At 38.5% G+C, this 72,089-nt stretch overlaps 3 protein-coding genes across 4 annotated transcripts; 1 reads left to right on the forward strand and 2 right to left on the reverse strand.

The window, feature by feature from the left end:
- Positions 1 to 3,361: 3,361 nt before the first annotated feature.
- On the reverse strand, positions 3,362 to 11,379 carry calm3a (calmodulin 3a (phosphorylase kinase, delta)). Its single transcript, XM_062419515.1, has 6 exons — positions 11,173 to 11,379; positions 7,601 to 7,631; positions 7,168 to 7,311; positions 6,403 to 6,509; positions 5,240 to 5,375; positions 3,362 to 5,105 (listed from the first exon to the last, which is right to left on the reverse strand). The coding sequence occupies exons 1-6, from the start codon at positions 11,173 to 11,175 to the stop codon at positions 5,077 to 5,079; spliced, it is 450 nt and encodes a 149-aa protein (XP_062275499.1). The 5' UTR covers positions 11,176 to 11,379; the 3' UTR covers positions 3,362 to 5,076.
- Positions 11,380 to 18,766: 7,387 nt separating this feature from the next.
- Positions 18,767 to 34,613, reverse strand: si:ch211-261a10.5 (potassium channel subfamily K member 13). The gene is made up of 3 exons (XM_062419345.1): positions 34,466 to 34,613; positions 21,039 to 21,573; positions 18,767 to 18,869 (listed from the first exon to the last, which is right to left on the reverse strand). Exons 1-3 carry the CDS (start codon positions 34,611 to 34,613, stop codon positions 18,767 to 18,769), a joined length of 786 nt encoding a protein of 261 aa, XP_062275329.1.
- Positions 34,614 to 56,615: 22,002 nt separating this feature from the next.
- On the forward strand, positions 56,616 to 59,616 carry gemin7 (gem (nuclear organelle) associated protein 7). Of its 2 annotated transcripts, none has more exons than XM_062419417.1 (2): positions 56,616 to 56,653; positions 58,009 to 59,616. In XM_062419417.1, the coding sequence occupies exon 2, from the start codon at positions 58,030 to 58,032 to the stop codon at positions 58,414 to 58,416; it is 387 nt and encodes a 128-aa protein (XP_062275401.1). In that variant the 5' UTR covers positions 56,616 to 56,653; positions 58,009 to 58,029; the 3' UTR covers positions 58,417 to 59,616. The 2 variants fall into 2 exon arrangements, with proteins under 2 accessions (XP_062275401.1, XP_062275402.1); XM_062419418.1 differs by having other exon boundaries at positions 56,619 to 56,649.
- The last annotated feature ends 12,473 nt before the right edge of the window (positions 59,617 to 72,089 follow it).

The following is a 72,089-nucleotide window of genomic DNA, read 5'->3' on the forward strand; positions in this document are numbered from 1 at the left end:
GTAAAGGATCACATAGGTTCATTCACATCACCATCACATAACAATCATCATACAGGCTCACAGACACACTGCTATACTTGTAACAAACACAAACATTGTGAAAAATATCAGCTAGTCAAACCTTAAAAAAAGCCCTCAGAAGAACAAGTGTCTATAACTTCAAGCTGTTGCAGGTGCGCAGTAATGAAAACCAGTTTTTCCAAGCTTATATGAGGAAGGGATCAGTCATGTAGTCATGAGTGACCTGGTGCTTGTTGTTTTGATACTTTTATTGTATCATTGGTGGTAAATGTTTTCTTTTTTGATTGTTATGTTTTGTGCAGAAAAACAGACTTATTTGTCAGAGAAATCCAGGCACAAAGTTGGAGGATCATGCCATAATCCACTGCTGTATTTGTAAAAGGTCCTCTTCATCAACCCATAAAATAAAGAAATATCACGTGAACTCATTGGGCAGTAGTTCAGTCAGTTTCCAGATCTTAGTAGTAAATGCATAAACTTCTTTTTACAATTCAGTGGTTGAAACCACTACTATTGCGCTAAACAAATGCAAATTTATTATTATTATTTTTATTATGTGTCCCTCTTAAGAAATTCCCTGGAAATACTAAAAATGGGAATGTCCACGGTGGTTAAGTGGTTCAGATGAAAACTAAATATAACCATAAAACCACAGTATTGCCGGTTTTATTGCATGTTCTAACAGTGTCTTTCTTTGTGTTTCCAGACTGTCTCATCCCATCATCTGTCCAGTAAAATGGAATTATGAAAACAAATCATCTTAAAAACAAAGATGAAGACCCAATTTAAAGAGAAATGTTATAGTTGTTCTCAATTAGAAGAAAGTTACATAGTTGTGGGTGTTGATTAACTGATTAGCTCACTCCATGTGGCATAACTATGTGTTAATCAGCAGCATCACTAAAAAGATTTAAGTAGATCGTTTCCTAACTTGCTAGTCAGGCCTCAGTAAATCTGACGGATTAAGAGATAATTAACAGAATAGAAAGGCAGACACAAAAAATGATGTTTATTTTCAGACTTTAATCATTGTTTCTTACTTTTAAATACTCCTTGTTTTATCTTCAGTCTTCTAAAAGTATTTAAATAAAACAAAAGATAAACCAGTCTGGTTGAACAGGAACCTTCGTAGATATAAAGCATGTGCATCTTCTCAATTCAATGTATTTCTGTTTCACTATCATGATAACAAGGCACAAAACAGTACAGCACGTCCAGATGTCCTTCCTGTTTGTATATTTTGAGCGACCAAAAAAAAGCTTAAGGATGTCATGTGGTTTTTAAAGATGACAAGGCAGACAATATGATGTGCAGGAAATGTAAATGAGTTAGTTGGGAGTGTGGTTTTGGTCACATACAAAGAGGATTGCAAGAAGTATGTGATGGCAGATCATGATAAACACAAGAAGATTCTGTCCTACATACAGCATTATAATATGTTATCAGGAGGGGTGACAGTGTGCATTAACCTTAAATAAACTGTCCTAAAATACTTACTATACATTATTCATAATCCTTTATTGCACAATACAGTTTAGATAACACTGCGTAAACCCCCACCCCCTGCAGGCATAGTCCAAATGAAAAGAAATACCCAGTATGTCTATAGCAAAGGGGTGATTGGGTTACATTACAAAAGTGTACACTATTATGGGTAGTGGGTGTGGTGCACCCGAGCAAACACATGAATGATTTACAATGGAATTCATGCACGCACACACGCCCCTATTCACACTCACACTCACTTATTCCAGTCTTATTTCAGCTTTTTAAGAAGAACACGCTGGCTCAAAACAAGCTGCATACAATCATCTAAGTGTATCTAAATTTTCACTGGTGTTTAAACAGCTTGTTCATTCAGCTGTTTATACAGAAGCCCCACAGAAAATAGACAGTGCAGGTTGAGTTTGAATTTGATTAAACTACGCCACCTACTGTTTTGATAAAATCCTTACTATTGTCCTTTTGGTTGCTGTTGCAGGTTTTATGGGACACAGCCTGTGTGGGGTGTAGAACTTAGTGATGTTACTTTTTAAATGTATTTGTTATATGTAAAGATGCTCTCATTAGACATGATGATGTGCATTAGGGGCTTTCTGTCAAATAGTTTTTATGTCCAAATAGCTCTACTTTAAAACCTCAATCTTAGCTAAGTACTCTTCTAAGTACTTTCCTGAAGAACAGTGGACATTCAAAGTGCAGCTAATGCAGCCAAACTGTCACTTCATAAAGTCCCTGTGTGATGTTCAGACACTGTGGCACCTACACTAACCGGTCTCTCAGCCTGTCATTACATAACCATAAAGGGATAATCACACCTGCCTGTTATGCTGCTGTAGTTCTTATTGTCATGCTGAGTGTGCTCCTGTTTCCTAATTCATTTATCTTATCTACTTAACCACGTCACACACGATTAGCATGTGGACACACATCCAATCAGACCCAACTGCTCCAGATAAAACCTTGTCTCATTGGCTGTTGATCTTGCCCATCAGTGGGAGAACGAGCAGTTTGCGTTTGCATTTAGAGTGTGCAGGTGAGAGGTTGTGACCCTAGTGGACCTGGATTACCACAGGCTCCTGGAGCAATCCCATGAGACACTAAATATAGCCTGTGCCTGGGATAGTTTCTCCAGTGAAGGGCTTGGGTGACCTGCCCTGACCCAATCTCAGGCTGTCTTCTTCTGGGCAAGATAAGTGCTCCTTTCTGGCACAGGGACACTGGCAGGGACAGGATATAGTGCAATATATAATTCTCTCCAGGATAAATATAGATTTCCTTTTTCAGTCATTCACTTTAATAAAAAAAACAAGCAACAATAACTCTGTTAAACTACACTTTAAAGTTATGAACATATTTGATAGTATTCAGCAACAGCCATTCAATGTATCTAGTATGTATTAACTTCATTCAATGTATTAACTTCTGTAGTTTTGTTTGTATGTGGCATGGTCTACCAGTACTGTGCTGGCTTTTAAACGGCCTTCAAACATACAGGGTAGCATGTAATCCTGTGTCACCGTTCGTAATTTTAAAACTACCTGCACTGCGCACAGCATGAAGATTGCAGTCGCTCATGGAAAGATTGAAAAAGGCCCTGTATTGACTGACTTGTTTATTAAGCAGTTTGATTGGCTGTGCTATAAACAGATATACCAGCTGGTCTTCTGTTATTTCTGATGAAGTAGCTGTCAAGACGTATTTGCTGTGGAGTTAAACTACACTTGCTATTACCTCCAGTAACCCCAGGTGTTTCCAAATCAACTAGGACTTAAATCTGAAGAATTATCGCTTGAGAGACGCCCGTTATAAAAGCCCAAACATGACATGGAAATGCAGGTGAAGTAAAGCTCAGTCAATTTATTGATTTATGGAAAATATATCACATCTTTACTTTTTTTTTTAGATACCTTCAGAAGTTAACAATCCATTACCATTTACTTCCCAACATTTGAATCAAAGATAACCAATTAAAACGCCTCAAACAGAGTCATGTTTCAGTGTTGCGCTTTGAGGAATCTAAAGATATCCCAGCTAACTTGCTTCATAAATTTAACCAACTGTTCCAAAATCTAACCCTGAAACCAATCTCACATCTAAAGCTGAACTCATTACTACCACCCTATTTCATCCCCATCTGAAGTTTCCTTTCTAATAGCCCAAATGAGACATATCACCCCAACCACAAGTAGTATTTGTGAATATACAGTATATGTATTCTGTTCAGTAAAACAGCAAGCAAGTTTGAAGTTTGAATCACCGGACTACAAATTGAAGATCAGACACCAACAAGGACAAAAAATGAGTGAAACACATGAGTTGTTATAGCAGCAGCAACAGTGAAATTTGGTTTCTTTTTTCTTCTTTTAAAACAAAACTTTTTGTGCAAATATGTTCAACTGCATGTATTTTAATACGTTATTATACTAAGTAGATTTATTATATTCTAATGAACTACGATTCTTGCAAGAAGGTTGAGGCGTTTTAGAGTATTATGGCACATTTCAAAACCAAAGAGAAAACATGTCACAGGTCATTTACTACAACAATAGGCAATGCAAACTTTACCACACACTAATATATATAGATATATTTTGTGACCAAAGTTTGTCATCAATACATTAATATTTGATAACACATTTATAAAGCATTACATCAATATTGTATCATCAGGATATTTGTTTGCAGAACAAAGGTATTAACTGCAGTCCTCAAGTGTGTTTTCACAATAATCATCCTGAAGCAATACGACACACTACTGTCTCCAATCAGTGATCCAGGCAATGCAAAGCCCACGACTCAAAACAAGACGATAAAACCTCCCATAAGGGAAAAAACCTTCAATGCCTTATAGCCTCTCATTCTTGTCCAAACTCTTCAAGGTATAAGAATGCTCATTTCCAACTGAGCACCATTGAACACCCTACATTGCAACTATTTGCTCTTGCAATAATCAATAGTGACACATATTTTACAGATATATAGCTATATATTAATGTATATACCTCCAGTGTGTACACAATCTGACCACTACCTCTGATGGGATCAGAACCACCCTGTCGTGACAAGAGACCGCCACAGAAAGGGTGCATGCAAGAAGGGTACTCAAATCGGTATTAAGAGAATCACCACTGGTGCAAGAGAGTCAATTTTCTTTGTTGAAGCATATTGGAAAGAATTAAATAGCCAACTTCTCTATATGAACTGTGGCATGGGTTCCTATCCCTTTGCCCTTTCAGTGTTGCTCTTTCCTCTAAATTAATCAGGAGCTGGGTGACTCCGCAGAATCTTGGTCGGAAGTACGGGGCTTCAGCCCTCTTAAAGCTTGGTCCATTAACTTCTTTAGGGATTATTCTGTTGGTGTATGCTAACAGATACCTTAGAAGTAGTTGGATGTATTGAAGCACAAATTGCAATTCTACAAATAGTGATTTGGGGGGGGGGGGGGGGGGGGGGGGGGGGGGTGTTTCATCTGATAATGTTCCTTTTTTTTTGTTCTTAAAGACAGTGATCTTAGGAGGACAAGCAACGTTGAGATAAATTTCAGTGTTCTCTTCACTTGGCGGTCATCATCTGGACAAACTCTGTAAAAAGAACAGGAATAAAAAACAGTTAAATGACAATGCAACAATAGTGATGGTGATCTGTTGACTATAAAAGCACAAATATTGGGTTGTTGGCAGGAAAAGGAAGAAGTCAAACAAAAACGACAATTCACCCTCATAGTTGACTTGACCATCACCATCGATGTCAGCCTCACGAATCATTTCGTCCACTTCTTCATCAGTGAGCTTCTCCCCTAAGTTGGTCATGACGTGCCGTAGCTCTGCTGCACTGATGTAGCCGTTACCATCCTGCAGAGGGAACAGAGGAACTCATTTCTCTGTAATCATTTACCATTTTACATGTGCCTATGGTCGAATGCCACTGATACCGGTCTCATTTCTATACTGCAAGATCAGCTAGCAACTACTTGAGTACTTCTGTTGCCTCAGTGACACAAACTAGATAATAGTTAGATAATAGTAGTAGTTATGATTTGGCTGAAGTGCACTTCCTCAGCCTCACCTGTGGCAACAAAGCAACAGGCTAAAAGTTATTTTCAATGGGAGTCGGTGACATGAAGTTTTAAACTGACGTCCGACTCTTGTCACTGCAACACCAATCAAAGTTGAGCTGGTCTCAACTTTTTTTAAGTATCAACCAATCATGTTTTTGTTTCACCGTTTCCACCTCCCTTCTCTTTCCCCACATTTCCTGTTACGCTCTGTCTAAAAAAAATGGGAGAAAAACTGATCCTTGCTATTAGCCAGTTATCTGTGCCATTTAACCGTGCACATTTCATTCACTACCATACTAGGAAAAAAAATGCAGCTTGGCGGAGAGTGGTAGTTATTGCGGAGGTACCAGATATGTCATGTACATTAATTGCACGCAGTGTGTTATTTAATAATACTAAATTATGTTTACCAGCTATTATAGATTATTGAAATTAAGCTCATGATAATATTACCAAGTCAACAAGGGCTTGAGCACCGTTGCGACAATGTAGCTTGGCCATTTTATAGCTTTGTCGCTCACAGTGTGATCACCCCATTAGAGCTGGATGCTAAATTTCAGCATGTTAGCATACACAATATTATAATCAAAAAGCCATTTCCTGAAGCAAAGTGCTGATCTGGGATATAGCGAGTTACTGTGACTGCTCAGTATTATGCACTAATCAGCTTTGTACTTTTTCTGTATTAAAAGATAAACACTTTTTTCTTTTTCTTTTTTTACATGTTTAGCTTTTCCTAATAATATACATGTGGCTAACTGTAACAAGGATACAACAAAAAAATGTGTGCTAGTTATTGTTTCAGTCTACTCAGTCAGCACCTTGTCAAAGACTCTGAAGGCTTCTCTGATCTCCTCCTCGCTGTCTGTATCCTTCATCTTCCTGGCCATCATGGTCAGGAACTCCGGAAAATCAATTGTACCATTACCTAAACAGAGTCATAAAAACAGAGTGGTGAGTGTTATTTTTGTCACAGCATAGTTTCACTGAAAAACTGAACACATCAAGAGGACACAACGTTTCTTATGGCACAAAATATAAAAGTAAATACCACACATTTTAACAGATACAGTAAACGTAGAGCCAAACTAATACATAACTGTGTAGCAGATCACCAAAATTGAATGAAGTATGCTCTTGCATCATTTCATCTCTGAGAAAAATAATAAATCCTGTTTATTAAGTAGGTGCTACATTATAAAGGGCGTTCATTAAAACTACCATGCCACTGATATCACAGGCTTTACTGTTGCTGGAGTATCCTATTCTGTACAGACAGTGGACATTTCCAAATTCTAAACATGGCTTTAAATTAAAGTAATCATACATTTCTACATTTGACATAAGACAAATAGTCACGAATGTGTTAAATGTAAGTGCTTATTAAGATTCAGCCTAACACAGAAATTGCAAGACAACGGCAGCAAATGTTACCTTTTCACTTAAGGAACATAAAAATGTCGTGATTAATTTCAAGAACAATCTAAATATCTTTATAGCACATGCAGAGATGTCTAGGTTGGACACAGTGATTTTAAGTATGAACAAGTATCATTTGCTTGTGTTTTTGAGCTTTTCCTTCTCACCATCAGCATCCACCTCATTGATCATGTCCTGCAGCTCAGCCTCTGTGGGGTTCTGTCCCAGAGAGCGCATCACAGTCCCGAGCTCCTTGGTGGTGATGGTTCCATCTCCATCCTTGTCAAACAGCGAGAACGCCTCCTTGAACTCTGTAAATTTACAGAAATAACACAGTGTGTCATACAGTAGCATGGCATGAGTGAAAGCACTGGTGCATTTGTTGTAGTGATTAGTGGTTAAATCTGGAACTCTTCACTCAAAACCCTGCTGATTTTCATTTTAACCTAAACATCAGGGTCTGATTTACACCGCAAGAAGTCACGTGGGTGCTATTAACTGGCTCTGTTTTGGGTTTGTTGGTGTTTTTTCACCAACAAACCCAAAACAGAGCCAGAACTAACCTAAAACCAACCAAACATTGTTAGGATATAAACTCACCAGCAATCTGCTCTTCAGTCAGCTGATCAGCCTGTTAACAAAAGAATAAGACATTGTTAGTCTATAATGAAAATGATCTCCTGTTAATAACTTTGTGCAATTACAGGACGTATTTAAAACGGGCTTAATTTGGCAGTTTTAATTAGACAATATGAAAGAGCACACACATCTACAAATGCCAAGGATGACACAATAAGCCCTGGACATGTTTCCACTGTGGTTGGTGATGTAAGAGTGAAAATGGCACGGGTTCAGTTTGATGGGGAGCGTTATACATTCAATAAATTAACAAATGACTGCCTAGAATTTTAATAAAATCATACCAAGACAAAGAAAGTAAATATAAAAGTGTACTTTCTGCAGAACTGGTTAAGTTTCAGGGACCCACAATGTATGCATTTTCAACACCACATTAACCCCTGTGTATACTAGTTCTGCTCCACCTAATACTGGTACTGGCTCCAGTCCTGCAAGGTTTGCTAAATTAAGTGATTTGCATATAAGTATAAGCTACATAACTCAGTGTAAAAGACATACTATTGTCCTATGTTAAAACACTTCAAGTTGTTTCTAACGCACAGCATTGTAAGCAATTCCCCTTTAAAGCCAACGGATATTTTTTTTAGGTTAAATACTAAAATAAAAAAAACACACATTTGGGAGAAGTTTCACTTCCAAATCTTCTACATAATGATTTAAGAGATAAAAAACTTCCGGTAGACTTAATGAGGAACACTTGCAGCAAATTGCACTGTGTAAACCACGATTATAGACCTACGCCAATGCGAAATGAAATATAAACGAACTAATTGAAAACAGATTTGGATATCGTCTGACTGCTGGACCCAGACATTGCATAAGACCTGCCAAAAAAATAAGCTTACAGATGTGACCACATTGTTAAACTTAACTAGTTTAGACATCTATCTTTATTAGGCAAACAAATTAATTGACGGGTATCATATAATTTTTAAGTTTAAACAAAAAACTGGATACAAGTGCGTTGTACTGTGTAACATCTAGAATGCAAAACTTGTTGCATTACTGGAGTAAAATCACAGATTTCATTAAAGACATGTTGATTGCAGTGGGTGGAAGAACTAACTTATCTGTTCATGAGGTTTTTTAATTAATAATCATTTTTAAAAAGGACACACACGAACCCATGATGATAGGAACTGAATGACAATGTTCTTACCAGCTGCTGTTAGATGGTTTTTTAAATGTTTTTACTCATGAGAAAGTGACCCTATTGCATTAAGACACCCTCTTCATTTTTCAACCTCATCTGAGATGTCACTCTGCTGTCCTTGTGAGGTCTTACCAGGCCTGTCTAAGTCAGTCAACATGCCCACTTCAAGCTGAGCAAGTGTGATGAGGGACGAGTATAAATACTCCACAGCCCAAAATACACACGCTTGCTATAATTAGTGAGACACGAACAGGGTCGCCTATGTAGCACACTGAATATCACTGCAACTAACCACCTCTTTTTATCTTTTTATTGAAACAGATGTGAGGACCCGGTTCAGTATCATAGATGAGCCCCTGTGCCAACTGTTGCTCGTCTGTGTCTACTCCTAAAATATTGTCTGTATATGATCACCAGATGACAGGGGGAACAACTGGCACGATAGAGGATAACAAGAACTTAACTGCTGCATAAAAAAAATCCCGCAAGCCAACAACAATGCAGCGCTGATGTAAGCTAAGTGGTGAAGATAAGCTGATAATGCTTTATAGTCATCCAGCCTGAGGAGGACTCATTTAATTCTTGTTCAAATGAAAGCAGCAATTGAACTCATGAAGCTAAAATGCTAATGCATCAAATAATCCAAAAGAAAAATAATAACTTGTAACACAGATGAAGGGTTCTACATTTTCTAACAAAAACTTGGTTTCCTTAAAATGAAAGTGATTAAAGCTAACATATCCTTGGTAATGCCATGTGTTCGAGTCAATTTCAATGAGTCACTGTGGTGGTGGTGGTGGTAGTAGTGGCAAGGAGGAAGGGGGGGCTAACAAGTAAGAGAGCAAGACAGACTGCAGAGTATCCGCTCTGTCCACTGCCGACCCATTCGGTGGTGCTGAAGCAAGCAGTGTCTGGATCAGAGCACAGCACAGTTGTGTTGGAGGATTTATATCTGCTGTGAAAAGTGCTCGGCTGAACTGTAGCTACTGCTGGCCTCGCAACTCATCAGTGGACGACATTTTCATGTCACACAAAATAGAAATTACAGTCAATCAGTCATGAGTCATGACACACAACTACTATATCTTTCTAAGTTTCCTTACTTTACAAATAATATTACAGATCATGTGTTATAAAAAGGATTTGACACACAGGCAGGGATTCATTTGCAGTGCCACAACTGGGCTTTTTCTTTTGGGGGGGGGGGGGGCATAGATTCCCGTTTTGAAGGGTGCACTGCGGGTCCTGACAGCCTACTGCACCAAGCATGGTTTGGTTCAATGCGGGGGGAAGGGAGGCGCAGAAGGAGGGGTGGCAAAAAGGATCATTCAGCAGGAGCAGAATGCGGTTCAACGTTGTGGCGCAATACGTAACGGAGGAGATGCTGTCATGGTGTCTGTTTGCACGGACGCATAATACCTACCACCCACCCCCCCCCCCCCCCCCCCCCCCACCCCCCAAGGAAAAAAAAACAACATCACCTCCAGAAACCGCACAGCGACAGACAACTGTTGCTAGAACCGAGACTACCTGTGAACAGTGTTGTTATGTAAACGCAATTGTGGTGGTGATTACAACCTTTTTTTGGCTTGTTGCGCATATCACACTACATCCAAAAACATCGCCCCCCTGCCCTGATGTGCTTGCAAGACGTGCTGGCCCTGCTGCAGCGGCTCCGTGGTGCTGTGTGTCTAAATGGTGGTTAGCAGAGCAGTTAGCGACTGTTTTGATATCCGTCTTGCAAGATTAACGAGGTGGGTTTTTCAAGATCACGTTAACGCTGGATGGTCTATTTTTACACAGCAGCCCCCTCCTCCTCCTCCTCTTTTCACCACCACCACCACGCCCACTCTCGACTCAAAACTGGCGACAGAAAACGCTGCAAACCTTGATTATGCATGCATGTTAAAACAAACAAAAAATCACAATATAATAAATAAATATAACACAAACGCTACCGCAAATCAGCTAAATTATTTATGTCACACTAAAGCAGGAAACACATCGCATGTTTCCTCTCCCAACATGGCATTCATGCTGCACAGTCGACGATTATTATTACAAAATAAAAGATTTTCTCACACCAATTATTAGATACAAAGCAACCCCCCTTTGCCAAAATTGTGATAACCAGATTTTACAGTCACATTAACCCATTTTCTGCTGTTTTCTAGCTGAGGCTGTTCTCTTCTCATGTGGAGTTTTAGCATTCATTTGGATTATTAGATACATTGAAGAGCGATTATGCTTTGATGCATGTTTACAGCTGAATGCAATAACGCTACACAATGCTCGGTGGCTGTAATTTGGACACAAAGTGACAACAGTGCATTAGTTGTTACCGATAACTAGCGAGGAGTGCTCTGCAGCCTGTACTTACCATTTTCCCGGTGACTTTTCAAGGTCCGTGTAGATGAAGAGACAAGATGTTATGATATTGTATGCAGCAAGAGATCGTTAATCTACAAAAGTACTTAAATGATATCGAGCTTTATTACAATGTATGTGTAGTTAATCTGTTGAGACTGTATACCGGTGTTGCAGTCCCGTTACAGTAGCCCGGAAACCTCAATCCAGCGACACCGGCGTGCTATGCCCGAGTTTGAGTACTATATCCCTCCGCCGGTACGTCTTTTGACCTCCACGCAGTCTCAATGCATCACCAAAATCCCACACACTACACACGTGACAGCGTTTTCATCGCAATATGCATTCAATGTCCTCGAATCTATATTAATGAATGTGCATTTGACAACTTGACAAAGAGCGAAGCCACAGTTTTAGCTGCACTATATAAATAAAGCGCGCAACGATACCTTCCCCCACCACCCCGTCTGGAGCATGGACAAAGTATAGAAGATTAACAGTGACAAACAAAATATTGCCGTGCTGTTGATGAAACACATTCAAATTGTAATCTTTAAATCTTTAAATCTATAATTTATTTATTTATGTATTTATTTTTGCACAAACAGAGTCAATTCGAATTTGTGTGTGTGTCTAGTTAAACAAATCTGCTCTCACAGGCAGCTGTATAGGCCTAATCATCATGATAGATGACTAAATATTTCTTGAATTCAAAGCTAAAAAAGTAAAAGAAGAAACCCCAGTTGGGAGGCCAAAAAAACAAAGAGAAAATAGTGTCTACTGTCTACATACCAGGGCGTTGTCAAATTGACTCTGATTTTCCAGACACACATAACTGCAAGAATGTTCTATCATACACTATATGGACAAAAGTATTGGGACTGTCCATTACACTTACACCTCCACCCTGCCATACAAACACGTCATGCATTGCACACAGTTTACTTACTTCGATTGCAACGGCAATCTGTGACATTGGTTTTGAGTGAGTATGTTTGCAAAATTCTTGGAATTTTCAAAGTTGGAAACTTTCCATGGGAATTAACAGGAATATATGAGAATTAATGGAAACAAACTGGAAATTTACAAAATAACATTTTAGCCTAACAAGGAACTTAAATGTAATTTTTTTTTAAATCTTGTAGCATAATCTTGTTTAAAACAACCAGATTTAATGCAAATATAGTTAAATATCCACCCTATTCCTCAATCACATGCACATAGCACATTACTTACTGCAGGGTTACACCCCCTACATGCACAGATGATTTCTATAACCCTGGACTATTGAAGCCACACGTTTGAACCAAAGGACTACATAAAGTCAAGTTTTGATGATATTAATGGGATAAATATATTTGATCCATTTTATTGAAGCTTAACTTGCAAATATTAAATCAAAACGTGTTTGTACAGTAGCTAGATAGCTGGAAATGTTCTGCCCCTTTGCAACACTACGAGTAAGTGAGCCAGTGAGCAGCAGGTTTTAAAAATTAACGTGTTATGCCCAGCCTGGCATCCGCCAAACCGTGACTCGTCCATCAGACTGCCAGACAGCGAGGCGTGATTCATCACTCCACAGAACGTGTGTTTCCACTGCTCCAGAGTCCAGTGGTAGTGTGTTTTACACCACTCCATCTGACACTTAGCATTGTGCTTGTTGATGTTAGGCTTGCATGCAGCTGCTTGGTCATGCAAACTCATTCCATGAAGTGGAAATACAGTTATTGAATCAACAGAGAGTTGGCAACTTTTACGCACTGTACACCTCAGTGCTTGTTGAGTCTGCTCTATTACTTTATGTGGTCTGCCCCTTCGTGGATGAGTTGCTGTTCTTCCTAAATGCTAAACACTTCTATTTTTCAATAATACCACTTACAGTTGACCATGGAATATTTAGCTGGCAAGAAATTTCACAAATTGGCTAATTGCAAAGAATAGTGTAGAATAGACCTTTATTGTCATTGCAAATATACAACGAAACTCTGTTTGCAGTCCAATGCAGCATAAAAAAATAAAATAAGATATGATATATACACATAACACTAATACACACGAACACACGAGCCAAGCACCTCTCACTTATACCTATGACCACCTACACATTCATACCCATACCCATAAGACTTAAAATATGGTCTAAAATATAGATAAATAAATAAATAAGGGCCAATGAGACACGACAGTATTCACAGTTCATTACTGCACAGAGTTCATTATTGCACTGGGTCCCTTATTGCACGGGGTCTGGGGGTGGCAATTGTGTGTGAGCGTGTGTGTGTGTGTGTGTGTGTGTGTGTGTGTGTGTGTGTGTGTGTGTGTGTGTGTGTGTGTGTGTGTGTGTGTGTCTGCATTCTGTCCACAGTTCTGGGGAAGAAGCTGTTTTGCAGCCTGTTTGTGCATGTGATGAGAGTGCAGAGGGGGTTTCCGGGATGTGAGGGGTCCTGCAGTGTCCACAGGAAGAACAGTCTCTGCTGGGCTCTCTTGATGATGCAGGAGGTGTTCAGGCTCCAGGTCAGGTCCTCAGTGATGTGCACTCACAGGAACTTGAAACTCGAGACCCTCTCCACTTCCTCACCGTTAATGCACACACCATCGTGGTGTGTTTTTTTGTTTTTCCTGCAGTCTATCATGATTTATTTTGTTTTCTCTGTGTTGAGAATGATGTTGTTGTCCTTGCACCAGGTGGTCAGTGTCTGGACCTCCTCCATGTAGGCAATGTTGTTGGTTATGAGTCCCACTATGCTGTGTCATCTGATGGCATCTATAACAGTACTACGCTTGAATTCACTGATCTCTTCAGAAGGACCTGTTCAAAGACCTAAAAATGTGTCATCTACTGTTAGTAAATTAGTTTGTCCCTAACACAAACTGTGGAATTAATGTCTTTGGACCTGAGGGCAGCAACAGCATATCATTACCTGTTAAAAACTCACCTTTGTTTTTTTTAACTTGCTTTTAACTATATTCTGTTCTCACGACTGGACTGCATTAATACACATTTCTGTTCAATATCTGAATTCTAGATGAATGACAATGATTGAGGTAATGAGTCAAGGACTATACATTCATGGGACAAAATGGTTTGGTTTTAATTACTTGTCCAGGCCCCAATTAAAATGTCAGTTACAAAGCACTCCAGTAGAGGGAGACATTTCTTTAGTTATGCTTCCTTAGACAAGTCAAGACAAGTGCAGAAATTCAGACATGAGAATATCCCGTGATTTCCTGTCTCTCTACTGTCAATAAAAAGGTGTCTATGCCAAAAAATCATTCAGATCCTTTACTTTAAGTACCAAGGTAATGCATGCAATGTAAAAAAATGTTATGTCTCGTCAAATTTGTTAATGTCTTGTCTTGTGTCATGTGTTGGTCCTTTATGTTTTCATTTAGTCAAGTCACTCATGTCCCGTCCTGTCATGCACTTCCTGTTTTATTTTGTACTCACCTTTTCCCTCTTGTTTCAGATCTTGACTTCCTCCCTTTGTGTGCCTTCCCTCCGCTGTGATTGTCAACCCCGCCCCTGATTGGTTCCACCTGTGTCCCCTTACCTCATGTTCAAATAGTCCTTGTCTCGCTTGTCTTGTGTCAGTTCGTTTTGTCTTGTCAGCGTCACCGTCATGCAGCCCGAGAAGCCTTGTTTCATTCTGTCCTCCAAGTGAGCGTTTTTTGTTCCCCTTTATCATCCTCCTTGAGAGCGTTTTTTGTTTAATAAATTCCCTTCGAGTTAAGCGTTTGAGTCCTCCTTCCTGTCTGAGGTCGTTACAGAACGAACTGACCAACAATGGACTCAGCTGACTTGAAGAATCTCCAAACCTCCATGGCTGCACAGGTCACAAAGATCCATCAGCATGCAACGCAGCTAAGCACCGTCGGCCGGGGTGTGGAGGAACTCTCCAAGCGTCAGGAGGATTTTCAAGCCTCAGTCACTTCTCAGGTTAACCACCTGGCGGGTCAACTACACCAAGTCCTTTTGCGCCTAGACACAGCCCCCCCGGCGACACCACCGGCAGAGAATCCAGCTGCGGCACCTACTGGACCAGTTGCCCCCATATCCCTGCGGTTGGCCCCCCCTGAGAAGTTCTCTGGAAACTCAGGTGACTGTAGAACCTTTCTAGTCCAGTGCGACCTGCACTTTAAGCTCAACCCAGCAGCTTTTGAGTCAGACCAGGCTAAAGTTGCCTTCATTGTGTCCCATTTAACGGGCCGAGCTGCCGCTTGGGCCACGGCCGAATGGTCCAGAGACTCTAATATTTGTCAGTCACTCGCAGATTTCCAAGATAATTTAAGTAAAATATTTGATCACTCCTCACCTGCTAGAGATGCTTCTCGGGTCCTCATGCAGCTCAAACAGCGCCAGCGCCAAGTGGTTGATTATGCCATTGAGTTCCGCACTGTGGCCGCAGATAGTGGGTGGAACACACCCGCACTAATAGATGCTTTTATGAATGGTCTTACTGAGCCCGTGAAGGATCATTTAGCACCTTTAGAGCTCCCCCAGGACCTGGAAGCCACCATCGCCATGGCTATTCGGGTGGACAACAGGCTCAGAGAAAGGGAGAGAGAGCGGCGTCGGACTGCAGGTCGTCCTCCAGGTCACGAAGGTTACTCTGCGGGATTCCAACCTTCAAGGGCCACTTCGTCTCCCATGCCAGGAGGTGTTGGGAGAATGCGGCCTCCCCAAGAGCCACAGGAACCTATGCAGCTGGGGGGAACCAAAATCACTGCAGAGGAGAGACAGCGTCGTCTGCAAGAGGGATGCTGCTTCTACTGTGGCCAGCCAGGCCATCAACTTGCCACCTGTCCGGGGAAAGGGTCGAGCTCACCAGCCATGAGGAGGGCGCTGGTGAGCAGGCTTACCTCCGCCTGTCATCCTCGTCAACTGACCCAGGTAGAATTCTCCATCAACAACCAGACAGTTACTCATGGGGTTTTAATTGACTCTGGGGCAGACGAAAGTCTCATGGACTGGAGCTTAGCTCGACAGAACCAGGTTAAGACTATTCCTCTGACCCATCCGGTAACTGCCAGTGCCTTGGATGGTCGTCAACTGTTTAGAGTGACTCATTGTACTGAACCCATTTAGGTGACGTTCAAAGACGACCACACCGAGGTTATGCAGTTTCATTTGTTTAACTCGGCACAGCATCCACTGATTTTGCGGTTTCCGTGGCTTAAAAAACATAACCCTCACATAGATTGGCGCTCAGGGGAAATCAAGGGGTGGGGAGGAGACTGTGCACACTCATGTAAAGTTAATCAGGTGAGGCAGACCAACATCCCTGAGAGCCCAGGAAGTGAACGCAGCAGGGGCATTGACACTGACTGTCCAGATTTATGTAATGTACCCTCATGCTATCATGACTTAAAAGATGTGTTTAACAAGAGGAAGGCCATGTCTCTCCCTCCTCATCGACCTTTTGACTGTGCCGTTGACCTGTTACCTGGTGCCCCCATCCCCAAGTGGCGTCTCTACTCCATCTCTGGGCCGGAAAGAGCGGCCATGGATGAATACCTAACCTCTTCACTGAAGGCCGGAATAATCCGACCCTCCTCCTCTCCAGCTGGTGCAGGTTTCTTTTTTGTGGGTAAGAAAGACGGTTCACTCAGGCCATGCATTGACTATAGCCCTCTTAATGACATCACCGTAAAGAACCGTTACCCGCTTCCGTTAATTACATCTGCTTTTGAATTGCTCCAAAAGGCCACCGTCTTCACCAAGTTAGACCTCAGGAATGCTTATCACCTCATCAGGATAAGAGAAGGAGACGAATGGAAGACGGGCTTTAACACTCCTAATGGTCATTACGAGTACCTGGTCATGCCTTTTGGGCTATGCAATGCTCCAGCTGTTTTCCAAGCATTTGTGAATGATGTTCTGAGAGAGTTTTTGAACATTTTTGTGTTTGTGTACATCAACGATATTCTAATTTTTTCACCAGATGAGGAGTCACATGTGCTTCATGTTCGTCAAGTCCTTCAGAAGCTGTTGGAGAACCAGCTCTATGTCAAAGGTGAAAAGTGTGACTTCCATGCAGCTACTGTCAGCTTCCTGGGCTACGTTATCACGGCCAACAAGGTACAGATGGACCCAGCAAAGGTCAGTGCGGTGGCTAATTGGCCAACTCCGGACAGCAGGAAAAAGGTACAACAGTTCCTGGGATTTGCCAATTTTTATAGAAAGTTTATTCGTAACTTCAGCTCTGTTGCTGCACCACTGCATGCACTCACCTCCTCCAAGATACTTTTTCAGTGGACCCCCCAAGCCGAGAAAGCCTTTCGGTGCCTCAAGGAAAGGTTCACCACAGCTCCTGTGCTCACGGTTCCGGACCCCCAGCGGCAGTTCATGGTGGAGGTTGATGCGTCCAATCAGGGCATTGGGGCAGTGTTATCCCAGAGGTCCGCCGAAGACAACAGGGTGCATCCATGCGCCTATTTGTCACGTAAGTTGACACCTGCAGAAAGAAATTATGATGTGGGAAACAAGGAACTGTTGGCTGTCAAGGCAGCTCTAGATGAGTGGAGGCACTGGTTGGAGGGGGCAGAACAACCTTTTATAGTCTGGACCGACCATAAGAACCTTGAATACATCAGGAAAGCTAAAAGGCTCAATTCACGTCAGGCTAGATGGACCTTGTTCTTTAACAGGTTCAACTTCACACTGTCTTTTCGCCCAGGCTCACAAAATACTAAACCAGATGCTCTATCCCGTCTTGATGACCCTGAACCTGTTGCCAAAGAACCCGAAACAATCCTTCCACTGAACCGTGTGGTTGGAGCGGTGTCATGGCAGATAGAATCAGAGGTGAAGCAGGCTAATGATGTGAGCCCAGCACCAAGTGAGTGTCCACAAAACCGTTTGTTTGTCCCTCTGTCATTACGCTCCAAGGTAATCCACTGGGCTCACACGTCCATGCTCACATGTCATCCAGGCGTCAAGCGAACCATCTATGTAATCAAGCAGCGGTTCTGGTGGCCGACCATGGAAAGGGAGGTCTCAGAATATGTGGCGGCCTGCCCCGTGTGCGCACGAAATAAAGCCTCACCTCGGGCCCAAATAGGCCTGCTGCACCCACTGCCAGTCCCTCAAAGACCATGGTCCCACATCTCCATGGATTTTGTAACAGGACTGCCGCTGTCTAAAGGTAATACGACCATCCTGACAGTGGTCGACCGCTTCTCCAAGATGGCGCACTTCATCCCTCTTGTCAAGTTACCCTCTGCCAAAGAGACTGGGAGGTCATGATGATTAATGTGTTCAGGATCCATGGTTTTCCCAGTGATATCGTTTCAGATAGAGGGCCGCAGTTTATCTCCAGCTTCTGGAAGGAGTTTTGCCGGCTCCTTGGTGCCACGGTGAGCATGTCCTCCGGGTATCACCCACAGTCAAACGGGCAGACTGAGCGCCTCAACCAGGAGCTCGAGACGTGCCTACGATGCCTTGTCTCCCAGAACCAAACCACCTGGAGCGACCACCTCGTCTGGGTGGAATATGCCCACAACACCCTTCCCTCATCTGCCACAGGTCTCTCACCTTTCCAGTGTGTCAACGGCTACCAGCCCTGCCAATGAGAAGGAGGTCACGGTCCCCTCCGCTCATGCCATGGTCAGACGCTGTCAGCGGATTTGGGCCGGTGCTCGGCGGGCCCTCCTCCGGAGCTCAGCTCGGATGAAGGCAGCTGCAGATAGACACAGACAGCCAGCTCCTCCCTACAGGGCTGGCCAGAGGGTGTGGTTAGCCACCAAGGACTTGCCCCTTCATGTCGACTCCAGGAAGTTGGCTCCTAGGTTTGTGGGTGCATTTCCCATATCGAAAGTCATTAACCCTGTGTCTGTGTCTACCAAAATTTAGTTGAATTTTGGTACTGGCCCTGACTGAAACACCACCGCACGCTACTGTATAGGAGAGAAAAGAAGGAAAAACAAAGTAATGATACACAAATGTGTTTACAGTTCTAGGAATTTTTTTTGATTTCAGATGAAATATTGGATCATTTGAAAGTTTATTTAAATGAAACCATGTGAGAAGTTTAGAGGGAAAAACATTATTCAGTGAAAAACTGAAATTAATGACACAATGCTTTTTGTAGGACATCAAAAGGAAAGTCAGAAGTTCATCTGAAAAGTAACTGGTGCTGCAAAATAAATGTGGTGGAGCCTGACTCCGGTTCCTGTCTCCACACTTTCTGTCTCGTCTGTCTTCTTCACTGACTCAACATAAGTCCGTGCTCTCTGGATACTACTCTGTTTGGCTCCCTTCAGCCCTGATTGGCCACCCAAGTTCTCACCCCAGACTTATCCGACTTCAATGTGTGAAGTCAGGGGTGTCCAGTCTGATTACTTGCTGATAAAAAAAAAGGTTCCTCAAGGGTCAGTTCTGGGTCCTGTCCTCTAAATGACACAGTCTCCTCATTAAACAGTTGTCAATACAACCTTTATGCAGATGAAATGCTGATTCTGTACAACAACCCACTGAGGACATGCAACTCTACTTTAATGCTCTACAAGAAGCTCTAAAAAATCTTAAACTAGTGCTAAATACAGATACATCAAAATTAATGCTGTTCTCCACAGCCAGAGATATAGATACAAGTAATTTGCATATATCCACTACAAACAGAGGAAACATTTTCTTCCTGTTTTCATTTTTAACATGTTTGTAACTTGACATCATTGTAAATGAGGGAAACCTCAATGATTGTTCGTGTTTGAATAAAGGTTTGATTATCAAGGAACAAGAACAAATGCAGGGAACAAATTCAGTAATTGGAAGCATACATTATACAGTTAGCTTTTTATTTACATCTCCTGTCAAGTGGACAGAGATGTAGGCATCAGATAGATTTGCAAAGGATATCACAGAAAGAATTACACCTTTGCTATAAACATTTTTTCAACCCTGTTGTCGTCACTGCATTGTTTGGCCCATTGTGTTGTTTATTCTCACATCCCCAGACATGCCAGACCGGAACAAAAGCAAGATCAGATTATGCAAGCTCAGAAAAAGCGTAATAGGCAATCATCAATCATCAAACAGTAATTTTAGAAAAATGTTTATTTCCAAAAAAAAATATCTCTCACAAAAGTGCTGCTTTATCAGACAACAGAACATGATTCATACACTTCTCTACAGGGATTGTATATCAAGCTCAGGATCAGCATTGAGACATTAAATCATTAAACTGAGTTCAGTGACATAAACAATGATGCAAAGCGGGATATTTCAACAGTGTTACAAAACATTAGTCATTGGTCTAATCGTGATAAATGTCCACTTGGCACCAAAACTCCTTGAAATGAAATTAATTCTAGACATTTTAATCTGAATTTAGACTGTTGAAGAAAAGAATATTGACAACACCTTAGTCTTTTGATGAAGAAAACTACACATTACTATTGTGCTTATTTTCAATCAATCAATCAATCAATCATTATTTATATAGCGCCAAATCACAACAAAAGTCATCCCAATGCACTTTACACATAGAGCAGGTTTAGACCATCTGTCTCGCCTAGATAGCGTTGGGATTTGGGTGTGGTATGTGTGTAATATTTTAATTTAGCTAATCAGGCAGTGGTCTGTTATGTACTGCATTCTCTTCAGATGAACAGTTAACCTGTTCATGTTTTGCCATTAGTCCTATGTTTGTGTTTCTGTGGCACACGGTTTCAACTTTTGCTTTATCACAAAGGCATTTTCCAATGGCACTAGGAACACAGGAGTGCCACAGAATGCTGTCGCCCAAACTGCAAACTGTTTGCACCTGCTGTGTATGCACAGGGTTGTCTTCACAATAACATATAGGTTGCTCAGAGTCAGAAAAACACAGTTTGAACAGTGGCCTTAGCTGCAGCGTGTAGTAGCAACTACTACTATACATTTTAGCCAATGCCCTCAGCATCCAGTTTAGTCCTTGTTTGATGATCAAAGAGATGGCGTTAAAGAGGGAATAAGTGCAGCACACTCCTAAGAGCATCAGAAGACAGTTAGCTACCTGGTATACTTGGGTGTCCTCGTGGTGTTCTCTTTGGCCACTCACAAAGTCTCCGAAGCCCACTGTGCTGAAAGCCACAAAGCAGAAGTACAGAGACTCCAAATAAGTCCAGCCCTCCATGGTTGAATAGAGGGAGGCAGCCCCAAATGCAACCACCAGGACAGCAACAAAAAGGACGAGTGTAACTTGGTATACAGATGGCTTCCACTCTTCATTTCTGTCACTTTCACTGCCTCTGCACTCCAGTCTACCATGTCGGGTTCTCTTACTGTGGCACCACAATATCAGGAGACTAAGTAATGTTATGACTCTCTCCAGGAAGAGATTGAAGAAGAGAATGGTAGCAGAGCAGCCCAGCAAGCCATAGAATACAAGCAAGACTTTCCCTGTCATGGTTGATGGGGCTGTCACTCCAAATCCTATGAGAAACACATTAGGTGAAAGGCCATAAATAATTGTCATAGCAATTATAACAATAACATTAAACAAAAAATGAATGTAAAAAAGTTAAGTGTTATACTGTAAACTGAACCTTCATCCTGCACCTTTTTCATCACAAACTGCATTTTTTTGGGCTGTCACTGTTTCTAAAGGAGAAGAAGAAAATAAGGACATTTCATAATTGACTATTTGTATTTGAATTGCATTAATTGCTACTGAAATAAACTAAACTAAATAAACATGTTCACATTTTAAAGACAGATTTTTTTAGAAATGTAATTTTCAAAAACAGTGAAGTAAAGATGGGTTGCATTTGTGTTGCTGTATGAAGCAATTAATGATAGAAGGCCCAATTTTCAATGTTTAGAATTTATCAATAAAAGAAACAATGAATACAGTTGGCTGCAAATGTGTTCCGGTATCTCCATTTCTATCATACACGACTAACTTTAAATTGTGGGGGCTGTTTTTTTTTCATTGTTGTTTTGTATAGTTTTAGCCAGGGTATTGAATGACTTTCATTCAGTTTGTTGATCAAAGTTCATCCCAGTATTGTGTTTGAAATTTTGGTTATAGCATGACCATTATGAAATCAGTACTAACTCACTGAGCTGCATTTGGCAGTAAATATGTTTCCCAGGTTTCCCTTCCCACTCATTTCCTCCATCGTTTGATTTCTTTGTCTTATGTATCCCCCATCAATCCTCAGTTGTTCCACCCACCCTATCCCCTGCAGTTGTGATGACATCATGCTTCAAATCTGAGGACTGACTTCCTACGTTCAACTAGCACCATAATTGGGTCTAAATTTGAGTTTGTCAAGTACTTTGGTTTATGATGCAATGACTGCAGAAGTAATGACTTCCAAATTAGTTTAAGCTGAAGTGCTAAGACCTATTCTTAGGGTGAGGATGTGTTCTCACAGTGTGTTGAAAAGCAGGAAGGAAAGTCGTCAGACCGATGTGGAAATAGGCTACAAGTGTGGGAGCCATTGTAACATGAAGTGTGAAACCTGAGATATATATTTGCATCATGACATAATTGTAGTCAGTAAATACGGGAGTTGAAGTAAAAAGGAAATTGACCTGGCCTCAGGGCCATCAATACCTGTTTCCACAGTGACAGAGAGTGTCTAAAGATAGTGGAAAGAATAAGAAGGCTGTAAACTGATTCTCAGAGATGAAGGTTTATTTTTTTATCTAAGAGACATGTTTGTCCTCAATAGGTTCAGCTGCGATATCGATTTTAATGGATTGCAGATAACTTTGAAACACCTCTACCCTAACCTCCCCAAATCAAAATGGTTTTATATTTCCATCTAATTAGGTTCACATGATAAGTTAAATTGCATTTAATTGCTCCAATTTGTGTTACTTTGGCATGGTATTGATTGATCTTCAAGGGATCCTCTCTGTATCTGGACATGCTGAACAGCTTATTTAATCTGTTTCTTTACCATTTTGCATGACATCAAATGTTGGTAGCTGCTGTCAAAATAATACAAACTACTGTATTTATCAATGCACAAAGTACTGTACAGATCAGGATACCAGCAGTCCTGGCCTCCTCATAGTGGTGCAATAGAGATTTCAGGTCTTCACAACTAACGTTATGCTCATGACTGAAGTCCCTCAGCCTTTCTTCCCAGAGCCGGTGGGCATGTAGCTCTGCTGGTCTCTCCAAAGAAGAAAATACGGCAGCACCAGCCAACATGTAAAGAGCAATAAGCACGCCGAGCAGGTAGAAACGAGCAGTTTCCGTGCTTGGGAACATAGATGAGCAGCAGCACAAAAAATCGTTCTTCAGTGACATTTTACAAGCTTTACAGACTAATTTTCTTCTTTGAAGAATAAAATAAATGATATTTCTTCAGTGATTTGAATCCATCAGTCAGTGATACGGTGCTACATTTGTTAATCTAGTGAGTTCTTATCTGTCTGTCATCATCTAGTTTCTCATTGCAAAACTGTCATATTCAATGCAAGTCTTGAATTAACACTACTTACAAAAGAACAGTTTCCCTATCCAACAGCGTGTGGGTTTAAGTTGCTTCTGAGTCTGCAGGTGGCTTTAACTGTGACTTTAATGATCTCTGTATGCTACTGTTTATCACCAGCTCAATAATCAATTTTTACTCTCCTTTTATGAGCCACAAACATACACAAACATAGGCACTCCTACTCTCCCTCAATCTTTTTTAGTTAACATGGATACACAGACATAAAACCGACAGTGTGTAATAGTCTGTAAGTGTACACTGATCATGGGCTGGGCTCGACTCCTCTTTATCCTTATTTCTATTAGTGGTTTATGATTATTTATCATTACTGTATGGCACAATAGCTTTTATGCTTCCAGGTCTACCCTCACTTTCTGTGTAATTTATATTATTTATTGTCTTTCTAAGTTAATTTTATATGCAAACCTTCCAGGTGAACTGATATTTTAGCATCCAGTTTCTGTGTTTACAAATGTGAACCTGAAATTAGAATAGGCCCTTATAACGGTTCATAAACACTCGCCAATAGAGCAGCCTTTTTGATTGTCATGCCATGCCTAATTAATGAGTTAAAGTCAATTACATCGTTTCCGCTTGCTACCTTAATAATAAATACGACTGCAAGCAACCATAAGCACAAGAACATAATTTGAAATACATGTATTGCACAATTTAAACCACAAGTACCAACATGTGTGTATGAACAGAACTCACAACAGATAAAGAGAAACACTTGTATAGGTGACCTGACAATCACAGAATGTGCGTTTAAACCACTAGACCTAAAAGACAACACTGCTGTTTTAAATAGTAATGCACACTAAACTGCATACATCATTGAAGTCATTATGAAATATTGTATTTGTGATCAGGATGTCATAGTAAATTTGTAAAAGGTTGAGTTATTTTAGCTGAACATAACTAAATGAACATGCTTATGACACATTTTAAGTCTTTGACCTTTAAGTCCCAGTAAACAGCAGAGGTGTTTTGTGGGGGTGGAGCATATGAACCCAAGTCCCGACACTCAGAAGCGAGAAGGCAGGGTCACAGTTGGACGTGGTATTTATTGAAGGAGGGGGCACAGGAACAGGAATGAGATCAGACAGGAAAAGGATTAGGACAGGTTCATGTTCCGAGTACAGTTGGCTAGAGCAAAAAAGCTTGTGGGAAATGGGATGGAATGGGATACAATGGTGAGGAGAGACAAACACATGACTCAGGCAGAAATCGCTAATCGCATATTTCATGTGCAGAGCCAAACCTACGATCCATTGTTTCTAGTTACAGGTAGGAACAACTTGTAACTAGGAACAACAACTTTGGCTAGCCCTAAGTCGCTAGCCAGACTCTTCTCTTTTGTAGTGGAGCCAAACTTGCAAAGTGCCTCCCAAACTTAAAGAAAAGACTAAAGACCCAGCTCTTTTTCAAAGACCTCTGCTCTTGATAGACTTAACAAAAAAACAAAAAGGACTTCTTCTACCCATTCTATGCTTTTTTGTATTGCCTCTGTGCACTGCCTTTTGGCAGCACATCTACATCTTACGGGACTTAAACTTAGCCTTTTGGCACTTACTTGCGTTGCTCTCTCCTGACTAGATCCCTGCTTGTGTTGTTTCAACTCTCAGATGTATGTTGCTTTGGATAAAAGCATCTGCTAAATGAAATTGTAAAGTGTATTGTGTGTATATCCAAAGTCTGATATAGTATATTGCTAGGGTTCAACATGAAGATTACAGTCACAGTAGTTTGTTTAGAAATAATTCCAGAGACTAATAACAGGAAACACCACTACACATGCACAGGAACACTGTTCGATTAAAACCATATTTGAACCGCTTTGTACTAAAGCTCTTTACAATGTACAATCTAAAGTCAAGAGGTTGTGATATGTAGCACAAAAACTAGCAAAGCACTGTACACAGAACCTGGTTCTCACACATTTGTGGATTGTGCAAGGGTGTCACTTCCCAGGAACTGAACATATTAAGTCAGATATCAGACATACCGCCATACCAAAATAATAGCATCATTCCACTCAGTGCAACAGTGTGACTCATTGGTATGTCTATGAACATTTTTGGAAAAAAATAGTTGACTTGGCCCATTTTATCTCTGAAAGCAGACTAGCATACAAACGGACTCCAATAAAAGCCATTACAGTGAGGGCACCAACCAGTAAACCTTGCATTTCTAACAAAAAGTTGCCTGGGTGATTGAAAATGTACAGGTTACCCCAACTTAACCTCCAACAAGGTACCTCTTATATTCTTTAAAACACAAACACTGTATCACCAGCTCATAAATTGAAGAGGCCTCATGCTCAAGGTCTGTTCTTTTGTTGTTACTAAAGACTTGATCAGAAACTCACAGGTGGTAGCCAATTTGTTGATATGTGGGTCAATGACGTGCCTATGACATGTTCAGTCTAACTGCATTTTTTTCAGTTAGAAAAAGGTTTAAATTGATTTTAAAAAATACCATATATGTAGTACCTTTCCTTTATATGAAATCACTTTAACTTTTCAAAAAGTTATTAGTAATTTTTCTGTTATTTAAAGTGACAAAACATCATGTGGTGCGACCAATAAAACCAATAACTGTATTAAATTCAGAGTAAAATATCACTTTTAATATTAATCACTGATACAGTATGCTTAACTGAATTGTATTTTTAAATTTTTTCAATCATTTTTAAGCAATTTACAGGAAAAATAAGTCTTACATACATTTAAGAAGGCAACTGTGACATAATAGAACATAAATATGAGATTATTATTTACAAAAACTTAATGGACATGCAAATAATTTGTTTCGAAACACTTAAATTCATTTATTTTAAGATAGATCACGGTCGCACCACATGACTTTTTTAAGGTCAGTTCTAATTCATCGAGATGGAAAAACACATAAAACACCTAATTTACTATTTTAATATGTATTTATGTGTACTCAACCTTTCTTAATGTTTGAATTACTGCAATAGATATTCCAATATTTATTATTTTTAAATAAATCCTTATACGTCATTGACCCATGTACATTGAAAGAGTTACAGCATACTGCTTTCCTTTCTCTTCTCCATATTGGCCATGAAGCAGTCCACTAGTAGCACAACCATACTGTAAGAATGGTGAACAAAATCTGTGCAAGAATGCCTGTTCAGCTGAAGTGATTATAAGTAAGAGGATAAATGATGGTGAACTCTCCATCTAAACTTAACTTTTTGTCATCATTCCACTCAGTGCAACAGTGTGACTCATTGGTATGTTTATGAGCATTTTTGGACAAAAATGGGTGCCTACTTGTTTCGATACACACACACAAAATGTGTTATTTTTGCTGTAACTCCTCCTTAGAGCCAGTTCGGGAATACATTTGGGGCCATGTTGTTTTCTCTTTCAGTCATTTCCTCTTCTGATTATTATCCAAGCTGTATGCTAGATATATTTAGACTGCAGATCAATATGCTACAAGCAACATAGACTCACAGACAGACATGTTTCAACTAGATTCTTGACTTATTTTATACAAACATCTTGACTCAGCATTATTATATTTCCAAGCTGCTATAAAACCTCAAAACTCAATGGCTATAATTATCAACTCCATTAACAGTTATTTTCTTTGCAGGGAGTAATTCCTCTTAACTGCTGGATCTTGTGATTAGCTTGAATGAAACAGAGACAAAAAGGCACACACAAAAACAACAGGCCAAAGTTTATATCCTTTGATTTTAAAGTACTTTTGTGCTGTAAAACTCATACGAATAGCACATATGCATGTCAAGCCCAAGCTGAAGTCTGAAACTAAGCATGAGAAGATACAACAGATTACATTACAACTGTTTTATTTACTGAAAACTTTATTGTAAAAACCCATTAGGCACTAAGTGTCACAGTCATACAGTACTGTATGTAGTGTCAAATGTTGAAAATAAACATGCATTATAAAATTGTATACCAATTATTTCATCAAAAATACTGTATTAAAACATGCAATATTAAGTGTTTGTTGCTTTTACAGAAAATACATTTTTTTAGCTTAAAATTATGTCTTTCGCATATAATTGTATGAATGAGTGTTGCAAAGTCCAACACTGCTGCCATTTCCACAAAATGTAGTGTATTACAGTACAGAAATTATATTCACTTGACATGGAGAAAAAAATAGCTAACCACCACAATGGAACCATTGGGGAACTGGGACTGTACATTTGTATCCCTGATATTTTTGATGAAACTGCAATTCATTAGTAGCTTCAAAAATCCTAAAATGATCAATAAATGATTCCATTCGCATATAAACAAATTTGTATTAGTAGAGCTGATTCTGAACAAAAATGAAAGTAGCATAAAAACAATAAAAGTTAGTATTAGCATTACTCTGAAATACAGAATGTATTAGCTGTTTAGCTTATGAGATAATCAAGCTACATATTAATACTCTTGCATGGTACCAGCAATCACACTAGTTAATTAATGAACATTAGTGAATGAATTCATTAATTCATTAATTAATTTGCTTTTAATGCTGTAGCTTTTGTCAGACTTTGGAAAATAATCGTAGTACTTTGAAATTGGGGCTTCTCTACTAGCTTGATGCTTCAGTAGTAGTTGGTTGGTAGGGTTGATATCAATTTCATGAATATCACATTGGGTTTTTTTCAAAGTTGAAAAGTACATAAACCAGTAGGTTCACTGTGAGTATTTTTAGAGTGATGCATGCAGCAACAGACCATCATTTCTAGTAACACTTTGAGAAAATGAAAGAGAGCAACTCAAGGTCAGAGTTTTGGTTGAAATCAGCGAAGAAATGCACATGATGAAAGAGGTAGGTCTTTCCAGGGATCATTTTAGGGGAATTGCAGAGATCAGATATTTTCAGGATAAAAGGCAAAACCAGAGGTTTCACAGTTCCCTTGGTTCCATGGATTTTTAGCACATTTTTGAACACAACGCTGTCCAAAGACACACTTTCCAGAGTCCCAATGTGCACTAAACAAGGACATAAACATACACATTAATGACAAAAATCCACATATTTCTTTTATAGCAATGTGGTTTGGATGATGTGGCAATTTCCCAATACTTACTTTCTTTGCAAAGATCTGCATCATTCAGATTGTTCAGTGAAAGGAGTCTGGATTCTGAAAAAGATGATTTCATGCTTTATTTTGTAGTGTAAAATTTGGGTGATAAATACTAACAATGAACAATGTTGTATCTGCTTTAAGGGTACTTGATTATTGATTGTTATTTGCCAAAGATAATCAAGATTGAGGGCATTATGATAAAAGAAGAGGTGTATGTGACTGAGTGAATAGGCACATTTGATCTGATAAATATGCCCTAAATTATATGTGATTAAATGTATTACACTTTTATTATTATTATTGTTCAAAAGAAAAGAATGCAGCAACAAAAGTCACAAAACAGTATTGTCATTGAGATAGTATATGTCAGGGCCCATTAGTGTTGTAATGTATTTTTGTAGGTTTAGTTTTTGTGTCTTTTCTACTTCCTGTTTTATTCTGGTGTATTTTCCCTTGTCTTGTCTAGCTTCCTCCCCTCCTGTTTGCCTCCCTTCCCCTAAGGTGTTACACCTGGGCCTCGTTATCATGTAGGGTATATATGTGGTGTGCTCTTTCCCTTCTGTGCCAGATTGTCTTGTCAGTTTCCTGTCAGAGTTGCAGCGTTCTTATCTCAACAGATCTTCTTCGTGTTACTGACCAGTTTTGCCTTTTTGGATTCTGAGTTTTGCCTAGTGATTTTGTACTTCTGCCCTGTGTATTGGATTTCCCGGTTTTTGACTTTTAGACTGATTAAACGACTTGAGAACTCTTCATCCCTGTGTCCCTGTCTCTGCATTTGAGTCCACCTGGTCTGTGCCTGATAGTATATAACTCAAAGTAAGTGGGCATCAGTCAATGAACTGAGGTAACCCTTATGTACAACCCCTGGCAAAAATTATGGAATCACCACTCTTGGAGGATGTTCATTCAACTGTTTAAATTTCTAGAAAGAAAGCTAAGACAGACATGACACAAAACTATTTGTATTCAAAATGCCAACCTTCTGGCTTTAAGAAACATTTTAAAAAAGAAAAAATTGTTGTAGTCAGTCACAATTGTTTTTTTTTTTTAGATCAAGCAGAGGAAAAAAATATGGAATCACCCAATTCTGAGGAAAATATTATGGAATCACCCTGTAATTTGCAGTTCTAAAACAAACACCTGCATCAGATTACATCTGCTAATTATTCTGCAGTTAAAAAAGAGTGCTCACACCTTGGAGAGCTGTTTCACCAAGCGGATTGACATAAATCATGGCTCCAACACAAGAGATGTCAGTTGAAAATAAAGGAGAGGATTATAAAACTTCTTCAAAAAGGTAAATCATCACGGAATGTTGGAAAAGATGTTGGTTGTTCCCAGTCAGCTGTGTCTAAAATCTGGACCAAGTACAAAGAAAATGGGAAGGTTGTAAAAGGGAAGCATACTGGTAGACCAAGGAAGACATCAAAGTGTCAAGATAGAAAACTGAAAGCAATATGTCTTGAAAACATAAAATGCACAACAAAACAAATGGGCAGAAACTGGAGCCAATGTCTGTGACCGAACTGTAAGAAATCGCCCAAAGGAAATGGGATTTACATACAGAAAAGCCAAACGAAAGCCATTATTAACACCTAAACAGAAAAAAACAAGGTTACAATGGGCTAAAGAAAAGCAATCATGGACTTTGGATGACTGGATGAAAGTGATATTCAGTGAGGAATCGACAATCTGCATTGGGCAAGGTGATGATGCTGGAACTTTTGTTTGGTGACGTTCCAATGAAATTTATGAAGACGACTGCCTGAAGAAAACATGCAAATTTCCACAGTCACTGATGATATGGGGCTGCATGTCAGGTAAAGGCACGGGGGAGATGGCAATCATTACATCTTCAATAAATGCACAAGTTTACATTGAAATTTTGGACACTTATTCCTTCAATTGAAAGGATGATGACATCATTTTTCAAGATGACAATGCATCTTGCCATAGGGCAAAGATGTGAAAACTTTCCTTCAAGAAAGACATATAATGTCAATGGCTAGCCTGCAAATAGTCCGGATCTCAATCCAATTGAAAATCTATGGTGGAAATTGAAGAAAATGGTCCATGAAAAGGCTCCAACCCTGGAGCCGGATTGATGAAGAATACTGTTTGTCAATAGTTAAGTCCATGCCTCAGAGAATTCAAGCTGTTATTAAAGCCAGAGGTGGTGCAACAAAGTACTGATGGTGTGATGTTTTTTTCATGATTTCATAATATTTTCGTCAGAATTGAGTGATTCCATATTTTTTCCCTCTGCTTGATCTAAAAAAAGCAATTGTGACTGATTTCAGCATTTTTCTTTCTTTCTTTTTTGAAATGTTTCTTAAAGCCAGAAGGTTGGTATTTTGAATAAATATAGTTTTGTGGTATGTCTGTGATTTGCTTTTTTTCTACAAATTGTTAAACAATGAAGTATTGGACTGTTATATTTGCTACAACAATTTCTAATCATCAAAAAATGTCAAAATGACAAGACATAAAGTACCATTCTGCAAGGAAAATATCCAAGCTGCACACAACTGACCTTTAATCATCTTGTATTGATGCTGGCCTGGATGCTGTACTGGGCTCAGCTTCCTTGCACAGCATGACCACAGGGAGGAGTTATAGTAGAGGTGACCACAGCATCTGAATCCTGCCTTGACAGCGTAGAGCACTTCCTGGCCCTCACTTGAGCAGCATACACTCTGGACCCAAGAAAGGGGATATTATCAACAATTTGAATGGTCACATTAATTGTCAGCAACAACATTCTTATTTTCCAGTCAGACTCATACACATACAGACTTACAGATCTCTCTCTATCTCTCTCATGGATATCTTGAAGCAGAATTTTAGCTATAAGCCTTGTTAGTTTCCATATAAATTAAGCACATCATTGTGTTTAGTGTTGAATTCGATATGTTTTGTTCCATTTGCTGTAAGAATCTGTGCAGGTTCCTCTTTTTTTACCCATAACTACAGAAAGATCTATAAAAATGCATCCAGCATGTGAGAAGGCTATTTTCACAAATGGACCGAGCGATGGGTGCAACAGTTAGCCATTCTTTGTCAAAGACATGCAAAAAAATACACAAAAAATTAATGCGGATATACTCTTTCAAGTGCATGGGATCTCACATTACCTCTCCATATAGTGAGGTTGCTGTCACCTTTTTCCAACTCTGAACAAAAGGTTACTTATGGATGCATTGATGATTTACAACATGTGAAACTTTGGAGTTGTTGAAGGCATATTTTTGTTACATTTTATAGAGCTAGGCTAGTTGTTTCTTATCGCATTTAGACTGTGCTAAAACAAGCTGAATACACCCTTGGACTTCAGAATAAAATAGAAAACATATCTCATTTTTCTTTGCACACACTTTGCGAAGAAAAATGAGCAGACATCCACAAAACTAGTTTCTACTTTCAAGATACATTTTAGGTCATGGATATAATTTTGAAATTGTCTCAGGCAAAGAAGCCAGTGACGCATTGAACTGTTGTTATCATTATTATCAATAAAACCTACCGATGAGTTATGCAGTATGGATCCACAGCACTGTTTGTCATGTCGTAGCTTGTCTAGGGACGTGAGGTTGTGCAGTGTCCCAGCGCAGCACTTCACCTGTGGGTCTTTAATGTCGTAAGCCTTAATCCCACAGCATGTCAAATTAGTCTTCTCTCTATTGAGATGTCTAATTGGAGAAACATAGATGTTAATTATTATCAATGAGGTGGGACAAAAAAAGAATGCAATATTCTCTATTTAGGGTATCAGCCAATACCATTCATAATACACAATACTAGTGCTCTCTTTTTCCTAAATTTAAAATACCTCCAGAATATTTGTATGTATAGTAAGAAGTAACATCAGGTGTTCCTGTGGCCCTGGAAAATGAGTTGGCCGCCCATCAGTGCTGAACAAAGGTAACTGATATTACATGACATAATACTGACCAAGAGGAGCATGGAAGACCAATATGTAATATATTTAGTGTAGTAGCTCATAAAATGCCCATGATATGTTATCAGAGATTAAGGAAACATGCCAACTTGAAATACTGACTCCTCCGACTATAATACTACAGCCAGTATGTTCTCCTTTCCGTTCCAGTGCACAACATCTGTGTTCATTTTGGCCTGTGTAATCCTTCCCGCTGCCTATTCAACACGACTCTGGTGCTGGCACGTAATTTTTACCCATTACACTATGTGGTGTTAGGAGGTGTGAGATCCAGTTGATGCACATTTCAACACCTCAGATGGACAGATATGAAACACTGGCACACAAACACAGTGTGTTGTCATGGAAGCAAGCAAACAAAGTGGATCAACTGAGATGGATTCAATACCATCCACGTGAGGCGCAAGGAAAAAGGGTATAAGGGGCAGGGGGAGACAACTCACTGTAATATTTTTAATTTGGATGGCAGTAACCATTATAAAAACCTGCTGTCAGTGTTACATTTCTCCTTTTAATATGGATTGGTTATGTCATACCCAGTACCCAGTCAGCATAATAGGGTCAGTATTGGTGCTATATCAGATCAGTACATCCCTAACTTTAAAGACAGAAAAGAATATGAGTTAGAATATGTTTTTGTCTGGATGTCACGTTTCAGGATGACTTATTTGAAGCTTTATCAAGTTTTTATCCACTAAGAGCCAGGAGAATTCCAAAAGACAAGCAGACAGACAACGCCCTTGATTTGTTATCAGGTCCATCTGTCATATCATATTAGCAGACATGCAATCATGCCTTAATCTGTTTCAAACAAACAGACATTCCTTGTAGCTGGATGTTTATAAGGGTTTCCAGAAAATACACAAAGGACTTGCTGGATCAGAGCAAATGCTTTCATTCCTACACTTTTTGGAGACTGTGAAATCAGCTAAAGAGAATTTTTCCTTGCCACTCCTGTCTAAAACCATAATAGGATCTCAGAGACATGCCAAAAAAAAACCTCCCAAAAAACAGTTTCCCAGACATCGTCCTGTCTGCGGAAAAAAAACATTGCCATGGTTCAGCTATCGAGAAGCAAGAAGGGGGAATACACACATACCAAGCTGGTTTAAAAGCATCTGTCTCGCTGAATCTGTCACAAGTAGAAAGACAATGTACATAAAGAAGCTATGTAAAAAAAGGACTGCTTCTTGTTGACCCTGCTCCTGTTGACCCTGCTCCTGTACCCATATCTTGCTTTATCCTCCTTTTCTTCAAAACATTATCTGCACACTTTGTTTTTAGCGGTCAAATTTACACACAGGAACTTTTGCATCCAACATAAGGCCACTTTAGAACTATGATTTATCAAAACACAAAGATACGAGAGTTTAAATTGACAAGTGGTAGCAGAGAGTCATTTTTCAGAAGCCCATCATCTCGGCCCTTTCCTGAGTAATCGTTTACCAAAGACAAAATGAACACTTGGAATATTTATTTTTCCATCAATACCTTAGCAGAAAATCTGGGGATGAATTTATAAACTTGGTGGTCTGGATTCATTGTTCCAAATTATAAGGATTTGGGACCATACATTCATTGCAAATAAAGAACAGCTTAACAAGGTCTGGCTAATTTTTTTCCTGGCAAACCTCTCACGATTTCTCAGAGTCACACAGCACACATACTTGCAGACTATGAAGAAACAGGGTTCAACTGTGGAGTAGCAGTCGGGAAAGAAACAATACCAGACACAGCAACATACCAAAGTGCTCAAAAAAATGCCTCTCTCACTGAATCTGTGTTTTCATAGACAAGCATTCACATCTATGCATTTACCTGTGTCCATCACAGCAAATCTCAGTATCAGGCTGGTAGACGTTGCTCCCACAGCAGTGCTGTCCAGGTGTGCCATGAAACTGAGAACAACATATAGTCCCTTTAGCTGGGTTGTAAGGAAAACCAGTCTCTGAACATTCTTCTCCATCTTCTCTGCCCTTGTACAAAGTGTTGTTACAACAGAGAACTCCGCGTTGTGCCAAGCCATACGGAGCCTCTCCACAGCACTTAAAGAATCAGACAAAATACAGCAGTGTGCAGTAAAATACAGACACAACCAGCCACATATTCACATTCAGAAGTACATATGGGACCCTATGCATTCATTAATCCTTATATGATATGAAAGGGAAAAAAATGCAGTTCAAAAGCATGAAAATCTTTTTCAAATACTACATTCTAGACAAAAAAACATATACACATTGTGCAAATCTTACCAAGGCATTGTCATATCATCCTTTTGCATATGCATTTACGACAACAACACTAGCAGAACTTCTTATTCATAAGATTAAAAACCCACTCGCATTTGATGAAAAGGAAGCTGGGTGGAGCTCCGAGCTCTCTCTACAAAACTGCACCAACATAGGAGAGGTGTTTTTTTTAACAGTAATAAGTATGATGCACTTGTGCCACTTCATAAATAAGACTTTGCGTAGATGATATTGAAAATATTATAAACTACCTTATCTACTGAATTGGTGCCTGCCTAAAGGAACGTAAGGCAGTCACCTATAACTGATGGATTTTTTCCCCAACTTCTCAAATTCTTCATTCTTAATGTTAAGTACGGAAAACAAGGAGTGACTTGAGTGAACAGAAAACCCACTGAGGAGAATATTTTATGTTTCCCATAAAAGAACAAAACATCAGCAGTAAGATACAGGAAAAGGTTATTAATTAATTACTTGATCAATCCAAGGAGACCCATCAGATACACAGCCGTCACAGCACATGTGTGTATGTGGGTTATACACTGTAGGGACAGCATCACATTGACCTAAACAGATGAGTGGTTGGGGTTGGGAGGTTGGATACAGAACACAGAAATTAACAGCAGCAGTGAAAATAACTTTGGCAGCATGTTACATATTTTCCAACACCTGCAACATTTTCTCACAAAATTTGATATAAACGCAATACTTTCATTAAAAGTCAAAAGTGCAAAGGAAGGTAAACCTTTATGTACTTTATGCACTCCCATTTAAAACTGTATACAAAAATTAAGGAAAGATGAAAATCGCAGATAGGGAAATGGGTATGTTGAAAGTCTGTGACATTCATTTTTTATGTGTGCTACACAATCCCAATGCTGTTAACATTATTACTGCACATTGTTTATAATTTTGTATTACAAACGTGTTCTCTCAATTGCTTAATGAATAGAGTATGACCTGTATGTATTTATGACATGCAGAAATGTTATGTTAACACTTGTGATTAACCACAGGATGTGTCCTGGCATTGTACCTTTTTAAACCATGTAAATAACCTCTGTCACACTTGGATTCTGTTATTCCCTGGATAATTAGAAGAATACGTCAAAAAGGCGTAAGCCAGTGTGATTCATCTCATTTTCCATTCATTCCAGAAAAAAAGACAAACCCAAGATCAGAATGCTGGTTTCTAATTTTGAGAGAAGTAAAATGCACTGGTGTGCAATACTTATTTAGCATCAGGACTGAAGCTACTCTCTCTGGTAGATCCTTTTTGTACTTGCTGGACTGAATTGTGACTGAATTGTGTGTTTAATGTTGCTCACTCCTGTGTGCTGTAATCTTAGGTGTGGTGTTAAAAAAACAAACCAAAAAACAAGTCACTCACTCAGTGAAGAATGGGGTGAAGTAATGAGTTGTCATTGTTCAAATGCCAAAAATAACTTTACATTTACATGATCTTTTGCAGCTATGTGAAATATAACTTATTCCATTCAGGAATTAAGTCGAAGTAGTATGATGTTGTTAACTACTGACTGACAATCAACTTTGCTTTTTTTACTCATGACCAAAGTATTTCCTTAACCTTAACCAAGTTGCTTTTGTGCCTAAACCTAAGCAATGATCAACCACAGCTGTGGCAGATCAGCAGACAGTGTTTCGTGACAGTCATATGTAACAGTTTTGGAAGGCACTGCCTAATTGCAACATCAGAAACACTTGTTTTAAATCAATCATTTCTCGAACCTTATGCAAGGGAGTAATAGTACCTATAACTAATATACAGTATATGCAGTGGAGAAACATAATGAACACAAATGCTTCTGGACAGGGGGTCAGTGAATATTTAGTATGAAAATGGTGTGAATCATATGCTATGGCCAGCACAGTCCCAGATCTCAATGCAATTGAACAGCTGTGAAAGATTTTGCAACAATGCCTTAGACAGTATTCTTTAAAACTATCATCAAAACACCAAATGAGGGAATATCTATTGGAAGAATGGTGTCTGTGCCTCTGGTAGAGCTTTAGTATACAGTATATGCCAAGGTATATAATATATGCTCATGGCGTAGTGGTCCAACACCTTACTTAGATATTAATTTGTCACCCATCACTACATGCTGACGATAAGACACAGGTAGAAAGATAAAGTTCTGAAATCCCAAAAATAAATAAGCACATAAAGAAGTTTTTATATAAAAAGAACTGCCTCTTACTTTCTCTACCCCTTTGGAGAGCTGCTTTTTCCAAAATATGTCATCTGCCTGCCATGTTTTTTAGTGGTTGGTTAGGGTCTTTTGTCTCCAACATAAGGCCAATTTGGAACAATGATTTAGAACCACACTTGTGGAAGAAAGGGTTCAAAATGACAAAAAGTAGCAGAGAGTAATTTTTCTGAAGCTTTGGCCTTTCCTTTATAATCATTTACCATAAAGACAAAATGAACAATTTTCTTTTCTAATCATCACCTAGAAGAAAATCAGGGCATGAATTTATAAACTTGGTCGTCTAGATTCCTTGATGAGTGAGTACATTTAAAGGCTGCAAGTTATTATCTTTTTAATGATTGAAAAATGTCATGTCTACACATGCTATTTAGGAGAAGAAGAAACTGCTTATGTTTTCAAATAAGTTATAAATTTAATTTTGGACAACACACATCAAGTGCAAACAAAGAATAGCTTTACAAGGACTCCTGAACTAGTAACATGCTGTTCTCACTGTGTGCTGCCTCTTTCCCTTAGTGAGCCCATTTCTCGTAAGCAATTAGTGGCTTCACAGTTCACAGTTACTCATTGTGTAAAATAGGCAATAAATATCATGAAAAGATTTTTAAAAAGCTGTGTGAAATAAACATGCTTGTCAGCTAAATTTAATGATGTTATTATCTTAATTTCGTGGAAGATAACATGGAATATAATGACATAATGCCCTGAGTTAACAACTTGACTGCTGACAGATGTAACACCCACACAAACCACAGTCATACCTGCACAGCACCAATGGGGGTTTGTTTGATTTCTTTCACAGCAGCGGAATTCATTCGGATTGTAACATGATGACCCACAGAGATGTGTCTGAGGCTCATTACTGTGGATTTCAAAACATAAGCAAAAATAAACATAAAAGCAGCAACACAACACATGGACACATAGTTTCATATATACAGCTGTGTTGGTCTCAGCATGACAAGAACAACCTTACCAGTTGGGCTGAGAGCTTGGCTTCTAAAAAACAAAACAAAACAAACAAACTCATAAATCTCATAGGGCAACACACTACTATGCAGCTTTGACTTGTATTCATTATCAATACAATATTATCATTATGGCTTTAAAAAGATCATGATCACAGTCTCAACAAAAACTGAATATTATTATCCTCACAAAGATCAGCTTTAGAAGAAATGTTGCTGTAGATTAAATTATATTGTCAGGTGTTATTTTATTAATTTGATCTCCCTTTATATATTGTATACAAATCACCAAAATAAATAAGGAACGTTAAATACATAAGTGAGGTTAATATTATGGTAAATTGTTGAGACTCTTAGTACAGAGAAATACATTACATGAACTGAAGAGGAGGAGTTTGATTCTCACCTGTTGTGGCCAAACTGTGGAAACAAAGCACATTGTACTTTTAGGGGATGCGGACAGAAAGAATACATATAATTTCAGCACAAACAACAAAGTTGATACATCAAATTCATTGTATTAATTAACTATATAGTCATCTAAACAAAACACAGGCGTCCAAACATTTGATTAATTACTATCAGGGATCCTGGATATTGTGAACACCAGACATACCAGACTTTCCAGAAAACCAGGTTGAGGAAAACAAGAATATTGCATTGCTGGAGATCTCACCAGCCACATCATTCAAATAGACTGCAATCATTTAAATGACATAATCATAAATGAGGTATCAGATTGCAGTGTTATTTATGTCATTAAAGGTCTATATATAATTAGGGTCTACTATAACCAACATGTCCATGTTATAATTCAAAGTTACTGCTTTCTCATTTAATGGTGGTGAATTGCAGAGGGCAGGAAAACTTAAAAATGTTGACTAGAAACTAGAAATCTGATTTGTTAAACTGATTTGCATTAAACTATCTTATAAGTAAGGGATAATGTTCAGACGCACCTAATTCCTCTAAACAACAATCTGCATTGATGGGATGTCTCTTGAAAACGTTTTCTTCTGTCAAACAGCAGCACTCTGTCTTGGCGTTGAACAGGCCAATCCCACAGCATTGCTCATCACTGGACTTCCTGGTTAAGACTGATACTAGTTCTAATATCTCCCTGACTATGACGCTCCTTAGTATGCCTATCATGGTTTGTTCAACCATGAACAAACCAGTTCAAAGTTATTGCTTTCTTATTTCTTATGAGGATAAATTGTAGAGGGCAGGCAAACTACATCTTAACTAGAAAACTGAAACCCAAGAGTACAATCTTAAACAGATTTGCATAAAACTGCATTAGATAGGGAAGGGATGACGTTCAGACGCACCTGACTCCTGTAAACAATAACTTGAATTGATGGGCTGTCTCTTTAAAACGCCTTCAGCCAAACTGCAGCACTCTGTCTTGTTGTTGAACAGGCCAATCCCACAGCATTGCTCATCACTGGACTTCCTGGTTAAGACTGTCTTGTTCGGACCACAACGCACTTTCTTGTCCTCATCCAAAGCCACTGTGAAAAAGATCATGATTATACTTACAACGGTATCACGCCACAACTTGGGAGACAAGCTACCACTTACATGTTCAGGTAATTTTTTTGTACATTTTTAACCATTTGCTAGCTTAACTCCATCCATCCTCCATTTAAGACAATTTGGAAATAGTTTCTCTTTCAAATCTTTAGATATAGCTACTTTTTCTTCACTTTTATTAGCCAGTTTGTGGACAATTCTGTCTCTTTTTGAGTGGTAAGCATCTTTACTACCCTTTTACTTCTTTCAGAATAGCCTTCATTTCCCTTGCTCTCTTCACCTTCATCATCTTCACTATTTCTACTCTGTCTCCATCATACCTGATTACTACTCCTTAGTGTTGCAAATCTCCTTTCAGTGCAAAGTGCTGCAAATTACTGCTCGAGATTAGTTTTAGTGACCACTTTATAGGCCTGTCACTGATTCTCTGTCTCTGGCTGTTTCTGAAACTGAAGTGAAGACAATCCTGCTTTATTCATCAGCAAGATAATAATTTTAATATTAGATAGCTAGTTACATTACATAAGTTACAAATATTAAATTATTCTGACACAAGAATTCTCCTCAGCATCAGCACGTTAGCACATTAGAGACAAACTTTGTGTGCTGCAGGAGTGGACACCATGTTGGGGCCTTAGATAGGGAAGGGGTGACATTCAGACGCACCTGACTCCTGTAAACAATAAGTTGAATTGATGGGCTGTCTCTTTAAAACGCCTTCAGCCAAATTGCAGCACTCTGTCTTGGTGTTGTACAGGCCATTTCCACAGCATTGATCATCACTGAAAGTTTTGTTCAAGATTGTCTGGTGTCGACCACAACACAGCTGCTTGTCCTCATCCAAAGCCACTGTGGAAAAGATTATGATTATACTTATGACTGTATCACGCCACAGCTCAGGGGACGTTGTATCTGTTTGGATTGAAAAGAACAGACTATGCATTACATGGACAAAAGTCTGAGTTAAAGCAGTTGCAACATAAGCAGTATAAATATTTTATAGTTGTCCACTTCAGTATTTTTGTGTCATAAAATTGTCTTATTTATATGTAATATAAGGAAAAATACCAGATAAATTGTATATGTATGGAAATAAATTATTTCTCCTCCCAATTAATTCAATTGTTGATTAATTGGGGTTTTTGGTTTAATTGGTTTTATTGTTACCTTTTACAAAGAACTGTCTCAGCCACCATTAGTAATTACACCTCTTCCACAGTCCACATTACAATAAGGTTCCATTTTAGGTCCAATTTGATTTGATTTTTTTAATTGCTCCATCAACATGCTTCCAGTGGGGCGAATCATCCAATGACACAATTTATTTTTATTGCACACGACACACTGATATACCTTCCCCTGACCTGGTGACCCAAGAAGCCTACCTGCTGTTGTAGATTGTGTCACTAATGTCAACTATTGGATTGCACGAACGTCCTTCATCTCAACAACTCAAAAACAGAAATCATACTGTTCAGTTTCCCAACTCCATAAAAACCTCATCAGTCTTGGCCCCCAATCCTACAACATGAAGCCTGCTGCTGCCAGTAAAATATAGGAGTACAGTTCTATTCAGATTTAAGTTTAGAAGAAGTTTAAGTTCCTGCTCCCTGACAAATAAGAACCATCTCCAGAATTAAGCCAATCAATTCTGATCATTTTAGAATTGATTTTTAACATTTTACTGATTACTTTTAAAGCATGTCTTGGTATGGCTGCAAGCTTCTGGCCGTCCAAAGCTGAGGCTTAAATCTAAAGGCGACCGTGCTTTTGTCATCAGGACCCCTCAACTTGAGAACGACCTGCTTGAGGCTTGCAGAATCAGTAACTTCTTTTATATCACTTATTAAAACTCATTTCTGAGGTTAAACCATGGGTCAATGTTCTAGAGTAAGCTAAAATATGGTTATTTTGGTTAAACAAGAGTGGTGATGAGTCAGTGCCCCCTGGGAAAAGGACAGTTCTGTTGTATTTATGACTTCAGAGTTGTAGGCGCTGATTTACAGATTGTGTACACATGGCGAAATACCTTCTGAGTTTTCACTTATTATTATCAGATTGTCACCACTGAAGTATGCAATCTATGTATTGTTTTTTTCACTTTATTTTATCTTATGTTTATTAATATTAGCAAGTAGGTTTTATTTCCATCTTATGTACATTAACATGTTGTTATGATAATTGTGTCTTTTTTTTAATGTAAAGTACTTTATGTATGTTTTTTTTGTTATTGTTGTTGTTGAAAAGCACTTTTGTTGTTGCACTTTTTTGCCTGAAAGGAGCGATACAAATAAAGTTAGTATGATGAGACTCAAAGAACCACCCAACATGAATCACATTTTCACTCGGTTTTGCTGATGTTTCACTTGGTTTTGCTGATGTTAAGTCAGTTCATCCATTAATTGTGTTGATGCTCTGCTTACCTTTACCACAACATCGGGACTTTGCTGCAGGTCTGCACACAATAGTTGACTGGCAGCACATCTCATTGAGTTTGTTGTAGGCATCCAATTCACAGCATTCTGACACCTTATCGCTTATACCCTGCGTGATCCTAGCTGTGACACAGAGATTAAGTCAAGACACAAACATCAGCACTACTGTTGAACAGTGCTACATTTAGGGGCCAATGTGAGGTAAAGACGGTCAGTGGGTCGACCTCCAACTGTTCCAACTGTTGAAGCGCCTTTGTGCAAGTTACTGAACTCAAATTGGTTGTGCATGGTAGCTTGCCACCATCTATGTGAGTTTGTGCGTGAATGTGAGTGTGAATGGGTAAATCATCAGCAGAAAAACTGTCAAGCACTTAGGAAAAAGTGCTATATAAATGCAGCTATTTACCATCAGAGAGGATGTTGCTTGTATGTGGTGGCCAGATACCTAAGAGGGAGATGCATGATGTTGCCCTACTTCTAGTTTGTGAACTAGTAGGCTTCTACCTGCTGACATCTCACAGTCAGAATTAGGATATGAGGAGAGGGCAGGGGTAGGTTGACCTCAGATCTCTTCACTGCATTTGTTTTAGATAGGTGTACGTGTACCTGTTAAACTTGCAACTGAGTGAATACAGTAAGGGGGGAATTATACAATAGTACAGACAGCTAATCAACATCAGGAAGATGTATTACTTTCTGGTTTGTAACTCTGCCAAACGTTTACTTTTCTTGTGTTCAAGAGCATAAAAAAGGTTTATGATAGATTATCAGGATCATTACCTGTTATGGTGTTTCCATGTTCTACTTTACAACAAGTGGCTGTTGCATCGTTGTAAACATTCTTTTCACAACATGATAACCCTGGCTCTGGATGAAGTTGATTCTCGCAACACACAGCCTCGCGGATGTCATATATTAAATGCATGCAGGTGTCTCTGCAAGGCATAGATAACATAACCCAGCTTATTATCACAAACAAGTAATAAGCATTCCATAGATAGTGCTATAAATGTGTAGAAAATGCAGTTATTTTACAGATTAACATGTAGCATCTATCACATCCATTACATTTCACCCATATCCTTTGCAATACTGCCCTCTAATGGACCTTTATAAAAACACTAACCCAAACTAGACTGGTACCCATCATATACTGTATCTATGTACTTGGCCTGCAACTAACGATTATATTCATTAATCGATTAATTGATTATTTCATTAACTGATTAATAAATCGATTAATCAATAACTGATTAATTGTCTGGTTAAAAAATGTTGATCACTGTTTCCCAAGTTTACCTCCTCAAATGTCTTGTGTCCAAAATATAAAGTCAACAACCCAAAAATATTGGGTTTACTGTCATAACAGACTGAAGAAACTAAAACACATAAGGTAAACATTTTCAAAGATGGAATCAAATAAGAATAAAAATGACTTTAGCGATTAATTAATTATCATAATAGTTGTCCATTTATTTTCTGTCAATTGACTAATGGATTAATTGAAGAGTCTTTGCAGCTCTAGTATGTAAAGTATGCACTGGTACACTTTCACATACACATACACATTTTCTTTGCTGTACATGTAAATGTATTATGGAGGAAACATGTAATATATTAGATCACATTTCTAGTTCCAGCACAACAACTGCACAGCTGCTGGGCATTTCAAGTGTAATTTGATATGTTACAATGAAAGGACAAGTGGGTAGGGATGCCACCTTCCATGCAGAAAAATAAACAACGTCTACCACTGCGGGGGCCACCCTCCTCGGGGGCGCAACCACCACAGGCGTGCTAGTGGTAAATCATAACTTAAAATATGGTTTCAAGAAAGTATTAAGATTGATAATAGTTTGAAGTGCTTTGTTACCAATGGACATTAGAAATAAGCTGAATGGCTAACTTCTCAGTTATACCCTCTTTTTGGTATTGAAATCAGTGTTAACAGATGCACTCAGGCTCTTTCTATCAAAACTCAACAGCAGTGTTTCCCACAGAATTGTGGTTATTTTGGTTAAACAAGACTGTTGATGAGTCAGTGCCCCCTGGGAAACAGTTCTGTTATGACTTCAGAGTTGTAGGCGCTGATTTACAGAATGTGTACACATGGCGAAATACCTTCTGAGTTTTCACTTATTATTATCAGATTGCCACCACTGAAGTATAGACCTCATGCAAATGCTAGGGGGGTCCAGGGGCATGCACATATTGAAGTCAAATGCATCATTCTGATTTAAAAGTGTCTTTTAAAGCACTCAAGGACACCTTATAAGACACATATAAAACAACAACAGTACATCAAACATAATAAATCAGCAAACATTGACGTGGAAGTTAGTATAATTTAAGATAAATAAATCAAATTAAAAAGGTTTTGTCCATGCTGCTATATCTATAGCCTACCTTTCTATAGCTTACACGTCAACTTATCTGTGTTTCCCCCATTTATATTAAATAGCCTAGGGCAAACATTTTAGAACCTATAGCGCTCTATACCTATAGAGATAGATATAGATGACAAACACGTTAAACCTTGCATTGGTAACAAATCAGTACCTTAAAATGCACAGAGGTAACGTACTAACATCTTGCCAAAGTTCAACCAGCATGCTCAATTAGCGATTTGCATACCAATAAACATTAATGTAGTTGTAAAACCTTTGCTATAAGACAGGCAACCATTACCATAAGACAGTGTTATACATCTTAAATATGAATGCTCTTCTTTGTCACTGACAATCTAAAAAAACCTCAGTAATGACAGACTAGCTTACTTTTTGGATAGCCTGTGTAGTTTAATGTTCAGTGACAAATCTTAGCTGAGCTGACACATCACAATACATTCCACATTACAAACCAGTTAAACAGCCTTTAATAACTCTGAACTGTTACTCCTTAATCTGTTATCACAGCCACTCCCTAAACTTTACCACATTCAAAATGGGTGACACTATTTAATCTAATACGATTCCGTATTTTGAGGGACGGGTGGCAATCCTCCCAGTGGGTTGGATATTTTGGGTTACTCACAAGTATCTTTTGCTGCACTAATAAGTTGCTATTCTAAGAGGCTTACCAGTACAGGTTTGCACTACAGAAAAGCCATGATTTGTTGAATCAGATAATCATAATCATTCAGCCTGGGGCCATGAGAGTCCACAACAAACTTCCAGGCAATTTACTATCCTGGGTATAAACTTCAAAAGCTCAAACATTGGGAAAACATGAGACAGCATGGCCAAACTGTTGCTGAGATTATCACCCTGGGCAGAAGGTAAATGGGCTAAATCATTAGGAGTAATCCTCCGGATAGCCTACTGTGACTATCAAGATCAAAATTTACAGCAAATGTGCCTGAAAATCTTCTTGCAGATAGATTATAAAGAAAACTATTATCAGTGTTGTCTGCGCTGGAAAACATCAGACTTTAGTATCATCCTGAGAACAGCATATTCTGTAAGTGCATCTCTTGCATAGACAAGTTTGTACTTTTGTACCCTTTCCCTAAACTGAACCTAATCTAAATTCCAATCTTCATCCTAAAACCAATCCTCAAAGTGAATGTCTATCATTCTCAAAGTGAGAAGTGATCTAAACGTCTTCACATTGCAAAAACGTCCTCACAGAGAGTAGAAGTACAGATGACACGCACGCACACACACACACACACACACACACACACACACACACACACACATACACGCGTGACATAATGAAGGTACACCTAGCCTACCTGTAATTGATCTTTTTTGAGACCACATTCGCTCCAGGGAAAGACTCTGTAAACAAAGCAGCAAAGCATGACATTGTTATTGCTTAAATTAGCAACATTTTGAGAGGTGAACCGTAAACCGAGAAGCACTTACGCCGTGAACACACCGAAGAGCGGTGGAAAAAAAAGTTGAGTATAGTTTAACTTTTTGCAGCGAAGTGAGGCGAGAGAAAACATGCAGCCAATCAATACACAGAGTCATCTGATGTGTCAAAGTATGTTTCAATAAATGTGTTCCTGCCCGAAACGCATTTAACAATGGAAGATAAACATATTGTGACTGTTTCTGCACATCACATATTGTACAACAACTCATTGTACAGTTTAGAGATGCAGAAAACAGAAGCTGTTTGGACAGAGATCTCCAGTCTGCTCAGTGTGACTAGTGAGTTTTGAATTGAGATGTTACCTATAAAAAGTATTCACCCCGAAACACCTGTGTCTGGAAGGTCAAGTCACTGGTTCATCAGTATTCTAGCTACAATTACACCATGAAGACAAAAGAACACGCCAAGAAACTCGGAGAAAAGATTATTGAAAAGTATAAGTCAGGTGATGGCTACAAAAAAAATGTCCAATTCACTGGAGTCCCCTGGAGTTCAGTTAAATCCACCATCAAGAAATGGAATGAGTATGGCACTTTTATAAATCTGCCTAGAGCAGGCTGTCCTCACAAACTGAGTGACAGGGCAAGAAGGAGACTGGGGAGGGGTTAGGCGAGGCGAGCTGAGTCGAGGCGAGTCGTGCTGGAACTGTGTAGTGGAAAAGCACAGTGGCTGAGTCAAAGCCCAGACTGGACTTGAAAAAGGCTGTTCACGCCCGATCCCCGAGAAAACTGACAGAGCTTGAGCAGTTTTGCAAGGAAGAATAGAGAAAAATTGCAGTGTCCAAAATGTGCAAGCCTGATTGAGACCTATCCACACAGTCTCAGTGCTGTGATTGCAGTCACAGGTGCATATACTAAATACTAGCTTGAAGAGTAAGGGTTAGTGGTGAAGATTTATGCAATCATTTATTTTACATTATACATTTTAATTAATTGACATTACTTTGTAAAAATATGTTTTCAGTTTGACATTAAGGAGTTTTTGTTTTTTTTTTGTTTTTTTTTGTCAAAAAGCCAAATTGTATTGGTCACGATTTCATGTAAGCAATAAAAGGGGAAAACATCCAAGGGAGGTGAATACTTTGTATAGGCACTGTTTATCTGCATGTGGGTCAATATTTGGATATTTTGTTTATATATATTCTGCTTCAAGTTAAGTTCCCACCTCACACACGTGATGAAACATGCTGTCTATGTCGGGCACGTAGTTGACATCATGATCACTCCCAGGTCTGTGATGCACCAACAGACGGTCAGAGCAGCGCCTTTTACCCCTCAAATAAACCAGAGCAACAGAAAGAGCGACGTGTCTCTCCGTGGTGCAAATAATCTCTTCTCAAGGATATTATTTAGAGGAATTCCTTTTCCATTGAAAAAATAAAGTTTAGTGGGATGACACAGCTTTGGCAACCTATCTCACTTTAGAGAACATAAGATATATCAGCAATGATTTCACGATTCACATCGGTAGTATTACTGCGGCACACAGAATGATAGAAGATTAAAGTTAAATGCCCCCCCAAAAAATTATGTTTTTGCGGGCCGCTCTTCGGTGTGTTCACAGCGAATGCATCAATGGAAATGGAGATAAGAAATTCCACATAGAATGGCACACACACACACACACACACACACACACACACACACACACACACACACACACACACACACACACACACACACACGCACACGCACACACGCACACACACACACACACAGAGTTCCACTTCACACCTACGCACACTACCAAGTCTCTCCCTATGTCTCCTTTTGTTTCGCATCTTGGGGCGGACACACAAATAGCTATAAAGAGTGGTCTGCATAGCTAAATTGAATGTGACATGTAGTGTAAAAGCGCTTTGAGTGGTCAAAAAGACTAGAAAAAGCGCTATATAAGGTACAGTCCATTTAAACTAACAAGTAGACTACCCTAAACTGAAAACAATTATATCAATAACCTTAAAACCTATTCTTAACTTTTATTGCTTTGAAACACACACACACACACACACACACACACACACACACACACACACACACACACACACACACACACACACACACACACACACACACACACACACACACACACACAAAGTTCCACTTCACACCTACGCACACTACCAAGTCTCTCCCTATGTCTCCTTTTGTTTCGCATCTTGGGGCTGACACACAAATAGCTATAAAGACAAAAATGTGGTACAGTCCATTTAAACTAACAAGTAGACTCCCCTAAACTGAAAACAATTATATCAATAACCTTAAAACCAATTCTTAACTTTTAAATTGCTTTGAAACACACACACAGGCGCACACACAGGCGCGCTCGCGCGCGCACACACACAGGGACACACACACACACACACACACACACACACACACACACACACACACACACACAGGCACACGCACACACACACACACACACACACACACACACACACACACACACACACACACACGGCAGCCTATTCAAACCATTAGAACTTGTCAAACAGCATCAGACACCAAGTACATGTGACCCCACCTAGATTTATGTCAATCAAAGAAAATGAACTTACCACAAACAGTTGGCAAGCCGCAAATCAGCAAGACTATAAGTAATGTTAAAAGTATAATTAGTCATTGGTAACAAACTGCCACTGGAAGAAAACAAAATCCATATATTTCAAAGCTGCGCCCTTACCTAACCCGATAGCCCAAAGCGAGGACATCTTGGAGGTTTTTTGTTTAGTCTTCCAGCGTGCTGCACCAGAGTGTGGTGAACAAATAAATGCAAAGACAGGAGGATTTAAATAGTATTATTTAGCCACTCCTCTTCAGCCATCGTGATCAACTAAAATGATGACACTGTTGTAAACCTGTGCAATCAAGGTGATACACACAGCCCTTTGTGGGTGTCTTGGACGGGCCAATCCCAGGGTTGACGCCCCCAAGGAAATATTAGCTGTTAGTAGACTTGACACATTTTTATAGGATGAAAATTAAATGAAGTAGATGTGGGCAAGTACAGGATTACACAAATCCTGGCTAATATCACAAAGGTATTTTTGAATTAATATCAAATCAATGAATTTTCGATTCCTGTTTGTTCAAAGTGGGGAGTGTTTTACATTGCAGGGCAAGCTCAGAGGAGATCACATGGAATAGTTTAAATGTGCGTGATTTGGTTAAAGACACAGAGTAATTTGGGGGAATTCGTATGTCCTTCCCCCTTATCCAGTGTCAGAAATAAATCACACATTCAAACACATTTTTGGGAGAGGTTTTTTTTTCTTCTTCTTAATTGAACCAAGGGTCAAGTGATATGTGATATTGTATTGTTATATAGATTGTAAAGCCAGTCACCAAGGATTGCATTTTTACACCATATCCAAGAGCCATGAATGGGAGATGTGGACGGGATGCAATACCAGCAAGGAAAAGTGAGCCCTCTGGTGAAAGGGAAAATGGTACTTCAAATGAGTCCAGCGCCACAAAGACACAAAAACCAACCCAGTGACTTTATTTGTGTGTTTGCGCAAAGGGGGCTTAACATGCTGAATTTTCATATTCATAGTCTCATACTAAAGATAAGTACATGCTGGTTTTACACATTCAGATCTCATCATCGCTGGCCTGGTTATTTGAATAGGCCTATGGCAATTTGCGAAAAGGGAACCAGTATGGATGCAGTTGTAGAAATTCCAGCGGTTTCGCCTTTATCGGTTCATTTGTGATCCTACTATCAGTATAGTATCAGAGTAGTCTACTTGGATTACTTTTTTGATGTAACGAGTAATCTAACGCGTTAGGGCCGCATTGTAAGTACTCAGTTGTTTAGTTACATTTTCTAAAAGGTAATCTTTTCTTTTTCACCAACTACTCCTGTAACTTTTGCCACAAGAAAAGAAAATCCGCCACAAATTTGCACCGTTACTACTTTTTTTGCAGGCAGGCACCTGGATACGTGCTCCGGTTATATCGGCGAGCAAGATGGGACAGCATTCATGTCGTGGAAGCATTCACATTATTTTGATTTTATGGGAGGAAATAGGAGCAAGAACATTATAGTAACATGCAAGTTGTGTCCGGGTAACAAGAGCCTGTAGCAGTGATGTATAGGGATGTGTTTAAAATGTCTGTATGTAGTTTTTAACTTGTATGTGGGCAAATCTTTGAGAAGACACTTTATTACAACGAGATGTAAATCGGACATTGTGTCTGTCATTCATGCTATTGGTGTAAAGATTTACAGATTATGGGCGAGACTTGGCTGTGTAATTAAGGTACAGACATTATAAAGGAAGTCTTGACTAAAACAACATGCGCGAGGAAGAGGGAAGGGGTTTTCACTTTAGGTAACGCAAAAGTACTCTAACTAACTAATCACTCACCTGAATTTATAAATTGTGACAATGTTGACAAAGTCTGGGGTTTATTCAACGTTTCTTCTGTTTGTGAATAATCAATCTTGCAAAAAAAAAAAAAATCCTTCTTGAAAAAGATCATAAAAATCATTAAACAAAGAAGGCACCCTAAAACATTTGGGAGGCTTTCAGTGAATTGGGGTTATTCAATTCAAAATTCAAAATTACTTTATTTATCCCCGAGGGGAAATTCAATTAGTCTGTTAGCTCTTCTGTAAATTATTGAAGAATTAGACAGCCTGACAACGGCTGTAGGAGCGAAGGATCTTTTAAATCTCTCCGTCCTGCAATGGAGAGAGAGGGGCCGACCACCGCTGTTTTTTTTGGTCCATAAAGGTGTTGTGTAGCGGATGAACCGGGTAATTCAAGATGGCCTCGAACATCTCCACAGTGCAACTCATCACCACCTCCTCCAGTGTGTCCAACTTGGCTCCAATCACAGAGCCAGCTCTTTTGACTAGTTTGTCCAGCCGCCTTGCATCTTTGTGTTAGATGCTGCCTCCCCAGCAGACTGCAGCATAAAATAACACACTTGCCACCACAGACTGATAAAACATCTGCAGCATCATCAGGGCCGGCCCAAGGCATAAGCGAACTAAGCAGCTGCTTAGGGCCCCGTGACCACTAGGGGGCCCCAAGAGCAGAGCAATTGACTTAAGAAAGAAATAAGTAAGTAATGTTTTATTTCCATGTGTGAGTGGTGATGATTCATATATTATCAAATGTGCATTTTTGTACAAAAAAAACAACAACAATATTATGTTAATAGAGAGGCAGTAGGAAACTACTTCCTACTGCCTCTCTGCTCGAAATGTCAGAGCTGCGCTAGTAACGTGTGCAGTGCGCACTGAGCATCCAGGAGCCATGGAGCAGGTGAATAATGTCGCAAAAAAGGATCTACCCTTCAGGGCCAGAAAAAAGAAAAAGGAAGAGGAGGAAAACAACAAGATAAAGGTATGTCTTGCTAATGTAACATTTGGTGAAAAGTTTCCTCAAATTAGGAAAGTCCCTAATTATTGTTGATATGTTGTTCCAACTACGTTAGCCTATAATAGCAAATTAGCTAGCTAACGTTTTTGTGTTTGTGTAATACTTTGAATAAGTTGATTCTCAGTTTTATTCTCGGTCTCTTTTTGGCATCAAAACAACGTTTTTGATAATGTTTGATAGCAAATGTTTAATAACTAACGTTAATTACAAACGCAGTGACGTTTGCTAGCAATATGGTTTTGCATTAATGAATTAACTTAGTTAACTTATAGTTTGAGGTATGTTGTTTGCAATTGTTTGCTGTGCTGCAGAGCACAGTCATTTATGCGAGTAAATAAACATATTCCTTTTACATCAACTCCCTATTATGCTCATACGTTATATGAAACTTCCCCCGGAGCACTGTTAAGGTATTTCAGAGGAGGCACTGACTCAGCCCAGGGGCAATCCACCTCCTCAGGAGCAGCCAAGGCTGATGAATCAGGTGATCGAAAAAAAACTGTAACCATATATATTTAATTACTAGTCAAATTATCTCATTAAGATGTAATAATATAAGATATAATCATATGACAAGGGACATGTTTTTCATCTCAGGTCCCTCTCTATCCTCTGCTCCATCCTCTGTGCCCACTGTCCTCTCTGCAACCTCCGCTGTACCTGGTAAGTTAACAACAAAACAGCCTTTAATTGCTCAGTGCACTGCAGAACATACTGAGATGAATATGTTTTTAATATAATATATAATCATATGACAAGGGACATGTTTTTAGACAAATGCGTTTTATTTCAAAACTTCTCAAGCAATTTCCAGTTGTTCCACTTGTAGTTTGTTTTCTTATTACAAGCTATAGCTGTACTTTTTTATTTAGAAAATAAGCTGCATAATTTTCAAGTGTAATATGACTATAACATAGCTAGCTTTTTATGTTGTTGTTTTTCATCTCAGGTCTATCTCCATCCACTGTGCCTTCTGTGTCTTCTGCTAACTCAGCTGTACCTGGTAAGTTAACAATAAAACAGCCTTTATAATTGCTCAGTGTACTGCAGAATATTCTGAGATTAATAATTTTTTCCAAAACTATTAATTTCATTTCCCTATAGGTCCTTCATCTTTGGTCATCGAGACTGATGTTTCATCTACTTCTTCAGCGTCCAGTTTGCAGCAGGGATCAGCAGCTCCGCCAGTAGACCCAGCTGAGTGTCCCTCTTTCCTGTCAGACTACTTTATATTTATAAACCATCTGTGTTACATTGTTTCAGGTGCCTCTGTTGACTTACATCATTATTTAAGTATTTGTCTGATATTCTATTATTTACTGTCTGTTTTTGTACATTTTCTGTTGCAGTTTATTTAAAAAAAAAAACATAATAAAGCAGATTGTGTTTACAGTAAACTATTGGTTTATTTTGTTACTTTTAGTTGGCCTAGATGACATTCAGTATCCCACTTAGTACTATATCACTTTGAATATTAAGTGTAAATCAACCCCAGGCTGCTCTTGTAGCTGAATTTTCTACCATTTCAGTTTTTAATCTGAAAAAACCATAGATGGGTAAAACATGCCGGGCTGCTCTTTGAGGTTTTATGTATTGATTCTCTGTGTGGCCAGTAGGGGGAGTTGCTGACTTTGCCAAATATTAATTGAAAGATTTTTCTGTAAATTTGCAAATCTGGTGTCTGCTTCCATTGCATTAATCACTGTGGATTACAATCTAACTAAAACAAAAAGTTGTCACATTTAGTGTATTCGTAATGACAGAGTAGAATAAGTAGAATATGTTTATAGTACTGTAGGTGTGTGAATGATCAATAATCATTATTATTGGCAGTTATAGAGGGCCCCAAAATCAAATTTTGCTTAGGGCCCCATGGAGGCTTGGGCCGGCCCTGAACAGGACACTGGCCAACACTGACTGGTAAAACATAAGCAGCATTTCATTGCATATGTCAAATGACCTCAGTCTGCGGAGGAAGAAGAGGCGGCTCATCTCCTTGTGGTACACTGCAGGTGTTCAGCAGGAGGCAGTTGGCATTGCTCCAGACAGTGAAGGCTTCTGCAAGGTCTCTATACTCCTGTTCCTGTCCATCTCTGACACACGGAAATAATATAAATATAACATTTCTGATATCGATATGTCAGCCGATAATGTTATATATACAGAATATACATATATATAAACTAGGGCTGTCAAAGTTAATAAAGCCTGTAATTTGGAAATAGAGAAGCAACGCAGCACTAACGTTTTGGATAACAAACAGAGTACGTCCAGTCTCAAATACTCAAGATACAACTGATACAGATAGACATCCTCCCACTCGCCAAAAGTGTTTGTGTGAACAGGTGAGTGAATGTATCTAGTTCCTATCTGATATCATAACTGAGCATGGAGAATGCAGTATTTCATTGTTCTGGATTGTTTCAATAATAATAAATTTGCATAAAGCAAGCATATGTATATATTAAATATATATATATTAAACTTAAATTAGGAAAAATTATGAAATATACATAAAATACAGCCAATATATCTTTTAAAAATTATCGGCACATATACAACATAAACACTGATACCTATATATCTGTGATAGGCCAATATCGGGCTTTACTGTTATCACATAACCGCATCACATATCTGTCTTTACATCTACCTCATGTTGGTGTTGTTGTTTTTTTCTATACACTAAAGACGTCAGGAGCTGTGATTGGCCAGATTCCTTCCAACACATAGAGCTTCAACTGCATGCAGTGTGAGTTGGACTTCATTTAATGTTTAGGTGGCACACTGCTTTCACATCTTCAAATAAAAAGCAATCTCAAATCCAGAAATGAACATTTTAATGTTAAAGCAAGAAGCAAATATATTCTGGGATATGGATATGATCTGAATGACAGATATGTATGTATATTGAAAAACAAAAAGTTCAATTTAAAAGCCTTTTGGAAATCAATTTTGAAATTGTGTCATTAATTCATCATTCAAGTAATAACATTTTAATGAACATAATTTAAATTCAAGTTTAATGACTGGTATCTTTTTTCCATTTGGTAATACCAGTATATATATATATATATATATATATATATATATATATATATATATATATATATATATACCAATATAACTTTAACTTGGTGTACTAGTTAAAGTTCATCACAGTTATAGTGAATAGCTAAGTTCATCATTTTATACTCAGGCCCAGACAAACCACTTTTGGAAATTACATTTATATTCACAGATAGTTTAAACAATCATGTAAAGATGCTGCAGTTTTCATCCTTCAGTCGTCAATTAACATTGTAAGCGACTGGCAATATTGACAGCTTTATAGCGGGGAAAGGAAAACAACAAAAAAATGTGTTAATAGCCTCTGATAGTTAGTCAGCATTCTTGAGCATTAGGTCTGTGAAATCACCATGTAGACAATTGTGCTAGACAAACTTTTACAGGTCAATGAGACATGTAAATTTAGTGTCTGAAAGCCATTTATTTAAAATAATAAGATAAATATGTATAAATATATATTTCTTTTCACAAGTATGTGTGTGTCAGAGTGTAAATTAAGTATGTATGTCAAAGTACTATATTAAGGGAGTTGTTGAGCTCTCAAGTGTCAAAATGTCATTCACTGTAACTGTCTCGATTAAAAATTCGAATGGCTAACATGTAGTAAAATCACCCTTAAATGTAAATGAACAACCTTGGCATAATTGTGTAAGTGTTTACAACAATATGTAGAATAATGGGCAACATATTTTCTCCTAAAAATATTTAAAAACTTGAATAACTTCTGTCCTGACTTTTGTGCGTCATCAATGTCATTCAGTATAAAAATGGTAAAAAGCCATTTTAAAGCATATCACATGATGCTGATCGTGTGACAGTGTGTGACATCATGAACCCCCCCCCCCCCCCCCCCCCTAGAAGACCCTCTGCCCATGTGGTGAGGTGATGAAATCTTTCTGTAATATTTGATCATTTCACATTTTCTTTTTTTAACCCAATGTTAGGTCAAATTCACCCGACCTATAACTCAGGAGCCTGAACCCAGCAGTTGGGTTATAAAAATAACCCAGCAGTTTCAAGAGTGTAAACCATGTTATCCACAATGTCATTTGTTATGCTGAATGACAGCAGCATTTGTATCCCATGTTTCCACTAGTTTATAACATTTAATCATTATGCAATTCAGATTATTTATCTTATTAATAGTGGATATTATCACTTTAAACTATTTTATGTCATTTTAATTTATTTCAAGGCACATTTTAAACATCTTATCCTATTTTTTTACCTGAAAAAATAAAAATACTGGTGCTGCTGCTGATAATTGCTCATAGGGTCATTGTTGTTGCTAAATAATTCACATTTAATCAATATTTTGGGCCGTCTTTATATGCGCCATTCAGTGTAATGAAATATTGTTATACAGTATAACACCAATATTTTATATTAAAATACAATAACTTGTTGTCTTTTTACGCATGGAGACAAAAACAAATCTCAAAGGATAAAGTAAATATATTTTTAAACATTTTTGCATGTATTTCCAGTGCAAGGAAATAAATATTTGTAAAAAGCCTTTGACAAATTTATCGTTGTACTAATGACGCATCAAATATGTTGTGTTCAAAATAAAATAATGTAATTTTCCTGGGTAGTTATATTTTTGACAGTCCATATAAACATAGAACTGTGTGATTATGAGAATGGACATAAAATGTTTGCCCTTTTTCTGAGGAACACTCATATGAATGACAATAAAAATGAATTACTGGCTTTATTCTTGAGGATAACTAATATAAGGGCATAGATGACACTCCAATGAACATAAAACAACCTTCCAGGGAACTGTGTCTGCTGTTTTATTTAGATGCTTCTTTGAAAACCTCAAATGGCTTTGACCTATATATCAACACTGAGCCATCAGTCAAGCCAAATTGAAATGAAGCATAGACAGCAGCTTTAAAAAAAACAACCAACCTAACTACACTTCACACTACAATACCCTGTAATGATTATGATTATGTTTATGGTTAATAAACATGTTGGCACTAGTAGAACACAGCACAGGACACACGAGGATAAAATGAACATTTTTTTAGAAATATGTTAGAACAATTAGATTATCTTTTTTTTTTCTTCACCTTCCAGTCAGTCCAGCAGGTGGCAGTACTGGGAAACTACCATGCTATCCACCAATTAACGTAAAGGAGAAGAGGAAGAAGAAGAAAGAGAAGAGGAAGAAGAAGAAAGAGAAGAACACGAGAGTAACAGGCGCACGCTGCTGTTTGGTCTGTATGTGTTTAATTAGACCTAAAGAGGCTTTCTAAAGTGTTAATGCATATCTGATGAAAACAAGGATGAAAAGCGTATTTTGTGGTCATACTATGATGAAACAATGTAGTGTAATATATTATAAAGCTCATATGAGAGTTATCTGAGCTGTAGGTTAGCTACACGGTCACACCAAGATGGTAACTTTGAAACAAAGTTTGATGTAATCTAATTTATGACCTACATTATGTTGGCTTTGTAGGCACAATATGCAATCAGAAGAAAATGGTAAAATAAGAGGTGAATGCAAACGTCCGAACACAAATAACAAATCGATTAATATAGTGCAATAAAAATAAATGCATGTAGGTAATGAGTTTATACCTACCTTTTTCATTGTCATTTCATATATCAGTTTTTATTCTTGATTTATACATGAATTGTTAAGTTTTAAATTGTTCCCTGGATCCAGTGGTGGAAAAGTATTCAGTTTAAGTAATAGCACAAACACAGCAATGTAAAAAACACTCCATTATACCGTAAGTTAAAGTCCTGCATAAAAAAATCCTACATAAACATTATAAAGTCCTTATTTCATCCCTCTGACTGGTATATTATTATATATGACACAGTTAGATTATTAATACTGAAGCATGGAGCTAGTTCCACTACTTTATATACAGTTAGATACACTGTATATAAAGATACACACACAGATTCACTACTTTCAACCCCTGATCCATATTCCACTACTAATATAATATAATTTACTACTAATACTATTTTATACTACTTTATAGTTAACTAGTTTAATCCAATAATTCCCAACCTGGGGGTCGAGCTCCTTCAAAGGGTCACTAGATAAATCTGAGGGGTCATGAGCTGATTAATGGATCAGACCTTTGTTTTGTTTTTCTTTTCTCCTCTCCCATTAATCTACTTTCAAGTTTTTATGAAATATCGCATCATTTGTACAATTATAGAAATTAAATCATGTGAGAAGTTAAGAGGTAAAAATCACTATTTGATGGAGCTGTTAACTCATAAACTCATTTTTAACTGGTTATATTATACATTGTGTAAAATCTTAACCTGAAAAGTAACAAAAATTGTCTAATAAATGTAAATATTTCCCTCTGAAATGTAGTGGAGTTGAAGTATTAAGGTCCATCAAATGGAAATACTCAAGTTAAGTACAAATACCTTAAAAATTTTACTTGAGTATAGTACTTTAGTAAATGTACTTAGATCTAATAAGATCGAATGTGAAATTTTTAAATGTCTCGTTTTGTTTGTCCAATAATAAAAAACCTCAATATATTCCATTTACAGTAATTCATCAACACATTGTTTCTTTTTTTTTTTTCCTTTCATAGGATTTGGCAGAAAGAATCAACATGGCAACACCAGTGTCTGTTTTACGGCTGCCTAAAGGACCCGACCCCAACAGCCGTGGATTTGACCCCAAATCGCCACGCTTCATCGCTCTCTGTCGCACCTCCATTTCCACTTCGGCTGAGTCAGAGATGGATCCTGAGCATCTGCAGAGAGAGCAGCACGCACGATCTGTGCTGAGAGAGAGTTTCCTCAGGTGTCTCCTCACTATGGCCAACAAGAAGGTTCAGTTTCACATGTATGAGAACGTGAAGGTGGAGGCCACATTTGGAGCATCTGACATTGACGTGCTGAACTTTCAGGTGTCAGATCTGCAAACTCCAATCGGGGTGCAGAAAGAGGCACTGATCAGGTCTCAGGACGTGATTTCATACACATTTGATGTATGAACACGTTTGGTTTTGGTTATGCTGGAATTGAGGTTGTCTATAAAGTTGGTTATATTTTTTGGAGAACGGTGAAGCTACAAGTGATGTTTTCATTGTTTTGTCAGTGACCGCATTCAAAGACCTTACACTGACTAGCAGTTTCCCTTTTCCAGCACAAGAGGGTGCTGTATACCTGTGTTTCCAGAGTCATGTCAGACCCTAATGCAAGAGCTTGTTCAGATTTGCACCAGGGTGTGGGTGATGCTATTGACAGATATCAGAAGATTTGTGATAAGGTATTGACTAAAACACTGATGATGTGATGATGCTCTGCTGATGAGTACTTCTGCCTCTAGAAAATCTTTACTCACATTTTGGGTTTATTTCTCTCAGCTGTAACAGTTGTAGCACTTAGTGGAAAACTAGTAATAAGATCAACATCAAATCAAAATCCCACCCAGTGTCTATCTATACAGCCTGATACATCAATATGTGTACATAATGTTTCTGCTCTGCATTGTGAGGCTTTCTCAAGGCTGTTATCGCAGATGTCTTTCTGTGAAAGATGTGAAATCAAGTTATTATTCATGTTCGTGTTGACAAATTAAATTTTGTCTCATTTCATGTTGATGTAAATGAAACATTGCACTTCTGTAGAGTTAACTATTTTGTATTTTATTGTCCATTCTGTATCTGGTTTAGAAAAAATATTAAACAGCACGAATGTACAATATTGGGATTTCCTGAGTAGTGACACTCAAGGTACATGCATAACTTACACTGAATGTATCAGATACTTGGGAGATATTTGCTAACAAAGGTGGGGCAATGACCCTCAGCAGAGAGAGGCTTGTTCTTGCACCTGTGTCAGCAAGTAGCCACCCTGCTGAAGGGCCCTCAACCTCCAGGTTTGCCGTACTGCAGCTGACCTGTCTGCATGAAGAAGAGAGCCAAAATATTTGTTTTCACTTGCAATAACTGCAGCATTACACAGTTAGCTCTGGTGTTTTTTGGCCACACAGAGGCCATCATTATGAGCAGGTAGAGATGTTCAATTTTACAATTATTCAAGGTCTGTGACATCATAACCTTAATTAATGCAGCTAACCAATCAGCTGGTACCCTGACTGGCAGGCAAATATGAGATGTTTCCAAACACCTGTTCCTGCTTCTAATGGTGGTTAAAGAAAAAGTGAAAGCTTAAAACATCAATTAAGCATCTGTTGTTTTTTGAGGTGATTCTACTTTTATACATTCTTCATAGCAGTGGATCTCCACTGTCTGTATTTCCACTCACTATTTAAATATATAAAAATACATGTAAAGAAAAATAAAGAGGTTCAATCTGAGATCCTGAACACATTATGGGGCAGATTTTGATGAATAAATCAAATTTCTGTTATTTCAAGCCCTCAGAAGGTCCAACTTTACTGTATGTCAGAGCTATGTTAACTGCATAGTATATATCAAAAACACAGCAAGACATAATTTGGTAATGTTCAAAATCAAAAGAAAACAATCCTAACTGTTTAAATCATATTATATTCCTTTTGGTTTTGTACAGTTTTTCAAATAAATTGTATACTCAATAGAAGCGATGGAGATTTTTTTCACCCCCAATCTCAGATTTTCTCTAAATAACTTGCAAACTGAAATGTTTCTTATGTGAATATCCAACTCAGCCAGTAGAAACAAGGGTTTGTTTTACATATCCAAAATGTCTATGGAGTGAAATATTAACCTGAATCAAAATAATAGGCTCTTACAAATATTGAGATCTGAGATGGATCACATGCACATCAGATCATTTTTCCTGTAATGTTACCAACATCGAAACTCACACAGCACAGATATTAGTTATTAATAAATATAATACAGAGGAGCAGGATCCATCATTGCTTAGCACCAGCCGGATGGGTAGCGGGGAGGAGAGGGCATCAATACTATTTAATCTTCCTAAAAGGTGTATTTTGCAAGTTCCCAATAAGTCATTTTATTTGAGTGCCATTAGGCGGCCGTGCTGTGCCTGTGTCTCTTTTTGTACCTGAATTATCTGACCACTCAGTGGAGACAGTCATCAATGAGGCAGTGACTCATCCTCCCTCCCTCCCTCTCTCTCCCTCTCACTTCTCTCCTGCCCTCCCTAATCCAAAATATGACTTAAACCTTGCATGACGTCATCGTGCCTGTGTGATTCAATCAGGAAGCCCCTCAAGGACAACCAATGTTAATTTCATTTTCAGCAGCCTACAACTCACTCATTTCTCACCCCTGTGCTATGTATCCACTGCTTGAGATACAGTACATAAACATACTCAATTACTGTACTTAGGTACAATTTTCAGGTAGCTGTATTTGAGTATTTCAATTTTCTGCTACTTTATGCATTTATCTGACACTTGTGGTTACAGTTTTCTTTGCAGACTGAGATTTTAATCATCAAAACATATCATATACAACCAAACATTATATATTACGTATAAGTAGTTAAATGTTTCTATCGTTAAAATGAGTTCAGTTAAAATAAAATATGTCGCAATTAAAAACTGTGGGGCCATTTTGCTGCATTTTGTGTATTTTTGCTTACAATACTATTGTAGTAAAGTTTCAAATTAAGTATTATTACTTTCAATCAAGTGAAGGATCTGAATACTTTTTCCACCACTGAACATACAGTATACTGTAGTTTCACTTGTAAGTCATTATAACTATATTTAGTGTGTTGGGATCTTTATTGTTCACAGTGTAGATTGGCTTCACCACATTAGCATTAAAAATAATACAAAATAATGAGGCCACAAATTAAGACTCAACATCAACAAATAAAATATATAAATACAGTTATGAAGAAAATAGTTCAGGGACTGCATGCAAGATGTATCGTGTGAAAGAGGCATGAAGAAGTTCAAAGTTCTAGTAAAATCTGTCAGGATTAATACTAACTTTATTTATGTAACACCAAACACGCAGGAATTACACATTTTACACATTTCTCTAAACTTGTCTATTACACTTACTTGAAAGTAGAAGCTCAGCGGGATGATCACTTTCAATCATGACGGCTTTGTCCTTCATATTTCAGATTTCTCACTTGGTTGTTTCTTTTGCCTCCCTATCATTTCATTAGCTATATTTACTATTTTCTGCAGGTTCTCTTTTATTTCTAACATTAAAGTTTCTATATCATGGGGGGAGCTTTTTTTGCCTTTATTTGACAGTGGGTGGCATAGAAGCTGAAAGGTAACGGGGGAGAGAGACCTGTCCCTTGCCGGAATTAAAGCAGGGATGCTGCCTTAATGTGTCATGCACCTTAACTGCTCAGCTACCAAGGTGCTCCTTATAAACTTTTTTCAATGTGCACTTACTAACTCCAATCATTTAATTTCATAAGTAGAAGCAGTTGGGTTTTTTTAGAAATCCATAATCTACACACATTAAAAACATAGTTTTCATTGTCAGATAACCACTGAGTAATCAGTTACATTTTCTATATGTGCACAGTGTGCTGATTTTTGAAGTTTGTACTATTCACACAATTTTGAAAATTGTATTCAAAAGTGTGCCACAAAAACTTCCTATTGTGTTTGCCATCTTTAAAGCTGTTCCAATCAATATTTGTATTACAGTGGAAGAAGTGACTTTGTGTCGCTTTTATGGTGCTGTGAGATGTATGAATAGCTCTGATTAATTAATTGTATGGTACCTATGCAGCACAAAGACCAAGAGAGCTACTAGCTGGTGAACATAGTGGAGCATTTAGCAGCTGAAAAATCAGATATTTCCCTCAGGAGTTAATGGAGGCCAAAAACAACCAAAAATAAAAGCTGGCCAGAATCACGACTCAAAATGAACACTAACCTTGTTTGTTAACAAGTTCGCCACATCAACTTTATAAGGTGACATTGTGTCAATATTGTGTTTACAGCTTGTTTGCTGCCCCCAAGTGGCCAATAAAGTTACCGCTACTACAGGTGTAATATGGTGACATAATTGCCAGATTTTGTCCATTCTTTGCACAGTTGAAACCACATTTGGGCTGGAGTATTTTCTATTAAATTCAATCACAGTTGCACAGACATATAAAATGACTGATGATTTATTTAGTGGATAGAGGGATTGTCAAAGACAGAAGTTTATCTGACTTACCTCATGAATAGTGATGAATGAGGCATGTGAGTTTTAAAAATGAATTGATCTTACAAATGATCTCTTCTGAAGGACTGGTGTTGGCTTCATGTTCTCTAATTTGCAGCAGCGCACCGGGACACACTGTCTCAATGTTATCTACTCTTACTGTTTGTCTTTCCTGACAGTCTGCTTCTCCCTGATTTCACTGGAAAAACATGCCTGCCTCTTAGTATGGATGTGTATTAGTGTGTGTGTGTGTGTGTGTGTGTGTGTGTGTGTGTGTGTGTGTGTGTGTGTGTGTGTGTGTGTGTGTGTGTGTGTGTGTGTGTGTGTGTGTGTGTGTGTGTGTGTGTGTGTGTGTGTGTGTGTGTGTGTGTGTGCAGTGCATCAGTCATGATGGTACAAGGAATCTGCCCAGTATAACGCCGCCGGCCAACAGGAAGCACATTCCACTCCTTCCTGTTTGTGGCCTCTCTCACTTCCTGGCAAGTGTCTGATAACTTACAAAACCACTTAATCACCCTTTGCCCAAAGCTCTTGCCAGCTTGACTAAAATAATTAGACAGTGACCTCATGATAATGTATTCTTGGTGTGTTTGATTATGTAGGAGATAATGATGATTCACTTGATAAAGTTCATTTCCATGGTATAAGACAGCTCTACATCTGTTGACACAAGAGTTGACACTAATTTACAAACTTATCTCTGTGTTTTCACATAGAGAGCACAAGTAGCTGGCATGAATTGAACATGAGTCAAGCAGGCATACAAGGAATTCACACAGCCAGCTGACGAGTTATGAAACTGTGTCTCATTCCTCTCTGCTGGCACATTACAAAACAAAAGTAAAACAATGACAGAATGACTCCGTATCTTTGTCATCTGTATCAGCTTTTTTAGATCTGTATTTTCTAGCTCATTCACAGCTTAAATTTAAAGTATTTAGTTCAATTCAGTCAATATCATATTGAACAGAATACAGTTTTATTGTCCACCAAAAGGGAAAACACACACACACACATTACAACAACACCAACACTCTGGGTACCCGAGGTAATGAAATGCAATAGACAAGAGTACATTTTAAAAACATTACTATTTTTTTATTTTCTCTCGACGACTTTGATCCAGAACAAAACGTCTCAATAACTATTGGATGGATTTCCATTAAATTTAGCATGGAGACATACAGTATATCCCCCACAGGATGAACTGTATCAACCCTGGTGGTGCTGAGATTTTTAATCTGGCACCATCATCCGTTCAAAATTCCATGTGGCAAATTTGGTTTAGGACCAAATAAATGTCAAGAATTAATTTCACTCATAGCAAATGTTAGAATGCATGGTAACCAGGACCAGCTAACTTGAGACATGCTGACAATTGAGTTAAAATCAAGTTTATCGCTTAACTTAATTCATTTTAAGTGTCTTTAAGGGCATCAGAACAGGCTAAACACATATTATCACCTCATATTATCACCTCATGGCAAACTTGTTAACAAACAACTGCAACATAAGCATTTAATTGAAGTCTAATATTCACTCTCCTTTTTGCTGTTTAGCTGCTAAATGAACCAGTTTTCACCAGCCAGTTGCTAACTTTGTTGTCTGTCATTTTGTGTTGGGCAGGTAGCACACAGTGGGTGTATAGTGGAAAACAGCTGCCTGCTGTGTCTGAAAACTACACTGAAGATGAGCCAAAACAGTAAAGTTGTGAGCCAGAAAACCAAAACAATGAACTTGAAGATCCTAAAATTCTCCGTAGAGTGGAAGAGAGCTTCATAGACAGATAATACATTTCTGTGGGTTTGGGACTTCATTATGAGTTAGCCCTTTAACATATAGTTATGTGATCAAATGCTAGACTCATTGTGTCTTTAAGGACATCTATATAGGATTTAGTTTCTCTTTTCATGTGCTTATGATTGAGCTCTTTTATTTTATGCTGCACTCATATTTTATGCTATATTTTTGTCTAGGTTTTTATTTTCTTTCTCTATTTCTTTTTTCTTTACTTTGTTTTATTTTTGTTATAATTAGGGTTATATTTTTATTGTATGTTTTATTTTTCCAATTTTTACTATAATTGGGTTTTATTTTTTTTATATTTGTATGTTGTTTGGTTTGTCCTTTCTGGGCTACTGTAGAAACACGGTACTGCGAAACAGAGGCCTCCATGGAAGAGGACCCGCTCCCTATGTAGATATAAAAGGATCATGCTAAGTTAACATAAACACAACTCTTATTTTTAGGTAATTATACCTTAATCTAAACATGTTTATGAATATTATACTCCTTTGTCAAGTTTAAACTGGTCTTTTTATGCGTATTCATTCTTTTTCTGATTTACTATTTTAAGCTTGTTCTTCTCATTTTTAACGTTAATTATCTCAGTATGGTTAAAATCTTATTTCTAATTATTAATTACCACAATGAGAATGAAACCCAGCTGCATACATCTCAATCACTGATTGGTGCATTTCATAACACAACTACATGGTGATATTTACTGTGAAGTGCCCGTCTGAGCTGTTTTTTTCGAAGCAGCCAGACAGGCAGGCACAAGAGGAATGGCTGAGTCACCGTCAGTCCCCAGGTTTGTTTGAGTTGCCACCGGGGGGGAATGTTGGAGGAACTCCAGTGATTGTGAAGGCCAGGCAATGTGTGGCAGCCTCACTTCCCAGACTCAAGTGGCCAGGGAGATAAAGAAGCCGCCAGGGGTGCATGCCAGCTGGACCCCAATGAGTGCCCCAAACATAAACAATCCATCAAGATTAGACCATAAAACATCACATTTTATTTGTGTTCAGGCTTTATATAATGTGGGTTCAACAGCATATTCAGTTAGTTTGATATTGCATGAGGCTACAATTTGTTTAAAATGACAACTCGTTTTATGGTTTAATGTTCTTTTTTTCAGCAAGTTAGATAAATCAAACACAGATTTTATCACTCTGTCAAACACTAAAATAAGTCTTTCACAACATTATGACCCTGTGAGGTCACAAAACGCCACTTTAAATGTTCAATATGACGAGACGTGGGAGCTGTGTCTGTGATAAAGACGAAGGTCACATATGCACAACTCATGTCTAGACAGGAAGACATACGTGGAGGAGGGAGGAGAAGGGAAGAACTAATTAGAGTTAGATTAAAGCTATCTTTGTTTATCTACATACATCTGTAGATTCCATCATGGCCCACTCCCTTTCCCACAGGCGTAAACACAGGAAGATGCTGCTAATTAGTGTCTGTGAAGCTGAAGACCCACTGATGTCAGTGCTGATTGGACAGATCCACCATCGTCTGTGACTAATAATTCGGTGTGAAACTGCACAATTTGTGTTGCGTACATGTAAAACGCATGGCTGTCGGGATGGCAATGTCTGTCGATTCACCACTTTTTGAAATATATAAACAAAAACTTGCAGACATTCATTGCCCCCAGAAGATGAATCCACATGACTTTGGTGAGCCCCTGATTTTGCCCCTAGCACCACCTGCATGTCAAAGTTTTTTTCTTATTCAGTGAAATCTACTGGATGAAGTGCCACAAAGTCTTGTACAGATTTTTACGGCCCCCAAATGATGCATCTCAGTGACCTCCTACAAACTGACTTTCATCAATCAATCACTGATCCTTTTGTTGCACTGACAACATCACGATAATTCACTCATATTTCTTAACAACTATCCTCTTGTGGGATGAATATACTCTTTTCAGTTTGCGCTCCATTCCTTTACAGACATGCACAACGCACATTGAAATGACCCAGCATCAGCTCTTACTTTGCAGCATTTTATGGAAGTGGGATGATCTGCAGCTGAGCTAATTTACATTTGTAGTCTTAGTAAATACCACACTAAATTAAAAAATAACAATGATGCAAAAGCCTGTTGGGGAAATTTGTAACAGGCTTAGTAAATATCCCTCTTTGTCTTGTTACTACAATGCCTTAAACAGAGGAAACACTTCCAATTACTTTATAATGCAAGTTTGATGTTGTTCTATGTTGATGTTGATCTACCTATTTTGCATTTAATATATGATAATGTAGCATACATGTGTGTACTCTAATCTCTGGCTGGCATGCATTTATTAATCATTGAATCTGCATTTACTATATACAGTATGTTGTCTATACTTTTGTCTTTATAGTTTGGACTCTAAATGTATCTTATCTGCCTATTCTAATTTGTTATTCTATTGATATTAGATTATATTTTTTGATATTTTTCTGTATCCTATTAATGTTTGCTGATGTAACAGTCAGGTTTCCACAGGTGGACTGTCACAATTTCATCTTACTTTGTGTCCAGGAGGCAAATTCACATCGTGAATGGCCAGTCAGTAGTTTTCAACATCACTTCCTCACCTCTCAAACATGATTAGGATCACAGGTTGCACAGAAACTGAAGAACGACTGGTCAGCCAGTGCCTGCCACTGAAGCAGTTTCCATTTCAGTGCAACAATCCTTTAATTAGACAAAAATAGGAAGTAGTCATGTGGTATTTGAGAAGTGGTTTCCCGTTGGAACTGGCTGCAGGCACAGACCCAATTCTGACCTCTGCTGTGTGTGCCCACTCTCAAAAAGGATCATATTATTATTATCAGAATCTTATGTGGGGAAAACACATGGTAGCACTCCAGTGAGCAGAAATTCCTTTAGAAAAGTTTCCGTGACCATAAATGACTACATTGCTTTTTAAGGTATGTGCTTATGGTGTTTGTGAGGGAGTTATGTGGTTATATGATGATGATGGGTGTTTTTTTGAGGGGAAGCAGCCCTGGCAGAGGGGATGGTTTGTTCGCTACAGAGCTATTTAATCAGGAGGACGATCACATACTTGTGAACGTTTATCTTCCTGTGGCCATTAACTGAGTCTGTAGGACAGAGCAACTGCAACAAACTTTAGCTGCCTCCCACAAAGATTGGAGAGAAGATGTCTGTCTCATTTTATTTTCACTTTTCCACTCATTTCTACAGATCACCCATTTCCCCAACACTACTCAGCCTACTCACCCGTACACAGCTTAAAACACTTCAACTGAGTCATTTCACCTTCTTTGGCTTTCCTCCTTATTTTTTCACTTCATCAAAGCAGTATTTCTACAGCAGAACCAGAAGCTGAACTAATTGCTTATAATTTCACTTAGACACACACTCACATCCAACCCAGCACCTCGCTTCTCTATCTCTGCCTCACTTGTTTCAACCCTTCCTCTCTTCTCTTTATTTTATTCTTTCCCCTGAGACATGATTTACTTGTGTCAGGGACAAGGACATCTGCCTATTAGGAAGTGCCGCTGACGTAGGCATCGCCGTCCCCTCCTCCTTATTATCCCCCTTCTTCATCCGCCTTCTTCTCCCACTCCTCCTCCTCTTGCCTTACTCAAATTGGGGTCATCAACCTTCATCGTGCAGGCTGGTGAATCATCAGTGGTACTTGCATCGTACGGGAGGAAGGACGCTGCCCGCCCAGGATGCTTCCGTCCTCCTTCCCAAATTACCAGGGTAACCCGACATTGTCTGCTCTCTACTGTCACATCACTCTGTCGCACAAAGAGAGGAATAAAGAAATAGAGAGAGGTGGAATGTGAATGAGGGACGTGATGTGAGAGGGAAAAAGTGGGAGCTTGTAATATCGAAACTTGAAACTTGAAATGTCTCTCATACTCCACCATTTCATATTATTTTTGCTAATTGTATCGTTATATGCTCTAATGTTTGAATTCTACCATTGTGGCTCCAAAGAGGTCCTACGCACTCCCATACCTGTAGGTGTTTCCAGTTTTTCTGGCTGATAAGGTCCCTGCCCAGGTGGAAGTTAGGTGAAGCTATTAGGTTATTGGAGTCCATATTTTAATAGGTAATGGTAAATGGGCCACAATAACAGCTGTAGCAAACCTAATAGGAGACTGAGGAAGATGTCAGTACATGCCTGTACAGTCCTGGGATGTCTGTTTTGTAATTGCTGTTACAGTGTGTTGGAGGTGCTACATGACCTCCACACTCTGACTTTCCACTCTGCTGCATAAAAGCCTTCTACCCTCTGCACTGGTGCTGCACATTATTGCATGTAAATAATCCATCATTAAAGTGATACCTTGTGATTTAATGGGCTTGGAAAGAAATTTAACAAAACTACGTGTCTAGAGCCATGCTACAGTAGGTCCTCTGAAAGGCTGAAGGCTATATGCACAGTGGTGTTTTGAGCTAAATGCTACCGTCATGCTAGCTGTTCACAATGACTGTTAAAATGCTGGTGTTTATCAGGTGTAAGGTTATTATGTTCACCATCTTAGTTTAACCTGTTAGCATGCTAACATTTGTTAATCAGCAATACACACACATTGCAGCTGAAGAGAAAGTCATGAGTTTTTGCTTTGCATGTACACTGACGCAAAAAAACAATTATTGGACTAATTTTGACCTCATTAAAAGCCATTTCACTAAAAGCCAAAAATGTCAACCAGCTAGTAGCACCAAAGGAAATGTCAGGGAAAACACCAACATTCATAATGTTGAATGAACATATCTACACAAAATTTCATGGTAATCCATCCAATAGTTTAGTCAGACTTTCAGCATAGATCAAAGAGTCGGACCGACAGACAGATAGACAGACAAACCAACATTGCCCTCCATAGAAATCCAACAGCAACATCGCTTTCGGAAATCAAAAGATTATTCCTTATAATCCACAGAACCATTTGTCAGTAGTTTTCATAGGTTTATTGGTTTATTGGTTTATTTGCACAAAAATAAAAGTCAAAGAAATATAAAATAAAAATAAAACGTGCGGTTGAGGTAGAAAACCCAACTGGGCTTATCTTAAAACCTCACCTATAAGAGATAATACACAATACCAATGCAAAAATACCAATAAACCAAAATAACAAAAATAAACATCAATATAATTTACCTAAATAATATTACGTACAAATAACGCAAAATAAAATAAAGGAAAACAGCAAGTTAAAAACTAAAGAAAAAATAAATCTTTAGTAGGTCGCAGGCAATGGAAAATAAAACCAGAAATATCTGTATGGCTAGAACCCTCTAGAGATACTCTGATGAAAAAACATGTATGTTTTTTAATTTGATTTAACTGGCCCTTTAATTTAAACACTGACACTACACACTATACTGTATATGAGGATGACTCTTTATCATTGAATCTTTCATAGAACAAAATGTAAACTTTGTGTTTTCCCAAACCTACTGAGAACCAAGCTCTTGTTTTTCTTTGGCCTCATTAATGCTCACTGTTTATAACTGGGAAGAATGTAGAAAGCAGGATCGTGTGTGTATATATACAGTATATCTCTGCGTGTGACTCCATGAGCATGTGTGTGTGCGTGTGTTCGCAGAGGCAAAAGGTCACAGCACGTCGACTTGGCCGTAGCTTATTTGCTGATGTTATCTCTGAGTAGGAATCTGAGTAAACAGTGAGTGTAGATAACAAGTACAGCACATCTTCCTTCTTTTCTCTCCCCATCTACACACTTTAATGCCCCCCAAAGCCAAGTCCTTATAATGGATAAACACCAAACTCTCCTTGTCCCTCCATCTCTCTCACATCCACCAAAATCTTTATTTACATTAGATCAACCCATAGCACCCACTTTATCTGCTTCTGTCTTATTCTTTCACTCACTTTGTTCCTTGCTCCTGAGAACGTAAGACTTGAGTGCCCTTTTCCTGTTGTAAAACTGCCAGATCTCTGTCCTTAAGCTTGCGCGTGTTCTCCTTGCTGAAGATATCAACGGACACAGCTGTCCAGACTGGATAGACAGCCACATCCTGCCAAAGATAGTAACAGAGAGATGAATCACTTGATTACTTTATTCAAGCCAGGGATGCTCATTCATTTAAGCAAAAACTAGCACAAGGCAGACTGGAGACACTGAGATTCATGCACTTTCACACCAAACATTTTTTTTCTTCTCATGCATGCTCAGCCTATGTCTACTGTGCATACATTAGAGGTTAGGGGTGTCTTTCACATTCTGTTGTCATGTCAGACGGACAGCAAATTTAAAAATGTGTCTGAACCGACGACCTGTTACAGGGTCTAAGGAGAGTCTGGGCTGCATGGCGTGACAATGCAGGCCACACCTGGACACATCTGGACCGGGGAGGGCAACCCTACTCTGACCCCAACACATCTGGAGCTGACACACTCCGACGCAGCGAGGAGATGCATAAATAACACTCGCACAAATGTACAGTATGCTCTTCATGGGAAATACACAAAGGCAGACAGGCATGCACTTCTACACCGGAGAACAAACACTGTGTGCATATGTGCATTTGAAAGACTAAATGTATGTTAAATAATGTAGTCACACACACACACCAGATGCAGCTGGTCTGTCCTGCCATCTCGTGAGTTGTGAGCCTGCGTTTTCATTTTATGTATGAAAGGAGACTTGTGTTTTATCACACTGTCTCAGAAAGAAATATGAGCAGGTGTTGCAGCTGTTTGAGGGGCATGTTAACCTCCCAGAAGAGCCCACTAACAGCGTTGGACAAGACATCCCAAATTAAAGCTCCCAGCTTCCCTTAGGGTCATGCTATAGATACAAAATCATCTGTGTTGTGGAATACATGTGGAATGCATCATCTGCTAAACAATCAGCCTAGAAAACTCATGGTGACAGATGGGAAAAATCTGTGACTGACCAGATTTACAGAACAGAGTGTATCTACTATGGAGTGCATACCTTTCAAATCTTTCTGAAGGTGTCAGATTGGCACTCATAGTGGATACACACTGTTCTATAAACTGTCAGGTGGTTCACAAGCCTTTTAAGGTTGTTATTAAATCAATTGTAAACAATATTTTTGATAAATGAGAGTTAGGGAGGTACCTAAATATCCTCTCAGAAGCCTGTGTGTATTGGTTTCAGACCATGCAGGTTAGACGAAGGGTCTGACTTCTTTCATTTCCATCGTGTGGTTAAGATGGGTATGGAGATTATGAACTGTAAATTCTTGTTTAACTTTTATATATGGATTTCATTCCAGGCCCATTAATTCACTGTTACCATAGTAATCGTATTTAATCATTTTAAGGATGTGTTTGGTTTTCTCCCTGTAGTGCTGAACTTCAACACTTGTTCAGTATATTCTCTATTTATGCTGTTTGGATATTAAACTATGATGAAATATCATTATAATTATGTGGCATTTTAACAAAATGATCTTTACATTATAATGATATGTCATGATATAAGATGTAATGTAAGGTGCTCAATTGATGTCAGAGACTTACGCTCAGTTAGACAGACTATGATGAGGAACCTTATGTAAAAAAGTATGTGCAGATTGGATATAACAGTATAAATTGATGAAATAAAGAAAAAAGCTGCATCTTACAACATCTGCTGAGATGTGGCAACTTGTGCAGGAGTCTATCTGACTATTTTTCCACATTTCTGATGGTTTTCTTGAACCATATCCTCTCCATTTAAAGAGGACATTATCCACATTTCCTTGTCTATGTTTTTTTAATCTGGGGCTCTATGGAATGTCTTTGCATAATTTACAGTTCA

The sequence above is a fragment of the Scomber scombrus genome, chromosome 5 (assembly GCF_963691925.1).
Source record: "Scomber scombrus chromosome 5, fScoSco1.1, whole genome shotgun sequence".
Lineage (NCBI taxonomy): Eukaryota > Metazoa > Chordata > Actinopteri > Scombriformes > Scombridae > Scomber > Scomber scombrus.

Coding starts and splice junctions, on each gene's coding strand:
- calm3a (XM_062419515.1), bottom strand. Junction 7,312..7,600: donor GACTGAAGAGCAGATTGCTG/GTGAGTTTATAT, acceptor GTAAATTTACAG/AGTTCAAGGAGGCGTTCTCG. Junction 5,106..5,239: donor TGGTCAAGTCAACTATGAGG/GTGAATTGTCGT, acceptor TTCTTTTTACAG/AGTTTGTCCAGATGATGACC.
- si:ch211-261a10.5 (XM_062419345.1), bottom strand. CDS start 34,613: ATGGAGAAGAATGTTCAGAGACTGGTTTTCCTTACAACCCAGCTAAAG. Junction 21,574..34,465: donor ATTTGCTGTGATGGACACAG/GTAAATGCATAG, acceptor TGTTTCTCATAG/GATTTGGAGTGACAGCCCCA. Junction 18,870..21,038: donor CTGAGGGCATTGGCTAAAAT/GTATAGTAGTAG, acceptor CCAGCCCTGTAG/GGAGGAGCTGGCTGTCTGTG.
- gemin7 (XM_062419417.1), top strand. CDS start 58,030: ATGGCAACACCAGTGTCTGTTTTACGGCTGCCTAAAGGACCCGACCCC.